Raw genomic sequence first — 72,089 nt, forward strand, 5'->3', positions numbered from 1 at the left:
CTACTGTCACATAACTAAAAAGAACAAATTTTTTTAAAAAAGAAGCAGCATCTGTTCTCCTGATTGACTTCATTTCGTCCTTCCCTCCCAGCTTCATCGCCTGCTGGAAGAGAAATCTGTCCCCCAAGCCCTGGCACCCGAGTCCAGGTGCCACCTGGCCAAGTTGTTTGCGTATGTGTACCTGTGGGTGCCCTGCTTTCTTTCGTCTCTTCCCTAGATAACCATGGAGTTATTGTTCCAACCAGGAAGAAAGTTTTCTGTAGTGTTCCCTGTTTGACCAAACCAAAAATAGACTCCTTCCTGCTTCACCATGTCTGCTCCCTTTGTTAAACAGACCAACTTTTGGGGGTGGCAGATGACCAGATCTGATACCCCAGAGTCAGCCTCTGGCCTAGGACTTCCATAATGACACCTCCCATTGAATCTTGCTGTCCCGTATAGAAGTTATGTAACTCCGGGCAAATGGCATAACCTCTCTGAGCCTTTCTCGGGCTCACTATGGAAGTAATGACACATATTTCTTCCAGATTGTGGTAAAAATCAAATGTGATAATGTGTGACTTTCAGGATTCTGGCAGGAAACAGATGACACACTCAAGTGGGGTACCGAGGTGGTACCAGTCTTGGCGATCAGGAATGGGTCCTTGTTCCGTCGGTGCTGAAGATTAAACATCTGAGAAACACCAAGTCAAGCGTAGAAAGCAAGTTTTACTTAAGGGAGTAGACTTCTCTGGAGAGCTGGGGACCACGGGAGTGGGTGTGTCTTGCCCTTTTATAGACCCCAGAACCCACCTTCTCTTTCTTCTCCGCAGGAGTCTCAGGGCAGGCAGGAGTAGTGCAGGGGGTAATGGCTTGCTTGCGCTGGGAAGCGGGATCCTTGGAGGTGTTAGCACCCCTTGGGCTGGAAAGTGTGTTAGGGATTACCCAGGGATAACCTCTCTGCACGCAATCCTTCACTATCCACACTGACTGCCAGACCTTCCCACCTGCTTCAGTTTGATGAGGAATGTGACATTTCCTGTCCCCTCTGGCCAGGGGGGGGCTGCAGGCAGATTGCTTTTTGGCAAAGAAAGCATGTGGGGTGTCTGTACAGAGGGCTCATTTTATACATTTTATACAGGGGGACTATTTGCCCAGGTTGTGAGTTAATTTCAGGTGAGCCACCCAAGGACCGTGCATGTCGGGCCATTAACAGCAGGGTGCCACCTCCACTCCAGGTCTATGCGGCCAAGGGAAGACAGAAGTTTCTGGAAGTCAAAGAAAATAATTACTTGGAAAAAGTCAGCTGTACAAGACCTGCTATAGAGGTACAGTGGCCGTCAGTAGAGGATCTCAGTCAACCATGAGAAGCCCACAGGGCAGAAGTCAGGAGGGACTGGGGGGAATGAAAAGACATCTCATGCTCAAAACTGAAAAAAGTACTACCATGAAAATGTCTGCACTACCCAAAGTCAACTGCAGAGACTGGGGGTGGGGGATCAATACTCCAGCCTCACTCTCTGGCCCTCAGAGCTTTCTTCATCAGGGCCTCTTATTGGCAGCGGCAACCAGAAGTGAGAAGTGTAGGTTGCTATCGTCCATCAAGGTCAACCTCCAGCACAAAGCAGAGGGGAGGGTGCGGAGCGGACTTGGCAGAGAAAACAGACCCTGTCCAGAGCAGCCTGGAAAACAACTAACAGAGCCCATGGCAAAGGAAGGAACCGACACGCAGTAGCACTGTTACATAAGTAAGCAAAGGCCCACACACGGGAGTGTATACAACACCACAGCCATAGGCACCCAGCAAGCCCCAGAGCGCCTCCACTACAATCTAGTTGACCTCCTCGTTCCAAGTCTAAGGCTCTTTCTTGGGATATTCCTCTGGAGAGTAGGAAACAGCCTGAATTTGCCCTACTCCTTCTGAAGGGGGAACATTCCACCTGCTGAGGATGGAGATTGTGGGGCTACAACCCCCCCACCCTGACAGGCCCCAGAGATTCTGGGAGTGGATCCGGGCCTCCCAGCACAGGTAATAGATCCACATATGTGCATCCCCACCTCACCTTTGGAGATTTTGAAGACGAAACTTTTAAAACAATTAAGTTTCTTTTCTCTTCCTTCAAAGCTAGCTATAAATAAAACCTATTTTCTTACCAATTTGACTCTGAAAAATTCTGGAGCAGAAGGAATATAGGCCTGTGTCTTTCCCCAGTGTGGTATTAGACCCAGGGTGGTATTAGAGCAGCTGGGTAACAATACCAAATTACTGCCTCAGCAATGACAATTTATCCTGAGCTGTAGACTTTTGAAATTTAAAATAAGAATTTTTTAATACAAACAAGCTTTATTTACTTATTTATTTCAGTGGTAGAATGACACAATACCTTTATTTTGTTTATTTACTGTTTTATGTGGTGCTGAGGATCGAACCCAGTGCCCTACACATGCCAGGCGAATGCTCTAGCACTAAGCCACCATCCCAGCCCTAAAATAAGGATCTTAATATTTGTCCCAAAGACTGTTATAGGGAGATGCCTCAGAAAACACTCTCAAAGTCTAACAAAAGAGAGCTTTATTTACCTGGCCAGGGGCTGTCACCCACCCTTAGAGACTGATGCTCTGTGGGAGAACAGCAATTTCCTGGCCTGTGTCTTGGGAATTTAAAGGATGAAAACCACAGCTCAGGGGCTTCTCTCAGCCTCATGCAAGCAAGCAAGTTACAGAAGTAAAAAAGAGCAGTTAGCTTAATCACATCTCGAGTCCCAACGAGTGGTCGATATCTATTTTAAAGTCAAGTAGACCCATAAATGTACTCAAACCCAGGATGTAGCTTACCATGACCACCACTATACCCAGTTGGGTACATTCTGTGGGGTACAGGAAAACAATTTTTATAAGACAGCTTCATTTCAGTTTCTCAGAAACAGCTCTTGTAAGAGGTTTTTTTTGTTTGTTTGTTTTTGTTTTTTTTTTTAATGGAAGGCAGCAAAATGGAGTCTTAGACCTATCTATGACAGTTCTTGCTTTATAATTGTCTTATCTCACTTATCAAAATCTTATGTCTATAATCTATATTTTTTACTAATCTATAACCTATAAATTACGCTATTGATTGTATTATCAGTTCACACCACAACAAGACATAGTAAGGGCCCCCCATCCAATTAAAGAACTGCACTTTTTCCTTTCAGTACTGGGGTTGAACCCAAGGGTGCTATAACACTAAGCCACATCCCCAAGATCCCTCATGGGAAGGAAGAGGTCAGATTCCAAGGTCAGCCACTCCAGAAACATCTGGTGTCAAATTGGTAGGAAAATAGTTTTTTAAATAGTTTTAGTGCAATATAGTTATATATAATATTGGGTTCATTTTGACATAATCATATAAGCATGGAATATCCTAGTTCCCAGTACTAGGAAAATAGGATTAGGTTACCAGCCACAAACAGGTGAGCCAGGAAGGGATAATGAAGAGCCGCTGAAAGTCACAGAGACTCTTATCTGACAGATAAGAGCCTGGAAGTGGGGGGCTTGGTATTTTAGAACCTTCCCCAGCCTTCGTGAAAATTACCATTTCCAGGTCGGGATATCTTTATCCCTTGTAAGCAAGTCTCCAGGACCCTCCCCTTTCACCAACACTATATCATGATGCCCAGTCACTCGTTTTAGTCAGCTTTCTCTATGGCTATAATCCAAAGACCTGACGAGAACAATTTGAGAGGAGGAAAAGTTTATTTGGTGCTAACAGTTTTAGAGGTGTCAGTTCATAGCGGGCACTTGTTCCGCAAGGCCCAGGAGGAGGCAAAAGTCCTGGTGGAAGGGTGTGGCAGAGGGAAGCGGGATAGGACCATCAGGCAGCAGAAAGGGCTTTCTTTCACCAGAGAAAACATAAACCCCAAAGGCATGTTCCCAGCGACCCACCTCCTCCCTACCTGCCCACAGTCACCACCAGCTAATCCATTCAAGTGGATCACCGTGCTAATTAGGTTAAGGCTCTCAAAACCCAATCATTTCACCTCTAAACTTCCTTGCATTGTCTTACATGTCAGTTTTTGGGGGACACCTCAGATCTAAACCATAACAACCCTGATAGCCAAGTCATCAAGACCCTCAGAAAACTTGATAGGGGCTATTCAAAGGCTAATAAACTGAGGAGACAGGAATTGAAACAAAGATAGTGACTCAATTTCCTTAAAAACTCCTGCTCTATGAGCACCACACCATCTTCTCTTAGAGGAGGTCCTGGGCTGTCAGTCAAAAATCAGGTGAAGTTGAGTGAGACTCTGGAAACTTCCCTGTGTAAGGCCTGAAAACCAGCCTCTACCTCAGAACAAAGCCTGTCCAAGGAAGGGACATCACCTTTGTCCTTGGAAAGACCCACAGAGCACTCCTAGGCACATTCCCACTCTGCTAAGTGGTTTATCTACAAATAACAGGAGAGAGCTGCTGTGCCAGGTGTCCCTGACTCAGTCAGGCTAGGTGGGGACCCATACCAATCCCCTAGCAGCCACCAATCAGCATGAGACAGGGAAATACCTGGGATGCCAGATGACCCTCCCAGTAGTTTATGGCGGTTGATGACTTGTTTGGAAACCATGTAGTTCAGCACGAACACCCCTCTTGGCTTAAACCAATCAGTTCAAACAAATCCCCCTCTTGTAGTAACCAATCACCCCTACACAACTTGTTCCCTCAGTGAATGTGCTAATCATGTTTTAGAGTTGTTATTTGATTTTCCCACGGTGTGTGATAATTTGCTAAGAGATGCTATGATGTATGTGAGGTCCCTGCCTTCTCCAAAGAATGTATAAAACTGCTGCAAACCCTGGGCTCGGGGCCTCTCAGCGTCACCTGTTGCTGTGTGCGCGCGCGGAGGACGGAGCTAGCTCGCAATAAACATCTCTTTGCTGTTTTCATCGATCTTGGTCTCTGGTGGTCTTTTGGGGGTCCCGAATTCGAGCATAACAGGCCCTTTCTTGCTTAGCATTTGGATGGCCATCTTAAGTGACAGCCATCATCTTCAGAACAAGTTTTGCTTTCCCTCAGGGCCTTTCTGAGAAAGACTCACCACTCATACCAACCCCACACTTAAGCACCCCCATTAGGACCCACCCAGCTGTAATCCCTGAGCCTGCCCCATAAAAGCCCCTCTCTCCGCCTATGGAGAGATGGCCTTTATTTGTCAGCTCTGACAAATAAACTCTTGTGTGTATCTCTGCCTGGTCTCCATCTTTCATTTCTCCCTCACCTGTCTCCCAGTTCCTTTCTTTCCTTTCACCCTGGGACTCCCAATAAAACTGGAGGGCAGGAGGAGCACTTCATCTCACTTCCTCTAAGAGGACCTGCTCTCTCATTTGAGGGTGTCCTCCTTTCCCCTTTCCCATCCCTTCTGATAAACTCACGCCTATTACTCTGTGCAACATTTCTGAAATCTTTCTGACTTGATTGCAAGAATCAGCGTTTGAAGGGAGGCCTCTGCACTGCCTCAGTTTCCCAGATGGCCCCAGCTTGGTAAATTTGGTGTTTCTGACCAGTTTCAGGGCCCCTCTCACTTAGCGAAGCTGTTTCTTCTGGCCTGAATAAATCTTAATCTTTTGCACTCATTCTCCGTTATCCATAGATTTTATTTTTGGAGTTCATGAGACAAGAACCCCAGTGATTATAATGCAGAGGCAGAGAATTTGGTTTCAATAAATATAGTTTCAATACATTTTATTCAAATCCAAATTTGAAGGAAGATGGAAGAAATGAATTGCTTCAAAGGTCCCACTTCTAAAATACCTGAAAATCAGCAGAACTCTTAGAGGAGGTGTTGGGGTAAACACTAATCAGTGCCTAGGAGAGCTGGCAGTGAGATAAGGACTCTGAAGAATGCGATAAGGAAGGGAATGGAGAGGGGAAGCTGGTCACTTCCCTTATCTCCAATCTCAAGGAGAGGATCTAAACAGAATGACCTTAGTTATAAAGGAATGTTCTCATAAAACATTTGAAGAAACCACTTGCACACTGGGCACATGACCCATCCTATGTATTTCCCCTGCTTCTAGGTACCACGTGGCCCTCCTTTGGATCCTGGCCCACTGCCCAGCAAAGAGTGCATAACCAAATAGCTAAAACCCTCCATCGCATCACCCAAGTTCTTTTTTAGGGATTGGTAAACAGTATGCTTGGGGTGTTTGCAGCCCTGGGTTGAACAGGTTGAGGCAGGGAAGTGACAAAAGTAGTCATTCAGCCTGCTGTAGGCAGCCTAGATGGGCTAGCTTGGCTCCCGTCTTCCTTGGCATGTCAGAGTTGGGGGCTCCGCTTCTCCAGCTTCCTTCTGTCAGCAGGAGATTCCAATGTATTCCCAATTCAAAGAAGGGCTGGGGACCCAAATTCAGTCTGTTTTGCCAGTCTTTTATTTAAATTATTTTTTATTTTGAAACATGTTCATGCTAAAACTTCTAGGCTCGTCTTGAATTTGCAATCCTCTTGCCTCAGTCCCCCAAGTACCTGTCATTATAGGCATTTGCTACTGTGCCCCACAGAATCTGAGCTTTAGATAGAAATTCAGGACATTATGTATTTTCACCTACTTGCAGAGGGTGTAGGGAGCAAGCTGAGTCTTGACTGGATGTTAAATTGCTTAGAAGCCAAGTTGGGACAGCTGCCACACTGGTTTAAACCAGTGCTTTGGTTTAAATGCACTTCCTGATTATCTTTAAGTACTACAATTTAAAACAAATACTTGAAGGTAGAATAGTTTTCTGGAATGTTCCTCCAAACCACAGTGAGATAAAAGGCAATGTTGTTCACCCGGTGGTATCCAGGATCAAGCATGTGGTTAGACCAGTTCTCTCAACCATAGATGGTTCTGGATGTTTACACAGCTTTCTCACGCTTGGGTGGGTGAGGCTGCCTGGCTTTCTGCTGCTTCTGCAGGTCTCAATAGTTTCAGTAGCCCAACTGCAAGGGGGATTGTGTAACCAGAGCCTCTGGGACAGGCAGGTTCCTGGAATCAAAGAAAAAATCATCTCTCTGCTCACAGAGGTTAGCTGCTACTTTTTGAAAGTGTGCTTTCAATTTTCAGATTAAAAAACAAAATTTTCAATTTTCAGATTAAAAAAAAAAACCCACAAACTCACAGAAGCAAAGGTCACTGACTGCCAGATTGGCATTTCACGGGTAGGCACAGATGCCAGGATTCTGACAGCTTTTGAAATTTCTCTTAGTTTCTCAGGAAGTAAGGTTGTCACAGGGAAGAGAAGCTCCAAAGGAGTATAGGAGAAGTTTCTGGAGAGAAGGGCAAATTCAGGGCCAGAGGGTTCTTGGCACTGGGAATGAACCCGGAGTGCCTTACCACTGAGTTCCATCTCCAACCCTTCTGAGACAAGGTTTCATTAAGTTGCTTGGGGCCTTGCTGAATTGCTGAGACTAGCCTTGAACTTGTGATGCTTCTGCCTCAGCCTCCCAAACTGCTGGGATTACAGGCATGGGCCATTGCCCCCAGCAAGAGTTTTTGTTTTCTTCTAGAACTTTTAGCCTTACAAACTCATTAGCTCTTCTAGGTGTACACATGAGATTAAGATGAAGTCTCGCCTGTGTGTGCGCACCCACATGCACGTGTTTATGTGTGACATGCACTTATTTTCTATTTTGGAACCATTTGTTGAAAATCAGTTTACTATATGTGCAGGGTTTATTTCTGCGCTCTACTGAGAATATTGATCTGTATTGCTTATCCTTTTTTCTTTATCACATTTTTAGTACTTTACCACTAAGCTACATCCCCAGTCCCTTTTTTCGTTTTTTTGAGAGGGAATCTTGCTAAACCAACAATGATCTTGAAATTGTGACCCTCCTGCCTCAGTCTCCCAAATCACCAGGATAGGCATGTGCCAGCTGTTTATACCAATATGACAACATCTGGATACTGCAGCTTTTTATGTCTTGATATCAGGTATCTGAATAAGTCCTCCAACTTTGTTCTTGTCCATTTATTTTGGCCCAAACATTTCTATATGCAATTTCTTTTTAGAGGAGCAAAATGGATTTGGAATTATGGTTTCAGAGGTTCAGGCCATGGTTAGCTGACTCCATTGCTCTGGGCCTGAGGTGAAGTAGAACATTATGGTGGGAGGGCAAGGTGGACGAAGGCTGTTTCTTCATGGTAGTCAGGAAGCAGAAAGAGATCATGAGTTAGAAACAAATAATTCCCAAGGCATAATTCCAGTGAACCACTTCCTCCAGCCACACCCCACCAGCCTACAGTTACCACCCACTAATTCATTCAAATTATTAATCCATCAAATGGATTAATACACTTCCTAGGCTACAGCGCTCATAATCTAAATATTTCACCTCTTGCATTAACACAGGAGCTTTTGGGGGGTTACTCATACCTAAATCATAACATTGCACCCTTTGCCCCCAAAAGCTTATATCCATCTCACAAAGAAAAATGCTTTTGTCCCATCTCTAAATGTCCCCATAGCCTTAACAGTTTTAGCACTGCCCAAAATGCCAGGTCCAAAGTTTCCTTTGAGACTCAAAGCAAACTTGTGGCTATGAACTCCTATAAAGATCCAAAGCAAGTTATGTGCATCTAATATATAATGACACAGAGTAAACATTTCAATTTAGGGGCACAATAAGAAGGGATGACACCAAAGCAAGACCAGGATTCAACTGGGCAAACAAGTCCTGTAGCTAGCTTTGTGTGTGGCCTCTCAGGCACATATGGCAGCAGGATGTGATCCCCAGGGCAGATCCACCCCAGGACCTTTCAGGTTGCAGCCAACATGGTCTCTCTTTAGCCAGCAGCTTTTCTTGGCATAGGTTTCATGTTACTGGTATCTCTTCATCTCAGAGGTCTACACTGTAGCTTTGTCTTTGTCTCACAATCTCACACATCTCCCTCCCAAAGGGATGCTCACAGAGATTCCAATCCTGCTATATGTTGCCTGGCCTCCAAGGCCTTTGAAATCTTTGGAAGTCTTTATGACCCCTTTACCTCCAGCATCCTTCATTCATGAATAACCAGCAGCATATGAATGACATCAAGGTCTGCCATCCGCTTGAGCAGTAGCCAGGCCCCCTTGGACCATGGCTGCAGTGGCCTCTGAGTGCCTGGGTGGCTGAGCATCATGAAACAAATCCTGGGGAAACAACTTTCTAGGCATCCCTTTGTAAACAGGGTGCCCCCAAAGTCTCTTAATGAGATTTCACTTCTATACCTTTGAACCTGCAGGTGGGTATGGTCTTGTTGTCTTGTTGATTCCTGAGATGGCCTCAAGGAATCTTTCCTATTGTCTTAATCCAACATACTTAACTTCTCTTTAGTGCCGTAATCTCTTCAGAAATCATGCCTTCCTTGGCCCAATATTAGGTATGTTTCTTCTATGGCCAAACTGTAATTTTTTTCAAATCTTTCCTCTCTGCTTTTTGCTCCCTAGTCTCAAAGAACACCTGGATAAAAGCTTTCAGCAACATCATGCCAAAACCTGAATGTTGTGCTGCCCTGAAATTTTGTTAGATTAGTTCACCACTAATCTGATTAATTCATACCTCACACAAAGTCTCAAGACAAAATGTAGGTAAGTTTTTGCCAGAATGTAATATGAATTAACTCTAGTGCAATTCCCTAAAATATCCTCCTTCACATCTGAAACTGCCTAAGCACAGTCCTGTCTGCATTCTTATCTGCATTCTGGTCTCCTGAGCTCCTACCAGAATCACCCACTTAGCTTTGATTATAACATTCTAATCCTGCATTTCCCACTTTTCCAAACTCCTCCTACAAACCAGTTCCAATGACTTTGAAACATGGTCAGGTGAGTCAGAGCAATGACTCCACTTCTCAGTACCAATTCCTGGGTTAGTTAGTTTTTTGGTGCTGTGACAAAGATACCTGATATGAACAACTCAGAGGAGGAAAGAAGTGTATTATTTTTATTGATGCATAATAATTATACATAATGATGGGATCCACAGTTTCAGAGGTTCAGTCCATGGTCAGTTGAGCCTGAGTGAGGCAGAATATGGCAGAAGGGCATGGTGGAGGATGGGTGCTTACCTTATGGTAGGCAGGAAGCAGTTCCATATACACTTTAGAATTAGCTTTTTAAAATTTTTTATCTTAACAAAAAGGATAAATTTATAATTTGACAGCTGGACTCTGTTTAGGTGATCCTAATTTTGTTGGCAACATCCAAAGCAGCATAATGAGGAGCCTGTCAAATGTATGCCTTCTTCTCTACATCAGGCCTGATCAGCGTGTTAACCTTGGCCACATCAATGTCACAGAACTTCTTTACAGCTTGTTTGATCTAGTATTTGTTGGCCTGGACAACCACAATGAACACAGTGTGTTGTTGTCTTCAATCCTCTTCGTGGCTGACTCAGTGGTCATGGGGAACTTGATTATGGCATAGTGGTCAAGCTTGTTTCTCTTCCAAGGATATTTGGGTTGCCTCCAGGGCCGCAATTGGGCCATGGGAAGGTAGGTGACATGCGGATCTTCTTTTCATGACTATGAGGGTCCTTCAACACTGGCTTCTTGGACTTCAAAGCTTTTGCTGGCTTCAACTTTGGGAGGGGCAGGAGCTTCCTATTTAGCTTACAGCACCATCTTGAGAAAAAGATTAGAATCAGCTTTTGACAAAAATTTCGAGAATTGACTCTTGATATTTTCAATACATAAGTATGGCATAGCTCTCCTTTTGTTTAAATCTTTGATTTTTTTTCCAATGCTTTTATAGTTTGGTGAAGAGATCTTGCTGCTTTATATAAATTATATATTTTTTACATTTTCTTTTATTCTAATATTGCTTGTTTGTAAACCTGGAAAAATTATTTTAATCTTAATCGTTGTCTTTGATATTTTTACATTTTCTATATGCATGATTACATCACTCATAAATAATGAGTGTCATTTCTTCCTCTCTAACCCTTAAACCTTGTACCTCTCTCTCTTACCTTTCTACACCGGTTAGGCTCTTCAGCACAACACTAAGAGGTGAGAGCAGGCATCTTCCTCAAATTTCTGACCTTATGGGAACTGTGAGAAGACAGAAAAATGGCCTCTGAAGATGTCCAAATCTAGGGATGAAAGTTAAAGGTGAAAGGGAGGAGGGGAGAGAAAGGGGGAATACTGGGGAATGATATTGCCCAAATTATATTGTTACATCATGTGCAGGTACAAATATGTAACAATAAACCCCACTATTATGACTAATTACAATGCATCAATGAAAATATGGAAAAAGTTCACAGTTAAAATTAAGATTGTATGTCAGCAAATTTTTGAAAAGGGAAGGAGCTGATGGGTATAACCCAGTGGTAGAGCATGTGCTTAGCATGCATAAGGCCCTGGGTTCAATTCTCAGCGCAACTAAAAAAATGGTAGGAGTAACATTATCCTGTATTATCTCGGTGGGCCCAGTGTGAACACCGGGGTCCTTCAAAGTAAGAGAGAATGGAAGGAGGGAGAGGTATAGTGCCTAGGAATGGGAGCCTAAAGGGAAAGCAACGGATTCTCCCGTACAGCCTCCAAGAAAGAGCCATGGGGACACCTTGATTTTATTCCATTGAAACTTGTGTCAAGACTTTTGAAGTTGTAGAACTACCAGATAATAAGTTTGTATTGTTTTAAGCCACTAAGTAAGTATGTGACAATTTGTTACAGCAGCAATATAAAATATACAAAGTTTTAGATTTTTCAACCCTTAGTATGATGTTTTTGATGTTGCCTATTTGCTCTTGTGTTCCTTCTACTTGCTTTTTTTTTTTTTTTTTTTTTGGTACCAGGGATTGAACTCAGGGGCACTTAACCACTGAGCCACATCCTTAGCCCTATTTTTAATGTTTTATTTAGAGACGGGTCTCACTGAGTTGCTTAGTGCCTCATCTTTGCTGAGGCTAGCTTTGAGACTGTGATCCTCCTGTCTTAGCCTCCCAAGCCACTGGGATTACAGACATGCGTCACCACACCCGGCCCTTCTACTTGATTTCTAAAACCTGTTTTTAACTCAGTATTTCCTTAAAGCTGTCAGCTCTCATTTTATCTTCTTGTTGCTTGTCCATCTCATATTCTGATTTTGATGTTATTTTGCTCTTAGCTTCTATCATTTCTTAAATTCCTTTAGCACATTTTATTAAAATATTAGATTGAACCAGGGATGATGTCATGTGCCTGTTCTCCCAGCTACTTGGGAGGCTGTGGTGGGAAAATCATTTGAGCTCACAAGTTTTAGACCAGCCTGGGCAGCTAAGTAAGACCTCAACTGGGGGGAAAAAGATGAACTGTTTTCTTCTGCTTCATTCTTATGGCTGGGATGTCTTCATTTTCTGTGGTTATGTTAAAGTGATAGTTATCCTACTTTTCAGAGCATATTGTAAGATGTAGTCATGTTTAATTGAGGTGGATTTTCCTATTATTTTTTTCAAGTGTCCTGTGCAGGAGATTCAGGTAGCCCAGTGATAGAGCATTGCTTAGCATGCACAAGGCCCTGGGTTCAATTCTCAGCACAGCTAAAAAAAATGGTTCTAGGGCTTTGTCACTAATTACAAAAGTTATGTGTTTTACCACCTCTTTAGTACTTTGTGAATTCTCTTCCATTTGGTACTCTCTCCTAGCAGTAGTCTTCTAACAGAATTCTTTTCCATTTGGCAGTATCTGAACCATGGCTCCTCTATTGCAGGGCCATTCCCTTGGTGTGTTCTGTTTCCAGCAGTATCTTTCATACCTTTCTTTCTGCAGGCTCCTTTTTAGTAGCTGCCAATGGAATGCTGGGAAGCCTTCATCCCCCTTTTGATTGTGGTTTTTGTATCTACCAATTGAGGGAGATCCTTCTTTTGAAGCTGAGTAGATGGTAGCAAATTCTGGATTCCCTGGCTCTTAGGTCATCACATGCTCTGCTTTTCTTCTCTCAGGTTGCTTTTCCACAGCTAGTGTTCCTATGTGATCTTGAGGCTCTTGATGGTTTTGATCCAAGCTGGACTTTGATCCAGAATTAGAGAGATCATCTGTCACCTATTTTTGGTGAGATGGTATCTCGCTGTATTTTTTGTTACCGTAACTGAGTTATGGAGATTTAGAAACCATTGCTACTACCACACTTCAGGTAAAATTGCTTTTTTGATATTTTAATTTAGAGAGATGTGTTTTTGATTTTAAAGTGACTTCTTTCTGCTCATGTCACATCCCAATGCAGTCAGGAGGCTATACTGGTAGTATTTCTCCAGCACTGACTCCTGTGCCCAGATATTTCCCATCTGGTAAAGTCTTTGCTTAAAATCAAATAAGAAGATGAGAGTGGTCAGTTATGGCAGTAGTTTCACTGCCAAGCCTGGAAATCACACATATCACTTATCTCTACATCTCCTTGGCCGAAACTCACTCACATGGCCCCAAACTGCAGATAAGGCTTGGAAAGGTAGAAAAGCACTAAGAAATCAAGTCTATAAAGTCACCCAAGCAACTCAGTGAGGCAAGCTGTCAACCTACAAAGTCACCTCTCTCCCCATATCCATACAAGGTACCTGATCAAAGAGCATGTCATCACTGTTACTTAATAAGGTTTAAATTTCATTGCATAGTACTTAAATATAGAGAAAAATTGCAAGCTCAGTTGTAGCTTAGTGGAAGAGCATTTGCCTAGCAAGCACAAGGCCCTGGGTTCAATCCCCAAAACAAAATGAAAGTTGTATAAATCAAATTATTTTCAAGTATGCAGAAAACCAGATCTCTATAGTCATCAACTGGTGACAAATAGAGGAGCTGACAAAGGCAGCATGAAATGTAAAAAGATTAAGAATGTTTCTGACTATGAAGATTCCAGTTAAATATGTCCTTTGCATTACAGAGTTAAACAATACCACTAATATCCCAAGTAAGAAAAGTGGTAGTTTGCTATCATTTATAAACATAAGCATGTTCACAAACACTTTAGATATTAAACATACATACATACAGGAGAAATCTAGCCTCAAGACAATTTTATTACCTTTAGTCTACCAGGTTTGACAATATAAATAAATATACTCACTGAAGAAAACACAATATTTAAGTAAGAATTAAGTTCATGAAAGTTTACAAAACACAGCCAATGCCAATGTACCCTAACTTGTAAACTTATCTTAAATATCTCAACTTTACTTTTGTATCATGGTCAGACATTTAAAAATATATTCACGTTATTTTAAGTTATAAAACAGTAGCAATTTACTAAGTTCTCCATTATAAAAATTAAGATAGTAATTCTCAAAATACTAAAAAAAAATTGTTTATGAAAGTCAGACAGACCCATATCACAACAAGTGATATCCTTCCTTTTAGATACATCTTCAAAAGGCACATTTTGATTACTAGTATTTACCTAAAGATAGTACTTTGAGTTTTGATTTTCCAGTAATTTTTCCATTTATCTCAAACTGAGTAAATGGAAGGTTGTAGAAGATAGGACACAGGTTTCCAATTAGCTCCTCAAAGGCAGCAATATGCTCATTCATCACATCCATGAATATCAAGAGTGATTTGAGGAAGAGACTGCAGATCTGTCCTATATCCTAAAATAACCACTTGAGTATGCTTTTTACACAAAAATAACTCATTTTTTAAAAATCACGAAAAGTAAACCTAAAAAACAAAAGACCAAGACCACAAATTGCCCAGTTTAGTCCAAGTAATGATGTTACTAGCTCTGAGATTGAAGAAGAAATTAAACTTTTCTCCTCTGGAATCACATCTTTATATTAGGCTCATTTTAATTTGAATCACTTTGTGACTTAATAGTGTTATAAATTCCAAGAATATGAGACATACTCATATTCAAAATAAAATATAAAAGTAAACTTCAAAATCAAATATAAATAATTTGTGGTTACCTCTAATTTGGGCTAATAATCTAAAACCGGCTCTAATTATAACAGCATCTATAATTTCAAGCACCACTATTATTTTTAAGAACTTATTATTGAGAAATCTATAACACAATCCAATACACACTTTAGGGACAGTTTACTTTTCCGTGATTTTAATACTAACTGAATACTAAAATGAACAAGACTCTGAAGAACTGATTGATTAATCACTTGATCTCATGTAAGAAACAAAAGGGAATTTTTAAGGTTCTTGTGAAATTTCAAAATACTAGAGATCTACCTTAAATTTACATTATTCCCCTCAAGTCTCATTTGAATATATCCATTAAAAAATTTTTTTTAGTTGTAGATAGACACAACACCTTTATTTTGCTTATTTACTTTTATGTGGTGCTGAGGATCAAACCCAGTGCCTCATACATGCTAGGCAAGCATTCTACCACTGAGCTACAACCCCAGTCCCCTATCCATTTGTTTTTTAAAGGGGGAATATTTTTAGATGTTTTTTTCTTACTAAACAAAATAAATCATCAAAAATATGCCAAGGTGCCAGGCATGGGAGCATGCTCCTGTAATCCCAGTAGCTTGGGAGGCTGAGGCAGGAGGATCACAAGTTCAAAGCCAGCTTAACAAGGTCATAAGCAACTTAGAAAGACACTGCCTCAAAATAGAAAATAAAAAAGGGTTGGGAATATGACTTAGTGGTTAAGTGCCCCCGAGTTCAATTCCTGATTACCACCCCTCACAAAAAAAATTTTAAGGTACAAAAAAGAAAATGGTCTCTGTCACTTCAACAACATATTTAATTTTTAGGTCCCCCAAAATGACCACTTTAGCGGCACTTATTCAAGTTCTAAAATAGCAGCTTTTAAAATTAAGGCAGCATTGCTTTATTCTTACCTATTTTTCTAAGGACTACTCTTAAGTTCACAGGAGTGGTTTCAGATTTACCCACCCTCAAAGGTCTTTTGTAATGCAACAAAAGAAGAGTTAACAAGAACATTCTCCCCAATGTTTAAAAAATACAGAAAATGTCATTGTATTCAAAGTCAACAAATATCTAATTTTTCTACTTTAAATTATACAGTAATTACAGTCATTCTAGCTGTGTAAACCATGAATTTACCTTTTACACTAACAAAAACACAAAATACATATTTTCTACAAAAATACAATGTAGAAGACTTATCACTTCTTCCCTGATATAGAAATTTAATATTTGGACAAAAAACTGTAAACTTTGATTACATTCAAAATGTAACCATTTTAAGGACTTAAATAGTTTTGGCATCTGGAGCTCTTAACAGCAGATTTACATTGCTGCAATGTTTTAACAATGCAATAATGCCCAACAGTTGTTTCTCTTACACCTGCTACCAGGAGGAAAAAAATGGTTTCCTGCAATGGACAGTCTGGGTAAAGGAGCTGCCCGGGTGGATAATCCGACCCTGACTTCCCCCTTTACTGCGTTCCACAATCACACAAGGCATCTGGACCAGCTGAACAGGACTCTTCCCATCTCTCAGTGCCTGAGTAAGATTTAAGATCTATGGAAAGAAGAGAGATTTTCATCAATTCAAAGAAGCCAAAAAGCCTCGACTGACATTATTATTTCAATCATTTAATCCACCATAATTTTTATTTCACCCATTATGCACAACAGAGATTGTGATAAATAACTATTATAATTCTGTCTTTAATGCACAAAATTAGAGTAACCTAGAATGCATCTATGTGCAAGAGCAATGAAATCAGAGACTAGATAAACTGAAAGGTTCAACACATTTCATCTGACACAGAACTTAAACAAATAATAGTTTAAATATTTGCCTTATTCATTTATTTGACGAATAAATTTACTGCATACCTTCTATGCATTAGGCTCTATTCCGCGTGCTGGGAATATGATAGAAATACAGACAAAATTCCTGCCTTCTTTTTAGCAGGGGAAGGGGTCAATAAGCAGAAGTTAGTAAATTATTTCATGTACTAGAAGGTGGGCAAGCATGAAACAGGCCCAGAGTGGGTTAGAGAGTTTGGGGAAGTACCAATTTCAAATAAAATTTTATTTAAGAGTTTATTATAGGAAAAATCAAACTTGGAAGAAATATATTCCATGTTCAAAGATACCTAGAATTTTTATCTTTGAGCATACAAATAAGGTTATGAAACTCAATTCATAGCTTAGAGCCTAGTCTATTCTTTGTTCAGATAAAATAAAATTTTAATAATTCATTTTTCTTTTTTTCTGCATATTAGGAAAAATTCTTTTATTATGTACTTTAAATATACAAATATCTCCTTCAGGTACTCGAAAATATCTAATATGCACTTCACTGGTTCTTTAATAAAGATTAGTTAATAATGATAAGCATGAAAATGTCAACATACAGCAGCCATACTAACCAATAAGCTTCATAATATTTTGAATACTATAAATGAGATGGTTGAGCTCCCAAAGTATTTAATATATCACAGAAATAAATATTTACTAGCAACAATATTATAGATTATATTTGTTTTAGGATGCCTTTTAAGTTTCCCTCTTAAAATTTTCTACTTTGGTTTCATTTGGACACAAGAAAAAAAGAACTTATAAAATTTAGGTTTATAAGCATTGTTTATACCATGAAAATAAAATGGAGACCAGCATGTGTAAGGAATGAAATGTTCTAGTTAGTTTCTTCTTTTTAAAAATTCTACTCCACAAATAGTAAGTCTAAATATAGCATTTTAAGTAACATCTAAGATTTTCCTGATGCTAATTACAACGCACGATTGTTACAGAGAATCTGAAAAATAGAGAGGTACAAGAAAAAGAAAGTCACTCCACAAGATTACATGGATTTTCAAAGTATTATAACAGCACAAGTTACTCAATCTTAAAACAATCCTGACTATTAATATTTCTCTGGGATCAAAAGAGACTCGATAATCTTGCATTTATCTACTAAATAAACATTTACAAAGAGCTCACTGCATAGGAGAAGGGACAAAACAGAAAGGAAAAACAAAATGAGCCTTGAAAGAACTTATACTCCCGAAACAAAGGGCCACAGGAGCAAATAACTGCAGTGCAGTGTGAGAAACACTTTAGCTGCAGGAAATTGTGCCCTGACTTTAAAATCCGATCCCTTCCCCCTGCCCAGTTTTTTTTTTTTCCACTTCTCAAAGAATACACAAATCTTTTATTGTATGTTTAATTATAGAGGCTTGTTTTAAAAAATACAATGGACCAAACTGCAGGCAAGAGGAAACACTGAAGCTCTCCACCAATGTCACACCTGATAGCTTGATAGGGACATCTGCGATCTGGCAAAGACAGGAGGCACAAACTCACCTACTCCATACAGACTGCTTTCCTTTAGATTAGTTCACTGGCCCTCAAGTTTCAGTTGGCAGAAGAATCACTGTGCCATACACACGAAACCACAGATACTCTAACTTAGGATCCATTTTATGCTATTTTCCAATAGGCATGTATTCAACAGGCTGATTTAAAAACCAACTTTCCGAGTCCAACATGACACCAGTATATTCCTGGGGAGTGCTGCAGGAACTGCCTCCCCTGAGTGGCAGGAGGAGCCTGAGAAGACCAAGCTGGAGCTTGAAGGGAAAACTCTCGGAAGAGGGAGAGGCATCCAAGGAGGGCAGAGCACAAGAGCTCCATTGAGAACTGGAAAGAAAGAGCAGTTCAGAGAAGCTAAGAAGCTCGGGAAGTTGCAAAACAGCAAGAGTAAGGGGCGGTGCGATGGCTGGAGGCTGACTGTGAAGAACCTTGTTGGCTGTGCTGGAGGGCTGGACTTGAGCTTGTGCACAAGAGCAAGTCCAGGGAGCTGCCTTGACAAAAGACAGGATCACAAGTGTTTTTAAGACTGTGTTCTCTCTCCCTCTCCATGCAGTGCAGGGAATTGAACCCAGGTCCTCATGCATGTTAGGTAAGACCTCTACCACTACTCCCAGCCCGGTCCTCATTTTACTGTGGAAGAGATAAGGATGTGACTTAGAAGATGTCAATAAATCCAGAAATGAGATGATAAAAGACCTCAGGTAGACACAACGCCTAAATGCTACAGATTTGACAAGCTAAGACAGATCCCCAATTTCATAGATACAGCATGTGATTAGACCCCCTCAGTCATGTTTCTTAGGATCCATTTTATGATCCTAGAGCCTCACAAAAAAATGCAGGTGACAGTAGTTATTGTGAGGGTAAATGAAAACAAACATAAAACACCCAGGAAAGGGTCAAGTGCTTAGGGGGTACTAAAATTTTAGCTTCATTTTCTTTAACATCAATAACTTAATTTGCTTTTAAGATTCTGGTTTGTCAATCAGTGAATACAAGCTAATTGTGTTTTCTTAAAACAGTTTTATTATTTCTGCCATTTTTCAGATCATGGGGAAGATATACTTCATATTTCTCATAACCAAATTACTCTGAAATTCAGTGTTTCATGCACAGGTAGAACTTAATGAGTTTTGTTGAACCTAATCATTGCCTATTGTTAACTAATATAAAATTCAAAATCTCATTTAGCTCTTATGAATATTACCAGTTCTGAAATCTAAGAAATGCCTTCATACTAGTTCCACGCCACATCCTCATATGAAGAATTAGAGCATGTCACTGGTTATGTGTATAAAACTAAACTACTGTAAACTAGGGCAAAAGGCTTGGTTGTACACATCACAAATCATTAAGTTACTGAATAAAACTAGAGGGGAGAGGAATTTAAGAGATATTTATAAATGATAAAACATGAGCATTTTGACTGAATTAAGGAACTGGCTGAAATAATGATTCTGTTGTTCAGAATATAAAATGTACTGGTGTTTTTTTGTTGTTTTATTTTTTGCATGTTGTTAAGTGTTTGCTTTATAAGTATTGATTTATTTTCAGATAAAGAACAATATCTTATTTTTAGGCCAACTTTCAACAAACAAAACCCCACCTAAAACCAGAGAGCTACACAACCACACACAAACATAATCAGGGTACATTATTTTAAGAAATAGTTTTAGTTGTAGATGGACACAATGCCTTTATTTTGTTTATTTAGTTTTTTGTGTGGTGCTGGGGATTGAACCCAGAGCCTCACACATGCTAGGCAAGCGCTCTACCACTGAGCTACAACCCCAGCCCCACATTATTCTTTTTGGATATCAGAAAGCTCAAACTCAAATTAAAATTTAAAAACAAAATAAAATGAAACAAATTAAAACATATAACCTAAATATCATCATTTCCACCCCCCCCCCATCTTGGTCCTGTCATTTTCTATCTATTTTTATAAGCATTTTTATAATATGTTAGTTCCTATGTGAATGAGATAGGATAGGAATAAACACACTGGAAACAGCAGCTACTTACTGGCACGCCTTTGTAGCTGACCTCAGAAATGAATGTTCCCACGCCTTCTTGGGGAAGCATTTCTTAATTTAAATTTCTCATGTGCTAACTTTAATCCACAAATAAGCTAACAATATTATTTATAGCACTTACTTATTTGCTTACTTAAAGTAACATTCCTAATATAAGGATACAGGAGTCCCCTCTTAACAATGATTTCAGTTACCCGAAGTCAACCTTATTCTGAAAGTATTAAGTAGAAATTTCCAGATATAAACAATGTATGTTTTAAATAACTTATTTCAGTATATTGCTATAATTGTTTTATTTTATTATTGTTATTGTTTGTCTGATTTTATCATAGGTATGTATGTATGCATAGGAAAAAACTGTACATACAGTGTTCAGTACTATTCAGTTTCAGGCATTCACTTGAGGTCTTGGAACATATCCCCAGAAAAGGGGAGACTACAGGATACCTTCAGGGAAAAGAAAATCCCAGAGGATGAAGCATAGTGATATGGCAAGACAATTTGCATCAAGCAAAAAGGTCAAAGAGGGACATAATTCTTCACACTTGAAAATGTTACTCAAACATATTTTTGGAATGGTTAAAAATTTCTGCAATATAATTATAATTATTGGTCAACTAATCCATTTATCCATGCTCAAATGCCAAAGACTCTCCTAGCTAGGCTCCCTGGCTCTAGTCTCCTCATCTGCTAAGCAAATCTGCACTCACTGTCCAGCCTCGCCTTCGGCAGTGGTTCAAACCTCTTCTGGGTTAGGAATCCCTTCGCTGAGATATAAATCCTACCCACCCCCATCCCTGGCAAAATGCACATACAAAATTTCACACACAATTTCAGGGAGTACAGAGAAAAAAACCAAGGATAAGGGTTTTTTCACATTCTTCTTTTTCTTTTTTTTTTTCCATATTTTTTTTGTAGTTGTACACAATAACTTTATTTATTTATTTATTTATTTATTTTTATGTGGTGCTAAGGATCGAACCTTTTTATTTATTTTTATGTGGTGCTGAGGATCGAACCCAGTGCTTAACACATGCCAGGCAAGTGCACTGCCCCTAAGCCACAATCCCAGTCCCACCCCCAAGCCCCTTTTCACACTCTTCTTTAATGCTAAATTTCTAATTACTCTAATCCCTGCCATGTGAAATCAACACTCTGATTCTCAAGGCCTTCTATATTAACGGGCTATATCCTACCAGTTCTGCCATAAGTATTTGATGAATTAATAAAATATCTGATTTGATTATATTTACTTCTTAAAATTCTAGAACACAATCAATGCAAAAGCCAAATTCATCTTCCTTGCCACAGGTACTACAGCAAACAGCTACCTTAAATTCAATGTATGTTTTAGGAAGAGAATGCTAATTTGGAGTTTACCAAAAGTCAATCTTTACAGTATGATATATTTTCACTGCTAGGTTTCCTTTTGGAATAGTCAAGGAAGCAGATGCCATGTGAGTTGGCCTAGCCTGTAGGTCCACACCAACAGACCTAACACTGTGTATCTCTATTAGAGGAGTGGAGGAGGAGGAAGGATTGATTTAAAATTATGTAGTGCCATGACTCTTAATCAGTACTCAATTCTGATGACAGGGTTATTTACTGATGGCTCTAGCAAAGCCAAACATGTTCCACAAGGAAAATAATCTAATGGACTAGAACTTGGTATTGAAGATCCACACAAGGGGACTTGAGGGAATAAAGGGTACTAAGGCTCAGGAAAAGAGCCAATGGGATGATGACTCAGGGGCAGGCACTGACAACTGGTTAAATATACCACATTTAACTAGGTCCAACATGCCTAATATATAAGACGACAGAGGAAAGACATTATTTAAATCAATTTCATTTCTAATCACAGGTTACAGTGATAATGTCTCAGGAAGTTTTTATCTTAATCATCAAAAAGTGACCTACCTGACCCCTCATCACAGACATCTGACTTTCAAAAGTAGCTTTGTCAAAACTTTTGTCAGTCTATTACAGAAAGGAAAAAAAATATATTATTATTATTCCAAAACTCAAAACCTTTGAAACAAATATAGAATTAAAAAAAAAAAAAAACTCTTCCATATAGCAAACAAGGTCATTAGAAATTTTTCTCAATTGATAAAATAACAAGAAAAGAACATTCTCACTTAACGTACTTTTTCTATACCCCTAGAATGACAAGGAAAATTTAATTTGTTTATATCTTGTTTCAGAAAGGATTTAAGATGATTTTCTAGACAATGAGTTCAGGCTTTTCAAGAATCAGATCACTGCAATCACCAAACTCATATAATTCATACAGTAATTTTGTAAAAATTCAACTTTTAAGGAAAGCAATATCTCAATTTTGATGTAATCTCACTTGAAAAGATACTAAAAAAAGATAGTAAGTGTAACTTTACAAAATTTATGCTTCAGGAAAATAAAGTTGCTAAATCCTGTTATATTAGGTTCTACTGCAAGCCAAAATACAAGTAGTAGTAAACTAAATTAGCTCTACTTGGAAAAATCTTTTTTGTTAGGTGTGATGGTAAATGTCTGTGATCTCAGCGACTTGGGAAGCTGAGGCACGGGGATGGCAAGTTTAGGGCCAGCCTTGACAATTTAGCAAGACTCTGCCTCAAAATAAAAAGTAAAAACAAAGGTTGGGAATGTAGCTCAGTTGTACAGCACCCCAACATTCAACCCCCAGCACTGGAAAGAAAGGAAAATAAAAGCTCTTTTTAAGGTTTCTTTCTTTCTTTCTTTCTTTCTTTTTTTGTAATAATCAAAACTAAACATTTTTTAAAAACACTATGCCGACTGTTTGCTTTATTTATTTTTTCCTTTTCAAAAACTGTACAAGCACCTGGGTTATAGATGAGAGCCAAGTATCAGAGGTAAATGCAAATAAACATTGGTATAAGACAGACATGTGTCTGCATTTTAAATCTGGGCAATGAACTTGACCTTTCTCAGCACTACTTCATCAAGGATGCTGTAGGGTTGTAGTAAGTTTTAAGTGAGACATAAATAAAAAAGCATGATGCTGCCAGGCCCAGTTTCACATGCCTGGGACCTTAGCTATTAGAGTGGCTGAAGTAGGAGGATCCCAAGTTCAGGGCCAGCCTGGGCAACTTAGTAAGATCCTCTCTCAAAATAAAAAACAAAGGGTTGGACATAATAGCTCAGTAGTAGTAGTGTGTGTGTGCCCAGCTTATGTGAGAACCTTGGCTCAAACCCTAGTTAAAAAAAATAATAATAATAATGTGCAAACATCATCTCCACACACAAATTAAACTTTTATTTACCTTAAAAAGTTCATAAAGATCTTCACATAAATCTTGCACAAAGTTCATGTCAGAAATATATGGCAGAACCAAGTTTCTTGTTTCTTCAGAAAAAGGAACTTTTGCTTGAGGAAGCCACGCCCAGTGAAATGGATCTAATAGAAAATAATCAGTGACAGAAAATGGTTTATTTAGACTCACATTTATCCTGTTTCTTTCCTACAACTCCTAGGTCTCCCAAAGAAAGGACAGGAGAGAGAAGTTAGGAGAGTAAACTATTTTTTGTAATTCAAATTAATCAGATTCCAAGTTCAGATAGCCAGTTCAGATGGTAAAGTACAGTAAGGTCTAACCTGAACTAGTTATATTTCTGAGTTTGAGATGGTAAAGAATCAGAATTTGTTGAGTCTATTTCAAATAGTTCTATCCAAAAATGTATTTGAATCTATCTGTTCAGAGATTGGTGGGTACCCACTAATTATCCACAGCCCCAGAGTGAATACCATAGGTGAGGTTTCCTCGTCCCCCACAGCTATAAATCAACTGAAACTGCAGCATTTGTATATAGAAGACATTCTAAATTTTTATAATATCAGAAAGTAAATAGGTAGCTTTAAGGGATAAAAGATCTATAACTTGGGTAATGATGTAGCTCAGTGGCAGAGCGCTTGCCTATCAGGTGAACTCCTGGGTTAGATCTCCAGCACCACAAAAAAATAATAAGAAAAAGAAAAAAGAAAAGAATCCATATTTCTGGGTAACTAGTGGCCCCTACAAGGAGACCATTAAATTCACACAGTACCAGGACTTGAAAGATTTGCATAACGGTGGAATCTTCTAGAAAGGGTACGTATGCATATTCCAAACCCCCCAGTTTGGTTCCCACCACTCAGAGAGCTTGAGGAAGAAATCTTCCCTTGGAGCCACTGATACTCATATCTCTTCTATAGATCTCTCTGCACACTGCGGGAGGTACTAATTGCATGCTAAAGCCTTTCCTCTGGCCCCCATCTCCTGGAAGGTAGGTCCAATTCCCTTCTTGTCTTTCCCTGAAGAGTTTCATAAAGGGAAAGCCCTTATTCTTTGCCTGCCTTCACTTCTTATCCCTCAACTTCATCCAAAATCCCTCCCTGGGCCCCCGAGTCATCCCACAAGGGCTCTTCACTGACCCACCTGCAGTCCTCATGCTACTTAGTCTCTGCAGCAAGGAATTTCACCTTTATGAAATTCCCCCTCTATGGTTCTGGAGATACCACTCTCTCACAATTTACTTTCTGTCTTATAAGTCACTCCCTCTCTCTTGTGCTGGCATTTCCTCCATTCTTTCAACATCAGCGTTCCTCCAGACTCTAAACTCAGTTCCTTTCCTTCTTTACTTATTTAGCATTCATGAAACATTTATCAGGCTCTTATGTTCCTAGCACTGGATTAGGCAATGGTGTTTGTTCTCCTTGATTTCCCTGGGTGATAGCAAATACCACCATGGCTACCACCATGGCTTCCAGATGACAACAACAGTTTAAAAACTATATTCTCAATAGCAATTCCTCTTTAAGATCCAGACCTTTAATACCCAACTACATGTTTGATAAAATTTACCAACTGTCTTACAGAAAACCTAACACTTCAAAATGTAATTTGAACACAGTTTCCCAAAGATTAGGAAAAATAAAATGGAAACAAGACAATTCAGTCAACAAAAGATAGGAAAAGCAAAAGGGAACAAATGAGAATTCACAGTCAGGAGAAAAAAAGATAAGATGGCAGAAAAAAGTTCAAACAGTTTATTAAGATTTAAACTATGGAGTTAAGTGCACATATTAAAAGACTCAGACTGGGTTAAGAAAAATGTACCCAACGTTGTTTATTAGTCATACACTTAAAACAAAATGCTAAAGGTTAAAAATAAAAGAATTGTCTAATACCAGGTAAATGCCAACAAAAAGAAAGGAGGGATAGCAAAGTTGTAACAGGCAAAATAAAAAGCAAAAGACAGAGAGGGATAAAGGGCAATATAATTCACACAGATTAAAAACAAAACAAAACAAAACAGAAAAACCGCCAAGAACATAAAACACTGGACCTTTTTGTGAGTGAAATACAAAGTAAAAAATGCAAGAAGAAATTGACAAAATCACAATCAAGGTGATCTTAATTGCCTCCCCAAAATTAAGTGGTTTAATTAAGTGCTCAAGAAATAAGTCAAGGATTTGATAGGACTAACAACCAACAAACTTTAATTAGTAGACGTAGACAGAACTTTGTGCCAAACACATTTTTTCAAATATAGTCCTCCAAATCAGCCACATATAAAATCATAAAGTACATTCTAATGAATTGCAAAAAACAATTCACTTGTGTGCATGTACGAATGTAGAAGAACAAATTCTATCATTATATATAACTACAATGCACCAATAAGAAATGTGGAAAGAGAAAAAAAATTCACATGCCATTTTCATGGATCACAATGCAGTAACATAGGACAACTGCAACAACACACACTTAAAAAAATGTCAATAATCAAAACAACCAATATTGAAATCAAATAAAATACTTCTAAGTTACTTGTATCAAAGAAATCAGAGAATACAAATAAGCAAAGCAGAACAATATGGCAGAACTCATCCAATCAGTAGTTTAGCTGAAATGATACCCAGATGAAAATATATGGCCCAATTATAGCATTTATAGTGCCATAATTTGGATTTTGAATGTCATCCAAAGGGCCATGTGTAAAATGCTCAGTTGTCAGCCTGCGGTGCTACTGGGAGGTGGTGGAACTTTGTGAGAGGAAGTTAGGTCACTCGGGGTGTGCCCTTTAAAGCAATATTGGGACCTGGCTTCCTCCTGTCACTCTCAGTTGCTTTCTAGCAGCCATGAGGTAAGCAGTCTCTGGTACATGCTCTCACCACGATGTTCTATGCTACCACAGGCCCAAATCAACAGAGCTAAAAGACCATGGATGGAAACCTCTGGAACCATGAGCCAAAATAAACCTTTTCCTTCATTAAGTTTATTTTCTCAGTTACTTTGTCACAGTGATGGAAAGCAAAACAGGATGAACATAATAAAAGATAGAACACATAGTTAATGAAAAAAAATCAAGCAAGCAAACTGAAAATCTGATCAATAAAATAACCTGCAGAAAAGCAAGATAAGTAAGTAAACAAATAGTCTAATGCTTAACAAGCAACAAATCTTTGACAAGCTTAAACATTAAAAAAAAGTAATTCATAGTAGGAATTTAAAAGAGGTATAATCATAGTTAGAGATTATTTTAAAATTTTAATTACTACATATATTTTAAACTACGCAAAAATCAAAAAACAATGTAGTAAACTCCCACATTCCAAATAACCTAATTTAGTTATTAATAAACTTTTGTGAAATTACTTCACCTGTTCTATCTTGTCTCTACCTCCACAAATATTTAAAGGCAAATTCTACATATCACTTCATTTCATCTTCTAAGAAGTTAAAATGCAAAGAGGGGATTAAAAAAAATTGGTGGGGTGGGGACGAGGGACTGAACGCAGGGTCACTTAACCGCTAAACATCATCCCTAACCTTTTTTATTTTTTATTTTGAGACAAGGTCTCATTAATTTGCTTACGACCTCTCTAAAATGCTGAGGCTGGCTTTCAACTCGTGATCTTCCTGTCTCACAGCTTCCCAAATGGATGAGATTACAGGTGTAATTAAATGCCTGACATTTAATTTTTTTTTAAGTTATAAGAGAATTCTACATAAAATGTTATACTCACAAATCTGAAACTCCAGATATCATAGATAATTTTGAGCAAACTTAAAAATATCTGTAACTGGCTCAAGATATAGAAAACTTGGTATTTAACCATAGAAGAGACTCGGAAAGAAATTAAATCACTATTGAATGGGAGGGGGGCAGGCCCAAATCATTTTATAAGTGAATGCAACTCACAATATTAACCAAACAATAGACAGCAAGACCCATGCAGTACACATCTTTGTATTCCCAGTGCCTAGAACTGAATCCTAATAAACGATTATACTTATACTTCATCCAGTTCTGCTATTTTGATGTCTACACATCTTGTTCCCTCCCTGCTTTGGAAAAGAGACTATGATAGAATCTACAGATGGTTCTAAATACTCACATGTTCTCCATTCATCAGGATGTTTAAAAGGAAATGCTAGACCATTATCAATTGCAGCTACTTTAATAAGCAATTCTTTATCACTGATCCAGTTTAAGACCTAAAGAAGAAAGAATGATCTGTTGGTAAAAGCACCTATATAAATATTTCCAAAGGATAAATTATTTATAATACTTACTGAGGTTTAAGGACATATTCTTTCTCAAGAGTCCATAAAAGGGCTGGGGTTGTAGCTCAGTGGTAGAGCGTTCACCTACCAAGTGTGAGGCACTAGGTTCGATCCTCAGCACCACATAAAAATAAATAAAATAAAAGTATAAAAAATATTTTTAAAAAGAGTCCATAAAAATTAAAATTGTTGCAAAAAAAATGAAATAGAAAAAAAGAAAATCAAAATCAAAACCAAAACAAATTCACCCAGGAAGGGAAGAGACTATTTTAAAAAACCAGTAAGAATTTCACAAATGCTAATTTTAAAATTTGACACAACATGTTTACTTGGTAATGGTTTCACTTTTGTCCCCTGTTTTTGGAGAGTTTGAGAATATTAAGACTTTAAAAGTGATATTCTAAGCTGGATACAGTGGTGCATGTCTGTAATACCAGCAGCTTGGGAGGCTGAGGCAGGAGGATTGCAAGTTCAAAGCCCTCAGCAATTTAGCAAGCCCCTGTCTCAAAAATAAAAAATAAAAAAAACTAAAAAAAGAAGCTGGGGAATGGCTCCATGGCAAAGTGCCTCTGGTTCCATCCCCTGTACCCCACCCCCACCAAAAAAAGTGATATTCTAGATGCATTGCTTAGATGTTTGATATTTGCAAAATATTATTGATTTCTTTAAGTTAACAACTTAACAAAATTACCTTATTAAAATTTAGTCTTTCTTATAGTCCCATGGAAACAATTAGGTTACATATAAAGTATTTCTAAAGAAAATTCCTCTAAAAGACTGTAACTAAATATAATAAGGTCGAGCAGAAGGAACCTCAAGATATTCTTGACTACAGAATGTAGGCCATTCCTGACTTCTACATTCTTCTGTAGCAGAAACCAAGACCTCAGGAGGAAGACAAAGAGTATTTCCCATGATATAAAGACAGGTGGTTGGCATTAGTAAGTGTCCTAGATAAAAGAGCAAGAAGTGAAAAGGGCTATTTTTAAATTAAAAATTCTACTGTGAAGATGTGCCAGGTTTCTTTGTTTCTCTTAGTTTATACCAAATCTTACCTCAATAAACATACACAAAATACTCAGGGCGAAAGAAGAAAGTTTTCAACAAATTTAATTATCCAAGATATACCAATAAAACAAATTCAGGAGGTATTACACACATATATATTTTGTATGTATTTTAAATCCCTTTCTGCTATAACTGCCATTTATTTTTTATTTCTATCATTCTTTTTCCTATTTACAACTTTGTTGAGGTATAATTTATACAAATAAACCTTACATGTCAAAGGGTCCTATTTGATAAACCTGAACAGATGTGAAAGCTTCACCCAAAAGTTTCCTGAGTTCCACTGCAGTTCATGCCTCCCTCTGCCCGGTCCCCAGTACCCACTGGTCTGCCTTCTGTCAGTAGGGGCTGATCTGCATTTTCTAGACTTTTATGTAAATGGAATCATACAGTATGTGACCTTTTATAGCTTCTTTCACTCAGCGTAGTTTTAAAAAGATTGATTCCCTTACTATGTGTATCAAGTTTGGTTTTTTTTTTATTACTAAGTATTGCATATGTATTTTAAAATTTCCTGGATAAACAATTAAAAGTACAAATGCTTCAAAGTGATGCAAACATTTTAAGTGACAATTTAAGAACACAGAAATTATAAGTACTGGAGAAATTATTTTTCTTAATCACTTAAAATTTTCTCAAAAGTAGGGCCAGGTTGTTGTAAACTAAAAAAGTCTAAAAATGTCTTATGTAACTAATATGTGAACTTAGGTTACTCAGAGTTGATAGTAATGAATACTAAAATTTTTATAGTGTTAAGAGTCTCAGTTTATTCTGTGTTAAAACCAGCTTCTAGGTGAAAGTTTTCTTTAAGTTCAGTGGGTATAATTCATAAGTGAAGCATACATGTTCCACTGCATTAGGTAATATTAGATTACCTAATACTGAATCAAAAACTCGGAAGGAGCCAGTGCAATGGTATACACATGCCTATAATCCCAGCACGTTGGCAGGCTGAGGCAGGAAGATCACAGGTTCAAGGCCAGTCTCAGAACTAGTGAGACCCTGTATCAAAAATAAAAAATAAAAAGAGCAGGGACTGTGGCTCAGTGATATAGCACCCTGAGTTCAATTCCTAGTACCAAAAAACTCAGCAGGAACTGAACTAATAAAATACAAAAATACCAGAAACCTTAATTACATAAAAGCAAAGTAAAAATAGTCATTCTGCAAATTTCCCAAGCTCTAAAAAAAAATGATACATCTGGTATCATTCTTCTGTTTTAATACAAAACAAAAAATAAAGCTGCCTAGAGATAATAAAAAATAGAATCTGGAAATTCAGTATAAACAAGTGACAGAAAAAAGATGAGAAGAACAGAATTAAAATCAAAGATTTAACAAGGGAAGGAGGAGATAATGGAGAATAACTTAATTTCAAGAAATCTTTTACACAAATTGACTGTTGTATATGTGTGTGTGTGTGTAGATATAGATATATTTACTTATTCATTTAAAATTTGCTTACCTCACGGTCAGTTTCTTTTTTACATTTCTCCTTTTCATATCTGACTAACCAATTATCATTTCCTCTGTCTTTTAAAAGAAACAAAAAAATTTGTTAATTGATTTTTATGGGCATTATAGATGAATATCAAGGGGAGAAATCTAGTCACCTGCCGATTTTTGAGATTTTCATTGATTTTCTATAGCATACGTCTACCATATCAAAGTTTCAATTTAAAACTAAAAACAAACAAACAAACAAAAAAAACCCATAAATATTTGGGACCATTTATTGAATGTTTTCTCTGTGCCAGATACTGTTCTAGGGGCTTCACATGTGTTAATTCAATCCTTATAACCTACCCTGTGAGGGAGATATGATTATTAGATTAAGGTTATTAAAATCAAGGGTAACTTCCTCTTCACCTGAGAAAGAAAAAGCATCTACCCTTCCTGCTAGGCAAATTTCCAAACAGGTTACCAGGGTACTGGGGTACCCTGGACTACACACTAATTTTAGTATTAATTTAAGATCATATTAATTAAGAAGGTCAATGTAGAAAATTACATGATGCTTTTTCAGAAGCTAATATGAATGAGAAAACATTTCAAACCAGTAGTTCTCAAACTTTAGAGTGCATCAGAGTTACCTGGAAAACGCATGAAAACACAGTCCTTGCCCCGCTGCAGAGTTTTTGCTCAGTAAGTCTAGGATATTGTACAAGAATGACCCTGAGAATCCAGGGAACTACAATTGGGACCTACTGCTTTGGACTGTCTACATCCAAATTTGGAATTAGATTATTTCCTTACAAAGCAGAACAAATGTAAAGTTTAATGTATTTGTAACTATACTAACAATTACACAATGTCAAAATGAGCATCTAAACTAAATTATACAATCGAGTTTTAATTTTTCATATTATGCAGATAACATTTCTAATATCTGGCCTTGTCCTGCTCCTAGGAAATTTCTCTTTAGGGGCCAAGAATTGATCTCTGTCACCCAGACAGGAGCCTGGTATGAGTCAAACCCCCCAGTATAGGATTAATTATGCCCAGGAGAGTTTGTACTATGTCTGTTTTGAAAACAGGTAGAAGAAGTAGCTTTAAGATTTTTGCATCAAAATTTTATAGCTCTGATTTAGATAACAATAGTACAGTTTGAAAGCTAATGAGATCGGAGTGAACAAATGAGAGAACTTCAATACCTGTGTTTCTGATGATGTAATCCAAAACAACTAATCTTTCAAATTGTGACTGAAATTGTTTTCTAATATTCTCAGGCAAAGGATCAGCTTCAAATTTCCTAAGCCAATATTCAGCCTCCTTGTAACCTTCAACAAATAACTGAAAGGAACCAATCTACAATTTTAAGAACTATAGTTAGAAACGAAAGTACAAGAACAAAGGGATTAATTTTTAATTTCTCAGCAGTACTGTCACAAAATGTTATACAAACATAATAAGAAAAATAGAAGAGATAATGCTAATTTAGATAAGCATATTTATCAAGAAACCTATTTTTACACACTAATTTTAAATAATCACATGAAGAATGCACAGCAAATAAAAAATGTTCAACCCTAGACTATTAAGGAGCATTGCTAGACTAGACTTTTAAGCAGCTATTTCGGGATAATCAAAAAGGAAAATAAACATATGCCCTCAAGGTGACACTCTTAACAAGAATGCTGCTTTCTAAAAATATTCATTAAAGTGAATTTAATTATGGAGGCTAAATTGAACATCAATCCTGATTATTTCATAATAGTGCAATTTTAATCATGAAAGAAACGTTTCAAGACTCTTCTTAAAACATAAAATACTGAAAATAATTTTATTTTAAAAATAATAGTGGATTCTTTGACTATTCAGATTAAAGATCCTGTCATAAATTTTAAAAGAACCATAACCCCTATAGTGTTTTTTTACATAGTTCTTTCCTTGAAAATATATCCATTTTAAAAGACATTTTTGTTACTAAAATTTACTAGTTAACATTAAACCATGTATTAAAGATGGAAATACAAGTTTTCAACAGCAGATGATGCCTGGGTACTGAGCAATCTTCACAAATGCAAACAAATCACCACACACAAAAATCTATTCCTTATCCCAACATTTTATAGTCTTGTTGTTGGCATGATTTTTTTTTTTAAACAATTCCAACGTTTTCTTTAAGGCACTTATAACTAAGTAGTAGTAGTCATTAATATGGAAACCATAGTCTCCAACAGTCATGCTTATTTTAGCACATCCAAGAAGGAAAAGGACTTACAAAAAGTCTTAGAACTCCAAGTTTACTTGGAGTACAATTTTTAAAATTAGTTAATCATGAATTTCCACTCAAAGTCTTTTATCTAGATACATGTAGAGCAAAACCAAAACAAAATTGTAGGTCAAGTTTATTTTTAAAAAATAAATCCTAGAGTTTTTCTAGGATGCCTTTCCCATTAGCCCTCTCCACCTTTGCTTAGTTAGCTGCTAATCATCTCTCAGTTTATTTTAAAGTGATTAGAAAAAACAAGATCTAATGTGCAATGAGCAAACACGGCTGCTACCATTTACTGAACCATAACTATGTACCAAGTACTTGACCTGAATTTCTCAAGTTTATCCTAAGAGGTAGTTCATGTCATTCCCTACTTCATAGAAACTAGGGCTGACAAAATACAGACCCTGCCCAGGTCTCATGCTAACTAGTATAGAGACAGGATGGAACCCAGCTCCGACTCTAGATCGGAACTTTTGGCCATTACTTTATAAAGCCTTTGATACAACATCATCTGGGAAACATTCCCTGCTCCTCCAGACTCAGTTAGGCATCCCTCTTCTGCATCTTTTCTTGGTGTGAGTGGTGTTGGGGATCAAACCCAGGGCCTTAGCCTGTTATGCAAAAGCTCCACCACTGGGCTATAATCCCAGTTCTAGGCATCCCTCTTTGAACCTCTCAAAGCTCCCGAACTTACTACCTATCAAGCACTTTATCAAACTGCATTGAAATGGCTTGGTTACTATGAGCTCCTCAAAGAGGAAAAAGCTTTTACTACTATAACCACAGTCTAGAGTGTGATGTTTAGCTCTAAGAGATCAGGCTGAACCTCCCAACTACATCCTAAGTACAGCTTATCACAGTAACTCACCTTAGGAGGTAGTCCTATCCGATGAAACTTTCTACCTACTTTTGGCACTTTCTGTAAGGCATACTTTTTGCCTCTTGATTTTGCTCGGTCAATTGCACTGTAATTAAATGTCTCACTGACAAGCCAAACCACCTAGAAACACAGAGTTCAGAAAAATGGTCAGAATTTGCATTATGATATTTCTATCCACGTACGCAATCAAATTCACTCTAATCCTATAAACGAGCAAAGTTTAAGGCTATAGCTGAAAATCTAAGATAGAAAGGCCAGGGGATTTTGTGAAACCATGGAACATATCTCTTTTCTCAAAGAGGTATAAAAGTGACCTAAAAATTTCTAGTGGAAAAAACTAAGCAAGAGTTTTAAATTGTAGAATTAGATATGAACATTTTGAGGATGGCAACAATTAAAACATACAAAGTCCAAAAAGAAACCAATAGCAGCCTTGTAAATAGCTATCTTGACCTTCCACAAATCTTGATCCCTCATTTTTGTCTACTTTCTAAATGCAAGTCCTTCCTCCTCTCTGTGTTAGCTCCCGTGACCTCCCAGGAACAAGAGCCATTCCCTTGCATGCTTGTGGGTCTATGTGAGGACAAGTTGGCAGCTGCTCATACTCTTGAATTACCAAGAAGGGATTCCACTTTAGGCTCTACCATTAAGTTATTACTAAAGTACTCACAGACAAGTGGGCTAAGTACTTGACTGGAAACCCACTCTGCTTTACCTTTGTTTTAGGTACAATGCCCAGATGAAGCTTTTCATCCAAGAGGTAGGCCCCAGCCTCAGAAAGGTAGCCCTGGTTGGGAAGCAGGCAGCCTCTGCCAAAGCAGCAAGGGCAGCAGACCTTGTGGACATACTTGGTCCATTTTGGATTCAATTGACCATAAGGCTCTTCTGATTTTGGTTTAAAAACACCAATAATTTTCTAAAGGGGTAAAAAGGAAAAATCTTATTAGGCTTTTACATGTGTGGAAGCAGACATATATATCAAACACATTGATATCCATTATTTTACATATAGATTGAGAGAGAGAGATAATAATCCACAAAACACATTCTCATAATTTATTTCCTCCTATTCCCGGACCCAGATTTAGGCATAACCCTCAAGTGTTAAGAGGTTTGTTTTCAATCACATTTTACTCATTTCCATTGAGGATCTAAACTCAATAATTCCTTGGACCAGTACTTTTCAAATAGTGCTCTGACAAACCTTAGAAGGTGAGGGCAAGGGTTCATGCCATTTAACCTGTGACCTATGCCATTTAACCAGATTAACTCATTTGTTTTATATTAATGGACTTTGAGGTTAAAAAAAGGTGTCTCACCAATTTTAAATGTTTGAAAACCACCACTTTAGGTCAAACAGTGTTACTATTCAGAATCTATTAAACACCCAAGCCACAAGTTTGTTTAACATCTACTTTCCCCACTATGGCGTACATTCTAAAAAGGCTGGAGCTTTGTTAGTGCTGCACCTCTAGTACTCAAAGCCATATCTGAAACACATTAAGCTTCCAAGTGTTTGCTAAATAAACTAATAAAGTCTATGCCAAAAAATATTTTTCTAAACAAAGGGAATAAGACACATTGAATAACTATGCTGTCAGCTGCTCTTAGCCTAAGACTTTCCCAGTTATGTTTTTCAGGAACCAATCTTTTAAATAAACTCCTTTATTTAAAAGATTGGTTCATGAATGTCTAAAATCTCTATAACCTTTTGTACTAATCTGATACAACATATATATATATATATATATATATATATATAATAAATACATATATATTTTTTATCTTAACTTTTAAGGGAAAGGACTTTGCTATGTTGCAAAGACTGGTGGCCCCAAACTCCTGGGCTCAAGTGATCCTCCTGCCTCGGACTTCTGAGTAGCTGGGACTACAGGCATATGCCCTTTTGCCTTGTGCCCAGGTACCTACAACTATCTTAACATCTCAAAGGAGGACTATGCTTTAAAATTACGTTGAAAATATAACTTTAATCTTTGAAAAAAGGGGGTAAAATTGTGAACTTTCTTATCTCTCAAAAGAGGACTTGCTGGTTGTGCATCAGAAGGCTTTTAGAAAAGATGAGATCAATTTTTGAAAAATTCTAGACTAAATGGAAGAAATTACCATAGAAATTTCTTTTTTCTGCTCCAGAATCATTTATTCATTTCACTTTTGTGCATTTCAATGACTTCACACTTCAGGTTACCCAACCTCCTTCCCTTGGCACAATGCCAGAAAAAATATATCTAGAGAAAAATATAGCCTTGAAAAAAAAAACAAGCATTGGAAATGACATTAGACAAGTTGTGAAAGTTTCAATTTCTACTCTGCTTGGCAAGTATGGTAATAGACTATTTTAAGGTGAGGACTTATTGACATATGCTCAACGAATCTCCAAGTGAACAGGGTATTCAGTAATTGCTTGAAACCAAATAGAAGCTGTCAGAATAGCACTCTATAACTTAACAACAATAAGCTCTATTTCTATAGATGAGGGTGCTTTAGTAAAAAATAATAACAAAAAAATTGTGCTTTATTTCAGAAAAGAGAGTGCAATCGAAATTAATATCTTCAGAAATTCACAATGACTTCAGATTTAAGTTAGTGTTTTCCAAAATTTTCTTAGTATATAGTAGGTCTGTGAAATTCTCACCTTCTTAGGATCCTTTACAAAGTAACTTCCACTTGAGCCTTGAGAAATTCTTTGTGGAAAAACTCCCAATTCTATTGCTTGTTCTGCTCTCAATATAATATCGGCAAATTCTGGATCATCCAAGAATGCATTCATCTCTGAAAGGCCCGTGGTCACTGCATTAAGAAGAAAGATTAGCCTCGAGAATGCTCATGATATGGACCTAAATGTGTAAATTTGGTTATTGGCGTTAGGACAGAGGTACAGAAAAATGTAATTAAGTACTACATGGACAGCTTTGATCCTCCTTCCTGACCACTTCTAAGTTCTAAACAATGCCATATGGAAAAAACTTTACTATTTGTTGAAAAAAATCACACAAATACCTCTCACTTCTTTGAACTCCTCTGCAATGATTCTGTCCTTCATCCTTCTCTAGCTCTAATTCCACAGTCTTGTCTCAAATCCTATCATCAGTAACTACAAATTCTCCACAATTTTTCAAGCACCTCCTAGCTTCCTAGTTTAGTCCCTCCAGCATAAAATTCACCCATCCTACAGGAACCTACAAGCACTGATCTCCTTGTTATCCTTGGTCTTTACTCCCTTCATGTGCCCCACTCCTTGACCACCTTAAATACGGCCTATCATTACAGAATCACTCTTCTCCCTCCCTTCATCATGGTCACCTGGAAAAATCCCAGTCCTGGTGAAACCTGTCTGTTGACTCTATGCCTCTGCCAGGATAGCTGAACTTGACCAGAGAAACGCATATCAACTCAAATTCTCAACACCTCCTCTCCCATCCTCTCTCAGCAGATTATCTATCTAGCTGCCTACTTCAGGTGAAAAAATAAAAAAAAAAATGTCTCTTATATACATATATATGTGTGTGTGTATACGCACACACATACACACAGCACCACACCTACTGATCCACTGCTTAACTATGGGTCAACACTGATGATTTCCAAATTTCTCTCTCAGGCCTGGACTTGCAACTATTATTCAACATCTCTACTTGGATGTTAACAGATGGCTCAAAGTTTATTACCCAAAACTCAATTCTTCATCTTTAACACCCCCCACCCCAAGACTTCATCTCCATTCCTCCGTTGTAGCTGCTGGCAATTCAAAATCTTCCAGTTGTATAAACCAGAATAAGCTGCAGAACCTTAGAATCATTCCTGATCTTCCACTCTCACCTTCTATCTCCAACAAGAAAGTTGTGTAGGCTCTACTGCCTAGTGTTTGGAGCCCAGCCTCTTACCATCTTCCATGTTACTTAGGTAATTATCAGTTCTTGCCCAAATTATTATAAGAGCCCCCTAACTGGTCTTCCTCTTTCACTCCTGCCTTTCTACACTCAACCAAGCAGCCATAGTAACCCTCTCAAAACAGGACAGACTGCATCACTCCTTTGTACCTAACAGTTCAAGGGCTTCCCATCTCACTCCAGAAATGAAGTGTGTCTTCTGCAGTTTCCGCCCTTATCCTAGACCTGCTGTCTGGAGCAAAGGCCTACTACTTACCCTCTTCAGTGATGCCCATCAAATAGCTGAAGGGCCTTTCTTGTTCCTCTGAGTCTTTCTCCACCTCCTTCCACACTGAAGTGTTCTCAGGCTTTTCAGCATCGTACTTGTCCTCATTTCCTGCCTCAGTATTTCATGTACTTGTCCTCATTTCCTGCCTCAGTATTTCAATGTTTCCTCTCCAAATATGGTCTCCAGAACCAAGTAACTCATGAACAGAATAGACACCTCATCCTCAATCTTGACACTGACCCAAAAGAAAGAGTCCCTAGAATACTGTAGGAGTTCCTCAGGAGTTCCGTCATAATACTAATTTATATTGAAATCGCTGAACTCTTGGACTACTCTTGTTCTCTCACAGTCTACACCTGAACAGCTCTTTTGGGCTACGCAAGACTTCACATTATTACTAGTAAGTGTTACCAAGTTGGCTATGGGTTAGGTGTGTCATAGAACCTCCTGTTGTTCCTAACATGAAGTCCATAGTCATTTGTCAAATACTGAACAATTCAGTTTCAACCAAAATCAATCAATTAGAAACATTTCTGTAGAAAATAAAGCAGGATGTTCTTGCCACATTATTGAGATAATATCATCCTACAGGAAGCTACACATTTTTTTCTTTGAACATGGTTTGCATTTAGCATCAAAATCCAGAAGAGCACTTTAAAAAAATAACTGGTCCTACTATCTAATTACTGTCAGAAAAAAGACCTATCAACTCTTCTAAAATGAAAGCAAGCGGTTTTTAGTAGATAATTTTTCCTTAACTGATTCATTACTGACAATTACATTCTACGATTCTCTGCATGCTCATTACTTAAATGCACTTTGATAATGAGTTTAATGTGAAAGGCACCCCCAGATATTATACTACTTCACGCAACATATGATATGGATAATCTGGTTTGAAGGTTTATTATCAGTTTGATTTTTAATAACTCAGTGCTGGAATAGAACCCAGAGACTTCTGTTCGCTAGGCAAGTGCTCTAGCATACAGAGCTACACTGTAGCCCTCTGGGTTTTTGCTATGTGTGTGTGTGTGTGTGTGTGTGTGTGTGTGTATGGTATTGGGAACTGAATCCAGGGACAACCTATCAATGAGCTATATCCCCAGTCCTTTTATTTTTTTATTTTAAATTTTGAGACAGGAGCTAAGGCTAACCTTAAACTTGCAATCCTCCTGCATCAGCCTCCTGAGTTGCTAAAATTGTAGGTGTGCACCACCATGCTCAGCTTAGGGTCTCACTAAGTTGCTGGGAATTTGTTAAGTTGTCTAGGCTGGCTCAAACTTGCAATCCTTCTGCCTCAGCCTCCCAAAAAACTAAGATTACAGCATGTGCCACCACACCAGGCTATCTTTGATATATAATTATATTTATATATATTCCATTGAAACTGTGGTCACTGGGGCTGGGGTTGTGGCTCAGTGGTAGAGCACTCGTCTAGCATGAGTGAGGCCCTGGGTTCGATCGGAACCACCACATAAAAATAAATAAATAAAATAAAGATAAAAAATTTAAAAAGCCATGTTTCTAAAAAAATTGTGGTCACTATCTTAAGAAATAAAGTATGGCATTTTGTGTTTGTGTCGGAATACATTCAAAATTATTTTCTAAGTAGCCTCATATACTCCCTTTGGGTCCATACTGGGAAGAGACGGTGGCCTTCTAGTCAAGTTCCAGTCTCGTTCAGGCTCCTCACTTTTCACAGATGTCCAAAGTACCCCTGAAGCTTTGCTGTTCTCATGACTATTCCAAGCTTCTTTCCCATGGATATTTCTTATTCATCCTTCACACTTACAATACTATAACAAAATGATCTAAGTTCCAGGAAAGCAAAAGATCTTTGTTTTGTTCTCTGATGTATCTTATGTGACTAGAACAGAGGTCCTGGCACATGGCAGACCCTCAATAAATTTTGTTCAAAAAATAAACAAACTAGCTGGGCACTGTGGCATATGCCTATAACCCCAGCAGCTCAGGAGGCTGAGACAGGAAGATCAAGTTCAAAGCCAGCCTCAGCAACTGCAAGGCAATAAGCAATTCAGTGAGACCCTATCTCTAAATAAAATACAAAATAGGGTGGGGGATGTATCTCAGTGGTTGAGTGCTCCCAAGTTTAATCCCCAGTACCAAAAACAAAAATAAAAATAAAATCTGATCATGTCAATTAAAAAAAATTAACACAGGGTAAATTACCAATTTTAAATTTAAGTAATTAAACAAACAATTAAAACAAACTCATCCTCCCTTAAGAGTTAGAATTACCCCTTTCCCATCCTTCCTTACCTTACCCACTAACCAGAATATTTCTAGAAAAAAGTGCTGATAAGTCTGATGAACTGAACGCTACCTTTAGGATTCCAATGCTAGATGTCACTCAGCTGAATCTTCCCTGTCCCCTACACATCTAGGGTACTGCTCCATGCCTCTGTGGAACCTCAGATTTACCAGTCAGAGTATGGACAGTCTGTTAGAACTACTTCTTCTAATTGACTAAGTCCTCCTCCAGGCTACACAGCTGTGTAGGGAGGCATGCATGTGATAGGTCACTATTCTTTCAAGACCTTGATTTCCACAGGTACCCTGTAGGCATACATATTTGATGAATGAAGTATCTCTAATGAATGGAAAACAAAGAACTGTGCGTGCTGTATTCTAAGCAACAGCTGAGGAATAATCTCCAACACATCCCTGCTCCATTTCAAAAACTCAGTTATGGTGACTGTCAGACATCTGCAACTTCTACTCTTCTAAACTTTCCTCTAAATGAAACCAGGTTATCAGTGTCCTGAACTTGGATCAAGCCACACTGTTAACACCAGCTATTAGAATTACTTCTACTGAAAAGGACTTCAGGAAAGTTATAAGAACTAGACTTATGAATTCAATCACTTTTATTACAAAGATGTTGTTCAGCTTATAGTCTCTTCTCCAAGAGAATGCGTGACAAGTTATCATTTGTCAGTTCTGTTTTGGTTCAAACAACAAGTTCAACTTCATGGTCTCCCTAATTGGTTTCTTTCATGTTAGCTATTCAGTAATCTTATTTCAGTACTCTTATTCCAGTCTCCATCTTATTTAGTTTACTACCCCTTTTCTCATCTTTCTTCACATTTATATGATTTTCTAATTTTGAACATGCATTTTTTGAACATGATTTGAACACTACCTTTAGGGTTCTAATGCTAGGTTATGGTGACAGTCAGACATCTGCAACTTCTACCCTTCTAAACTTTCCTCTAAATGAAACCAGGTTATCATTTAGGGTTCCAATGATTCAAGCTATCATGAATCATTAAATGACATAAATAAAATTTCATTTTCCTTTGTGAGTTCTAATTGTTCTGTTAGGCTTTCCAACAACAGACATGTATGTGCTCAAGTCTGTACTAACTGGGACCTTGGAGAACTCACTTCACCTCTCTGCGCTTTATTAAATGGGAATAAAAAATAGCACTCACTTCATAAGGTTGGTTAAAAATTAACAAATGCGAAGTACACAGAACTATGCCCAGCACATACCAACTGCTACATAGATATTAGCTTTTATCATCTTTAATACTATGCAATTCACTGACTAAAATGATAACTAGGACAAGGAATGCCACGACTCCTACTTTGATAATAATTTAACAACCAACACTATAGTTTTTGCTATTTCTAGACTTTGTCAAATGCCTTATTAAAGATAACAGACATGTGACTAAAGTATATAAAATTCCTGTTTTTATAAACAAAACAGCTAAGCATCATAAATGTTAATCTAAAGGCAAGAATGTCTTAGACCTAAAGGTGGTTTGATGGAAATTGGATGATAACAGACAAAGGAAATAATGGCCTCATTTAAAAAAAAAACCCTAAATTTTAAACTAATCATAAGTATTTTGGGGGAAGGGATCTCTTTTAAACACCTTTAAGTAATGTTTATAGTTCAAAACTATTTTAAAATCCCATTTTAAAAAACTCCATAATAACCAAAGTAACAATTGTTTTATAACACTTAGGGATCTAGCTGGGCGCAGTGGTGCACGCCTGTAATCCCAGCAGTTCAGGAGACTGACGCAGGAGGATTGTGTGTTCAAAGCCAGCCTCAGCAAAAGCTAGGCACTAAGCAACTCAGTGAGACCCTGTCTCTAAATAGGGCTGGGGATGTGGCTCAGTGGCCTAGTGCCCCTGAGTTCAACACCCACCCACCCACCCCCCGCCGTCTTACCAAAATAAATAAATAACATTTAGGCATCTATAGCAAAATGGAAAAGTGCAGGACATGAAAAAGAATTAGGCTTTATCTAGTTCTGTCTTTACCACTTCCCAGATATTTGACTCTGGGCAGACCACTTACCTCTGAAGTTTTATGAACTACCAATCATCACAATTTTATTAATTTTACCCAAGAAGGATGGTCAATGAAAACTAACTATAAATTGTGATAAAAATATCACCATTAAAGAGGTAGGCCTTCTTTTCAATAAGTCATATGTATTCTAACTTCCATATTCTAGCTTCACTTTGACTTTTTCTAGCCTTAATATTATTTATTTACCAAAAAAAACTCCTCACTTTCACACAACAAATGCATTTTCTGGACTTTTGGCCCTAATAAAATCTAGCTATGATGTTAACTTTGAGGTGGAAAAAGGCAAGCTATCTATGAGAATCTTGGTTACTTCACAGACTGGATTCTAGGTAATAGAAGTCCAAACTGCCAGTGTAGTTAGGTGAATGTGATCCATTTGTGATCTGGTTCCAACTTCACGTTTGTTTGCTCGACCAAGGGTCGTACTGAAAACGCGCCCATTAGCCTAACTTTATAATAGTAGCATAGATGCACATCAGAAATGTTGGCTAAAGCTTAAGAGTGGGCCAGACGGCTTCCTCTTGGCCTCTTCAATTTAGAGTATTTATGTTTGAACAGAAGTTCAAATAGAACTTGAGTAACTTACTCTATCCCAAATTCTTTACGTACATACTAGTAGCAGGGCAGGTAAAATTCTGGAAGTTCAAAACTTGGGAAAAACTAAGCAATATTAATACAAACTATCTTCTTTGTAGCGTTTAAGTGTTGCAAAGAAAGATACTCCAAAACACTGTGTGCACACCATCTCTTTAAATCCACCCTAACACCGGCAAGTAGGTGTAAACACCACCATTTCACAAACAAGTTGGTCTCTTCTCTAGCAATAACTATATCAAGTCTACTCGATTTACATGAAATTAGTCTCACTTCTCTCCACAAGCCCCAAACTCATTTCTTCAACAACGATCTATGCTACAGCAGCATGCCTAAACTTTATTTTCAATTACCCTCTTTCAAAGGTGATCCATTCATTTAACAGTGAAAAGGTGTGTGTTTTAACGCATAATTATAGAAACGACTCAAGAAATAAAAACTTTGAAAGAGATAGATAGCAGGAGCTATCTATTTTGTTCAAAAAATAAACAAACTAGCTGGGCACTGTGGCATATGCCTATAACCCCAGCAGCTCAGGAGGCTGAGACAGGAAGATCAAGTTCAAAGCCAGCCTCAGCAACTGCAAGGCAATAAGCAATTCAGTGAGACCCTATCTCTAAATAAAATACAAAATAGGGTGGGGGATGTATCTCAGTGGTTGAGTGCTCCCAAGTTTAATCCCCAGTACCAAAAACAAAAATAAAAATAAAATCTGATCATGTCAATTAAAAAAAATTAACACAGGGTAAATTACCAATTTTAAATTTAAGTAATTAAACAAACAAAAACAAAAATAAATTCGTCTCTGCCCCCTCTAACTAGCGTCACAATAACAATTAGTTGGAAAACGTTTTGAAACGTTTTTGGATATTCTTGCTGTACATCTCTCTCTCTGCTGTCATCCACCCTGCAAAGTCACAACTCTGGGAACTTGTGGATAGTTTCGAATTATTAATTCAGAACTCACGTCCAAACTTGAGCAAACAACTTACGTCACTCTGTTAAGTTTTCTTCAGTGTCTGGCTGCAGTTTGGACTCACTTTGGGGGGAAATCTAAAGAACTGGGAGTTTAATGACAATCGCTGGTCCACAGCCTACAGACAGTGGACAAGGCGAGATATCAAGCCCCGCGCCTGGGCTGGCTGCTCGCCCCGCAACAGGGAAGCCCCTCCATCCAGGAAAGCGCAAGCGAGGGGCGCAGCCCAGCCAGGAGCGCTGGCAGCGCGGGGAGCAGCCCCGGGCCGGGCGGGAAGCGGGCCGCGCGGGGGGGGCAACAGGCGCTGGGGACGCACGCGCCGGGAAGGGAGCGGGACGCACCTGAAACCGAGGGGCGGTTCCAGCTGTGGTCGGTGGGCGAGCCGCGGGTGGCCTCCACGGCCAGCGAGAGGCTGCGGGACCGGTCCTTGGGAGGGAGCGGCAATTCTCCGTCGCGGGCCTGGCGGGGGGCGGCCGCGCCCTCGTCGCCAGCTCCCTCCTGCTGCCTCACGGCGCCCCCAGGCGCACCCCTCCGCGGCTGGGCCCAGGCGATCCGCGGCAGCAGCGGCTCCCGCTCCTCGTCCTCCTCTTCCTCCGGGTTCCCGCCGCCCGCGGACCCCCGCCGGCCGGGCTCGCAGGGCTCCGCCATGGGCTCCCTCTCCTCCTTCCGTGCCGAGACCTTATCAGAGCGGCGGAGTGCCGGGGCCCGGCCTCGGCATCGCGGCAAACTGGAGTGGCTGGGTCACACCGACGCCACCTCACCAGCACAAGGGCCAGATCGGGGCCCGCCCCGCGGCTGCCCCGCCCCGCCCTGCCCTGCCGCCGACCACGCCCACCGCCGGCCACGCCCCACCCCTCGGCTCCGCGGGGCGCCGCCCTCGCGCCTGCGTAGAAGGATCAGCGCGATGGGGCGGAGCCTGGGCGGGCCTGGGCGGGGCCGGGGGGAGCTGGGCGGGGCCGGGCGGAGCTGGGCGGGGCCGGGCGGAGCTGGGCGGGGCCGGGCGGGGCCGGTGGGGCAGCCACCTGCCAACCAAGGCCAGGAAAGCGCTGGTGGAGGATGCTGTTGCCCTTACACAGTGCGGACAGCAGTTATTTCCGTGGAGGTCCGCCTCACTTCAAACTGAATAGGCTTCTCCTCCTACTACAGAATTTTCACTTAAAGTTTACCACAGCTTTTGTGATATATGAATTTATCTGAATGGCTGATATTTGTTTCCTCTATTAAAAGCCCATTAAGGGGGCTGTGGCTATATATTTATCTGTACTGGGACAATCCTGATAGCAGAGTTTGTATTTTCCTGTTTTCCGAGTAATCTAGCTAGAAGTTTATCAATGTTTAAATTCTTTTCAAAAAGCCATCTTTCAATTCCATTCATTTTCCGTTTTTGAGTTCATCGACTTATACTCTTCTGCAGTAGGGGTTTGATTTTCTAGTTGTTTAGAGAAGATTATAGTATTGGTTGAAGACCTTTCTGCTTTTTAAATATGCATTTAAAGCTATGAGTTGTCCTCTAAGCATTGCTTTAGTTGCATTCTGCTATTTTTGATGTGTTGTGCTTTCATTTTCATTCTGATGAAATTTTTAATTTCTCCTTATGATTTCTTCTTTGACCTATTTCTTTTGAGTATGTTGTTTAATTTCCAAGTGTTTAAAGGTTTTCCTAATTAGTGTTATTTCTAATTTAAATTTGTTGTAAACAAAGATTCTTTGGCATTTCATTCTTGTGAAATGTGTTAAGACTTATTTAGCCTGGTATAGTATATACCCAGGTGAACATTACATGGTCATTTTTAAAAGAAGATGAATTCTGCATTTGAATAGTTTTGAATTGAACTACTAATTGAATCTATAAATATAAATTTAGTTAAGTCACCTATATCCTAAAAGTTTTTCTTTATCTAGTTCTATTTCTTACTAAGAAGATTATTATGATTGCTATTTATTATTATTATGGATTTGACTATTTTTTCTTTTAGTTTCATGAGTTTTGCTTCCTGTATTTTGAAGATGTATTACTAGGTGTGTGCATAAGGGTTTCATGTCTTCCTAATGACTTTTTTGAAAGTTTTAAAAATTAAACTTTAAACAATTTAGTATTATGGACTGTTCTTCTTATCTCTATTAATGTTCTTGGCTTGAAGTTCATTTTGAGGGATAAAATTATAACTATTCTAGACTTTTTAGGCTGTTTACCTTAGGTAAATCTTTTTCTACTCTTTTTAATCTATTTGTGTCTTTATACTTAAAGTGTGTTGATATCCCTGTAGATAGTTTACCATTGGTTCTTGATTTTTTAAAAAAATCAAGTCTGATAATCTCTATTCTTTAATTGGGATTTTTAATCCTTTTACATTTATTGTAATAATGATGTGGTTGGATTTAGATCTCTCACTTTTCAATTCCTGTACTGTTTGTTTCATCCTTTTACCCCCTGTTTCTCCTTTTCTTCTTTCTTTAGGATTAATTCAGTATGTCTAGTTAGTTCATATTAATTTCATTGACTTTCTGCTGTATCATTTTAATTTTTAGTGGTTATGCTAGGACTTACAGTATGCATCTTTAAATTATTTCGATGTATTGAGAACTTTTATTATACTATTTGACATAAAATGCAAGCATCTTGCAAAAATGTAGTTCCATTTATCCTCCACCCTTTATATTATTGTTGCCATGTATACTAAACCTACATGTTTTAATACAGTGAATGATTTTTAGCTTAAGCAATCATATCTTTTAAAGAAATTAAGAAAATAATTTATGGTATTTTATATCCACCCACATTTTTAGTATTTCTTGTGTTCTTTGCTCCTTCCTGTAGATCTGAGTTTCTATCTAGCATCATTCCACTTCCTTATGAAGAATTGTTTTAAAAATTCTTTATAATGCAGAATCTGCTGGTGATAAGTTCTAAGTTCTTTTTTTTTTTAAATATGTTTTTTAGTTGTCGATGGACACAATATCTTTATTTATTTTATGTGGTGCTGAGGATCGAACCCAGTGCCTCATACGTGTGAGGCGGGAGCTCTACCACTGAACTACAGCCCCAGCCCTCCAAGTTCTTATTTATTTGAATTTGTCATTATTTTACCATCATTTAAAAAATATTTTCTCCAGACTCCGCTTACTCAACCATGTTCAATTCTAAAAATGTCATTTCGTTGTTCTGTGTCCTTCATTGTCTCTGAATCAAGTCCAGCTACCTAACTGTCTAATCTGCATCATGTCCTTTTCTCTAGCTGCCTTGAAGATTTCCTCTGTATCTTTGGTTTCCAGTGGCTTGAACATGATGTCTTTGGAATTATTTTCTTTATGTCTATCCTATGTGGATTTTGTTGAGTTTCTTTAATCTGTAGATTTATGTTTTCTATGAAATTTGGAAGGATCTCAGTTATTTCTTTGAATTTTTTTATCTGTCCCATTATCTCTTTCCTTTCCTTCTGAGATTCCTGTTACATGTATGTTTTACTCTTACATATTGTCCCGAAGATCAGTATGGCTCTACCTACCTATTTATTTTTCAATAGTTTTTATCTCTGTTCTTCATATTTGATAACTTCTCTTAATCAGTTTTAAATTCAGTGAGCCTTTGACTATTTACAAACAGGTATGAAACCCACCAGTGAAGAGCTTTAAAATTTCAAGTTCCATCGCTTTTAGCTCTAAAGTTTCTGTTAATTTATTATGACCATATATTTTATTAAGTGTGTGTGTGTGTGTGTGTGTGTGTGTATTGACTGGAGTCAACATCTACCTGATATTTTTCTTTCAACAGTCCAACTGTTGCTTTCTTCTGGGCTCCTTGAAGTCTCCCCCATGCAACACAGTTCAGATGTTAGGCAAGGATCTGAGCAGAATGTATGTGCAGATTTAGGGGCCCTCTACCCCCCTGACTTATTCCATTTCAGAATTTCTCTCTTCCATTTCCAGCTGCTCTGGGAGCCCCAGATTTCATCCTCTACTCCTTAAGCCACGGAGGTGTGACTTTTTATTGAGTCCCAGCTGTCTTGCACAGTGCCTACTAGGACCCCAAGGTAAAACGTATGGACATAAACCTCACTCATTATATGTCCATCCTTTGAAGAGTAGCCGTCTTTTCAGTTTCTGCCCACCAGCTTTTGATTACTTTCCAATGTCTTCAAATCACTGTTCTTATATTTTTTCCCAAAGTGTATAATTTTTATCTTTAGATGGTTAGTTTGATATAATCTCCTGTGACATATTTTATTGCAAATGCATCTTTTAGTGAAATGAATAGTGCTATATTTTCTCAGTTTATGGGTTGATGGAGGAATATTTCTTGGATCTAGATGAGAGAATATTTAGCATAAATTCTATTTATAGTTTTTAGTTTTTATAGATTTAAATACTGAGAAAATTTGTCCAAATAAATAGATGAATATGGGAACCATTTTGCAACGGCAAAAAAAAAAAAATATCACTCAAATGGTTCATTTCCTTCCAAGGTATATGCTAAAGATTGAATAATGCTTTACAATCAAAAATTAATTTTTACAATTTATCCTGAGACATCATTTAGGTCCTCCTTTGTTTTGAGTTATTCAATTTCTGGAATATATACCAAAATGACTTTTATAAGCCATCAAAAATACCAATAATAGGGATTATTAAAGTATTAATAATTATACCTTAGTTCTTTCACCTCAAGGCATCATTTTTTCTCTTTCTTTCTTTTTTCTTTTGATTAAAAAGGAAAAAGAAGGCTTATTCCTTTTTTAACAAAGGAGAAAAACAGGGGACTCCTGTCCCAGAAGCTGTGATTCTGCTCATCAGTAGGAACAGGGGACTTTTAAAGAAGTGACTCAGAGGCTGTTGAAATTGTAATTCATTTGTTAATCTGGGAGACAGTCATTTCTGAGATCTTTTGGTACCATCCCCAAAGTCTGGATTAGTTCATTCCTACAGTGGGTGTACTCAGGGACAGATATATCTTCCTAAAATGAGGAAGAAAGGTAATCCTGTTTCCCTGAGATTAGGGTGGAGGAGTGAGTAGAGGGGAGTGGGGAGACAGGAAGAGAAAGAAACATGTCCATTTTAAAAATTAAGTTGCAGGGGCGGAGCAGCACAGGCTATGTTCAAAGCATAAAGGGACCACTGTTCTATTTCCCCATTTTTATGGAAAATGGGTGATGACATCTTCAAGTCGCTTTCTGCTGAAAGAGGGCAAAGTTGGAGGAAGTAACCCAAAGTTCTTGTTCTCTATCAGATGGGGCATGGACATTTAGGATATTCAGCATCAGAATAGTCCAGTGGTCCACGGTGGCAGATGGCAGGTCACTAGACAAGGCATACATAGGGCAGGGATCGTACTAAACCAACAATAAACAAGACAGCAAAACATACTTTTTTGTAAACAATTATACAAAAGTAATATGTATTTTTTATGGGGAGGGGGACTGGGGATTGAACTTACTGAGCCACATCCCCAGACCTATTTTGTATTTTATTTAGAGACAGGGTCTCACTGAGTTGCTTAGTGCCTCACTTTTTGCTGAGGCTGGCTTTGAACTCGTGATCCTCCTGCCTTAGCCTCTGGAGCCCCTGGGATTACAGGCATGCACCTCCACGCCCAGAAAACACAAAAACTATTTCAGTCAGTCTCTGAAAACCACAAAGACAGTAACTCCTATCAGTGAAAAACAGGTTGAGATTAGCAATGCAGGAAGTTAGGAAGATTTGTAGGTCTATGAGATCAGGTTCAAATTAACTCAAGACAAATTTGTGATCATTGTTATTGAGCATTCCCACACAAGAACCCCTCCTTTATAGCCTCCAGCTGTACTTAACTTTTGGTAGGGCTGACACAAGTGTACATCTTAAGTTATATTAAAAGAAACATTTTTTTTTAAATGTCCAGGTAAGACTTTGTTTAGGATTTACTCTCCTGCCAGTTGTTAAGACCAAGTTGGTCAAAACTGACCTTGTTCCTATCTACTCTTTTAAGAGTCAGCTGAGATTCCTGTTGGGGACATGTGTGAAGTCTCTTGGCTTGTTTAGCTTTCCTCTACCAGTGGTGCCATTTTCCAGGGCGGGTCAAGGTCTTATTGACCATAGTGGCTTCTCTTGGAAATATCAGGGACATTTCCATCTCCATCGCCCCTCCTCTTTGCAGAATGTGCACTTGTTGGCTTCCTGTTCTCTAGGGTCCTCTCGATATCCCTCATGGACAGATTGGGACTCACCAGAGTTGCAGGGCCCAGAGAGGGATCCCAACATTTGCTGCATCCTGGCTGAACATAGAGGGCAAAGGCCAAAACATTGGCTGCTTTTTTCTTTTACTTACTTGGCTTTGTTCTCCAAGTTTTGGGTTTTAAACATCCAGCAAGTCAGTTTCACCAGTCGAGTAACAGGTTATAACTTCAATATCTATAATATTACAGATTTGTGGGTTAGTATTAGTACTGGAAGTCGGTACTATATACCGTCTGTCCTGTAAGTGATGGCTTCTTATCTCAAATTAACTCAAGTTGTTTTATTAGAAGCAGTACCTCTGCAAAACACTAATAGGCAACAGTCATAAAGTTTACAAGGAAAATACAAAATGAAGTTAACAAAGCAAAAATATATCCAATTTGTATAGTAACTATGAATCAATAAAAATGATTTTTATAATCTCACACCTTTACTTAGTTATATATTATATCCCCTGTTTATTTTGGGATCACAATAGTCTTTACAACAAAAATTGATCTTTTGAACACAACTTTAAATGAGCTGAAGTCTAGCCTATTTTGGAGTCATTCTAACATGGAGTAAGGTGAAAGCCAGAGCCTTATCTCAGGTAGGGCGGGACTCTTGACAAATAAAGGCACCTTATTTTTAACTCAGTGCTGAGAAAATAGAAATATCAATGTTTCTACAGGTCTCTTGTTGATAACATTTTTTTTTATAAAATGCTTTTATCTCCTTATGAGCTTTAAGTATATTTTTTGTCAGAACCTTGGAAGTCTGATAAGTGGATGCTGATCCATAATGAGGAGTGGGGAGGCATGGGAAAAATGGAGGAACTATGATAGGGCAAAGGGTAGGGAGGGTGGGGAGGGTGCATGGGGGCAGGAAGGATGGTAGAATGAGATGGACATCATTACCCTAATTACATGTATGACTGCATGTATGGTGTGACGCTACATTGTGTACAGCCACTGAAAAAGTTGTGCTGCAATTGTGTACAATGAATCAAAATGCATTCTGCTATCATATGTACCTAATTAAAATAAATAAATTAAATTAAAAAAGAATACAGATAATAATAAATGCTGGAGACAACGTGGAGGGAAAGACACATTTATATACTGTTGGTACGACTGTATATTAGTATAAATACAATGGAAATAAGCATGGGGTTTCCTCAGAAGACTAGGAGTGAAATTGCCATGCGACCGAAGTATACCAATTCTTGGTATTTGTCTAAACTAAACCACTTCTTGGTATTTGTCAAAAAGAATCAAAGTCATCATACTATGAGGATAAATGCATAGCCATATTTACAGCAGCATCATTTACAGTAGTTGAGTTATGGAACCAGCTTGTGTCTGTCAATAGATGAGTGGATAAAGAAAATGCCATATATGTCTGTAATTGAGTTTTATTCAATCATAAATAAATCATGTCATTTGCATGAAAATGGATGAAACTAGAGAACATTGTGTTAAGTCCCAGTCAGACAACCACAGGCTGTATGTTTTTTCTCACATGTGGCAACTAGAGAGAAAAAGGGGAGGAAAGAGGCCTCATAAAAACAGAAGGAAACCAGTGAAGTACAGGAAGGCGGTTAAGGGGAGGGAGTAGGGGAGGTGCTGGAGAATGAAATAGACCCAATTATGTTACGTGCAGGTGTGAATATATCACAATGAAGCCCACTGTTATGTTTAATTATAATGCACCAATAAAAATTTTTAAAAAACCTTGGAACTTCCGTTTTTCTCATTCAGTGAATGAAAAACATCTAACTTATAAGTTAATCAGCAATGCTGGTTTTGTCAGTTTTCATTTTTGGGCCAACCAGCCAAAACAAGATTTTTTTTTCAATTTACATGAACAGGTTAAAATATATCCCTATGTTGGTCTAGAAATGTACGCCAGAGGCAAAGCACTTGCTTAGCAGGAGTGAGGCCCTAGGTTGGATCTCCAGCACACATCCCTCCCCAAAACACCCCAAACATGCACATAAACGTGGTGTGTGTGTGTATCAGGTAGGCACCCTCTCCCTGGCATGAACCAAAATTCCAGACCCTAAGAAACAAAGCAAGTGTTCAGCATAAATGATATGGTTTGCACAAACAGTTTTGACCCAGTGAGCCATCCTTATCAGGACTCTGGGAACATCCTGATATCCAACCACAATAAACTATATATATATGCACATACACACACAAACACCCACACACCCCTCAGTTTGGAACTCAAACATTTTGCTCCCTCCAATAGTTCTAATACTTTGTATATTTTGTTCCCTTGGGGATGCATTCTTTGATATGAAACTTGTCATTATTCCCCAACCCCCACACTATAATACATAGGAATTCTGAACATTTCAATCTAGGCCTAAATGCACCACATCCAATGCCACCATCATCCTTTAACAAGAAAAGGCAAGAAATGCTACTGCTATTTCATGGTGCCGTTGTCAAAGAAGACTTTGCTGACACCTGTATTTCAAATTCATCCTTTGTTGGGAGCCTCAGGATTGCTTAGGCTTTGGAACAGAATCTTGGGAAGATTCAGGATAGGTCTTCTTGTGTGCCACCATTCAGCTCTGGCACTGACCATCGAGAGTGAGGGCAGACCCCACCAGTTAAGGGCTCAGCCTTCCACAGGACTGCTGTCACTTCAGATGCCAGCCACACTTCAGAGGTCCCTCACAACTGACTGGGGGATTGAAGTATGTGCTTGCCAGAGTCTTAGTGAGTCCACTAGTAAAGGCATGTTTGAAAGAGTTCTATAAGAAGTGTTATAGTGAAAGCCACCAACCTTCCACTTTTCTTTGCCCATATTGATATTTTCTCCTTTAATATCAATAAGACAATCTGGTTAGAGGTCCCCAAGATCACCCCCTGTTTTGATGAGTCACCAGGAGGACTCACATTCATATTCATATCTGTGACTTGTTATAGTGAAAGGCTACAAAGAAAATCAGCAAAGGGAAAGGCACTGAGCTAAGTCCAGAGGGAACCAGGAGCCTGCTTCTAGGAGTCCTGTGGAGTCACACAGGACACTCTTCTTTCACCAATCTATATGTTGTGACAACACATGTGAAATGCCTGTGTACCAGGGAAGGCCATTAGAGACTCAGTGCGCGGAGATGTTTTAAGGCTGATCAGGTAAACAGTCTCTCCCTGACATTAACCAAAATTCCAAACCCCAAGAAACAAAGCAAGTGTTCAGCATAAATGATATGTTTTGCACAAGCAGTTTTAACCCAGTGAGCCATCCCTATCAGGACTCTGGGAACACTCCTGATATCCAACTGCCCACATATCAGCCATGAACCCACCTTACAAGTAGGCCTTTCTACGGATAGCCATCTCAGGCTGCCATATTAACTCTTTTTGCATACAACCTATCAACAAGACAAAGCTGAGTTTATTGCCTACTGTGATAAGGAAGACCAGTGTCTCAAATGTGGCTACATCCTCAAGGGTAAGGGCAAGTTTAGAACATTTTGAGATTGAAAGTTTGGTTTAAGGATTTGCAGGGCCCAGATTAGGACTGAATTAGGATTAGTAGAAAAAGCAGAGCAAGAATTTTTGAAACAAGAGATTCAAAGAAGTCTGTGACCCAAACTGCCTTCTGATGCTTGATTAACTTCTCAGGCAGTCCCTGTAATGAACATCCAGTTATTTGTATGGATAGGAGTCAGATAGATTATGCTAATGAAGATGTTGGACGGTAAAATCAGTACTGACAGATGTGGGTAGACAAGTGGTTTCCTCTCAGTAAATATGAACTTTTAAAAAATGTGGAATATTTTAATTAGAAAGTAGTTTGAAAGTGAAAGTCAAAGTTCACTCATGCCTGAAGTTTCTAAGGAAAATGACTAGCAATAATTCAGTGTACTCCCTAATTGGGGGGAAATTGCACTGATTTTTTCCCCCCAGAGATTTGACCTCTAATGCATCATCACAATCTGAGACTGACCTCCAAAACAAAGCAAACATGCTTGATGTGAAGTGTGGTTTGAGGGAAGGGAAGAAATGATGGGCAACCACACACACCAAGCATCCACAGAGCACCTGCTACGAAACAGTCACGTGCCCTGCTCGTATCACCTCTGTCTTCACGTCACCCCTGAGAGGTTTTACCGACTGTTTCATAGATGAGCAACCTGAGATTCAGAGAAGCTAATGTAACTTGTCCATGTTCCCACATCTAGTCAGTAAAATTGTGACTTGAACACAAGTTTCTTGTCCTCAGAGCCCAAGTTATAGGTTACATCTTATCAAATGACTTTAATAATTTTAATTTTCATTGATACTTATTTCGGGGGGCAATGTTTAAAAATCTGTGACTTTTCACCACCCTCAGATTGTTCTCTGCACCCAAAAAAATCCATCTGCCCTCTGTTCAACAAATTAATCTATTGTACTATATGAAAGGCTACCAAGATGCTAAAAGGAAGATTTTCATTCCAGTTAATTAATATGTTTTGGTCATGCACTCTACATCAGGGACTTTGCCAAGGAAGACCCTGGTCTGGCATGGGAATGGGTTCAAGTTCAAGGTTGTGGCAATGGTTAAAAAATATATATGTATTTAGGCCAGGCTTGGTGGTACATGCTGGTGATACCAAAAGTTCAGTCCTTGTCCCCATTCTGAGCCAAGATTTAAAAAAGAAAAGAAAAAAGTTTATTGATTTGCTAGCAAAGGAGAAAGGCAAGGGACTCAGTCACAGAGGCTGTCATTCTAACTGCCATGGGAAAGACACAGTTTTATAAAGGGGATCAAGGGGCTGGGGTTGTAGCTCAGTAGCGCTTGTCTAGCAAGTGTGAGGCACTGGGTTTGATTCTCAGCACCACATATAAATAAATAAGTAATATAAAGGTCCATTGACAACTAAAAAATATTTTTTTTTAAAAATGAGGAGGGGCATCAAGGGCTGTTTTCCAAGTATATCAGTACATGTAATTAATGCCCAACTCGTATCCTTGGGAGAGTGTATCTCCTGTTCCCAGGTCTGGAGTTTCTTTATTCTCATGGGCAGTGAGTGCAAGGACAGATCATTCAGCTGACGACAAGAAGACTATTCATCTTATTCCCCCTGTTGTTAGGGAAGAGAAGAGAGAGAAAAGGGCAAGGGGAAAAAATAAGTTTTAGAATAAGCTGCCCAGTGGTCAAGCAGCAAGGTTTATATGCAAAGCATGAAGTGGACTCCATCACAGGAAAGGGACCTTCCTGTCACACTTGTAGTTGTAGCTACTCAGGAGGCTGAGGTGGGAGGCCAGGAATTGAGCCCAGGAATTTAAGACCAGCCTGGGCAACATAGTGAGACGCTATCTCTAATTAATTAATTAGTTAACATATATACTTCATTAAAATGCACTGATACTTCTAATTTGTGCTGATTGCCTTATTTTTAAGAAAAAAGTTTAGTGCTGTAAGCAGACCATCCAATTTTTCCTTTTATTTCCTTCTTTTTTGAACCCAGGACACAACCGCTGAGCCATATCTCTAGCCCTTTTTTATATTTTTTAAGTTTGAGGCAGGGTCTCATTAAGTTGCTTAGGGCCTTGCTAAGTTGGTCTCAAACTTGTGATCCTCCTGCCTCAGCCTCCTGAGTCACTGGGATTACAGGTGTACACCACCACTCCTGGCCTCTTCCTTTTTTAAAGACAGGTTCTTCTAATATTCCCTAGGCTGGTCTGGAACACCCGGGCTCACGGGATCCTCCTGCCTCAAACTCCTGAGTGCTGGGACTATAAGTGTGCACCAACGTGCCCAACTCGTTTTTCATTTTAATGAAAGAAAACTAAATATCTAAGTGCAAATACAATTCCAGTTGCTAGACAAACCCAGCAACTAGAGTGCAGGAACTGAGGTTTCACAAGTTTTATACACTTTGAAATTTCCCCAGATTCTTCTTTATGTGGTGCCGATCTGTAATAATTAGTTTAAAGGGGGGAAAAAAAGCAATTAAACAAAGAAAAGGCCATCAGCTTGTCAGCAGGAACACGGGGAGCTGGAAAAACCATGTGCCACTCCTGCTGGTGTGGGGGAAGAGGAGGTAAGTGTTGGCAGGTGCTGAAAGAAGTGGAAAATAGGCCAAATCCCTAGGCCCCAGGCAAAGAGAGAACAGGGCGAACAGGTCAGGCCCTGCAGAGGCCTGGGGCTTAGTCCTGAATTGTTTCCTGGGGCTGTCATAACAAACTGGGTGGCTTTAAACAACAGAGATTTATTCTCTCACAGTCCTGGGGTCTGGAACTAGCTCAGAATCTAGGTATTGGCAGAACAATGGTCCCTCTGAAAGTCCTGGAGGAGAGCTCCTCCTTGGCTCCTCCCAGCCTCTGGGGGCTCCTCGGTGTTTCTCGACTGGTAGACATGACATTGCAATCTCTGCTCCATTGTCACATGGCCTTCCCCTCTCTGTGTATCTCCTCTTCTTATAAGGACAATTGCCCCTGAAGTTAGGGTCCTCCCCAATCCAGTATGAATGCACCTTAACTAATTATATCTGCAAAGACCCTATTTTCAAGTAAGGTCACAGGCTGAGGTTTTCTGTGGACATGAATTTTTTTGTGTGTGTGGTGGGGAGGGTGGCTATTCAACCTATTCCAAAACCTATCACAGTAATTTAGAAGGACACCCCCAGAGCCTCCGTGGTCTAATAGTATAGCTTTCCTAGCCAGAACCTGCAACTAGGAAAAGGAACCCGCTGAGAAACCTAAGCATGGTCCCAGTGAAAAGGGAGCCCTCGAGGACACCCCTTCCTGTGTGTGACCAGATTCATGCTGTTCCGTGGATGAAAAGTCCATGATTCCAAGTTTCTGACAACAAAGGTCCGTGTTGAAAACCTGCCCAAAGCACCTGCCCAAACATGCCTTTACTCGTGGACTTACTTGTTCACTTATGTCTAAGACTCCAGCAAGCACACCCTTCCCTCCCCCAGTCAGTCGTGAGGGACCTCTGAAGTGTGGCTGGCATCTGAAGTGACAGCAGTCCTGTGGAAGACTGAGTCCTTAACTGGTGGGGTCTGCCCTCACTCTCGATGGTCAGTACTAGAGCTGAATGGCGGCACACAAGAAGACCTATCCCGTGCTGAACGTGTTCCATTAACTGCTCAGGACGTCTGGAGTGTCCCCCGAGCTTCACCAGTAGAGTCTCCCTACCTCACTGGGTATGATAGGCCCAGCTAGAGAAGACTAGGAGAGGATAAGATGTGCCAACTTAGGGAAAGACAGGACGTACCAGCTGTCCAGACCTGTCTTCACCAAAGGGATCTCGTACACACGTCCAGACCCATCTATGCTGAAGTGATCTTGGACAACTTCCTTCTGGAAGGTGCTTTTCTGGGCTTTGTCATCAAGCTGGCTTCAAGGTAAAGGAAACTGACTTATCCAAGGAAGCTCTGGCCATTGGATATTGTCACTCTTGGCACCGAGGAAGCACTCAGGAGTGGCTGCCCAGGAGTTTCAAGTTCCTGAATTAGACTCTTGACCTCTGCATATAATAATAAAAAGTAAACAACCTCACATGCCTGTACTGTTTTTAACTTCTGATCTCGGAGTCATCACTCTGGGTAATACATTGGATGTAAAAGAAAATCAAAGACATAGTCCCAATCATTCCTGCTTGATAAGAAAATTTTCAAATGGCATGTTAAGCTATTAAGTCATTGTCCACGTGTACAGAACTCTCCTAATGATTTCATCTGGGCCTCCTCCCATCCCTCCATCCTTCCCTGTTCATTCTTTACTGAAAGGTCTCCTGAATCCCCTACCTTCCTTCTTTCTCCTACTACTACCATAGCCCAAACCGTCACTTTCCCTAAACATCATTTACTCCCCCTGTGAAAGCACCTGCAGCCCCCTACCATGAAGAAGACATTGAAACCTTACACATCTGGTCTTTCATTCAAGTTTCATATCTTGCATGGCTCTCAAGCACATGAGCACATTAAAAAATGTGCATACCCTTTCCCTTTTCCCTGGTCATTATTGATTTGGTTCAGCAGACTCCACTTCCAAACCTTCAGAGGGAAAGTTTGAATTTCCTTATACTTTCTTGGGATTACGAGACCCTGTGAGCTCTGAACCCTGACCACCTCAATAATTGTAAGCCAGTCCTGGCTTCCTCTTTATTCTAGGACTTGACTATATGCCTGCACCCAGACCATATCAGTTAAGCTTCTACAAAGAAGCAGAACCAATGAGATACACAAAATTTATTTTTAAGGAATGACTCACATGATTGTGGGGCCTGGCAAGTTCAAAGTTTGCAGGCATTGACCCTGTGGTTGCAAGGAGGATTTCCTCCCTCACACAGTTCTGTGCTGACCTGTTTACCTGTCTGTATTGCCAATGAGAACACGTGAACCAAAAACCCATGCTCAGTTCACTTGATGCCCAACATAGAACTTGCCACATACTTGGCACTCGGTAAATAATCACCAAATGAACGCTTCTCCTCCGACTCCATTGCTATGGTTGAAGAAGTGAGGTTAGAGACCCTGAATCTGTGATGTCGCCACAAACAGGACTGGAGCTGGACTACAGCTCCTGGCTCCTGCCTGTAAATTTGGGCTCCTCGACACTTGGCTGCTCCTGTTTGTGCTGAAAAGCCCCAGATGTGTGAGGGTTAGCTTTAGCTTTTAGAGGTTCGTGTGTGTGTGTGTGTGTGTGTGTGTAGTTCTTCTGATTAAAAAAGGCACACGCAGGCTCCCTAAGTGATGGGTCTTGTTCTTGTTATTCCTTAAGTAGGACCAGGGTGGTAAGGATAATAAGAAGCTCATGTGGCAGAAACTGCCATCTAGCTGGGCTGCGGGAAACCTGCCCAGGAACTGAGCCCAAAGCAGCATGAAGTTGCCAGTCCCCTGTCACCGTGTGGCCCAGCTCTTGGCTACTGTTCTGTCCTTCCTGCCGGAGCCCTGCGATGACCTGCCCGCAGTCCTGCCTTCCTGAGCCTGTGGCTGCTGCTTCATTTCAGGGGGGCTCCTCAGGTCTTCCCTTTGCAAGTTCTGAGCGTCTCTGCTACGCAGGGCTCTCCTTGGCTTCTTTCATCACTCTTTCTTGTTTGGGTTGAGCTTTTCACACCCGGCGTGTCACAGGTTAGCCAGAAACTGGCTGTTTTTATAGTCAAGTGGCTATGATGGGGGAGGGCAGGAGGCCAGGAGGCCAGGAGATCACCTGGAAGAGAACATCTTTTCTTTTTTTAAAAATACTTTTTTTTTTATTTATTTATTTAATTATTTATTTAATGCAGTGCTGAGGATCGAACCCAGTGCCTCACACATGTTAGGCAGATGCTCTACCACTGAGCCACATCCCCAGCCCTAGAATATATTTTCTCTACAAACACTGTAGGGAAGAATTTTTATTTATTTTTTTCTCATTACTAAAAGTGAGGCAGGCAAAGTCATTGACCTGTCTGGTACAGCATAAAACAGTAGCCACAGTCTTAGTCTGTTTTCTGTTGCTATAACAGATTGTCCCAGACTGGACAATTTGTAAAGAATAGGGGTTTATTTATGTTTTGGTCATCTTTGTTTTGCTGCTGTAATGAAAGGACTGACCAGAACAACTATAGAGCAGGAAAAGTTTATTTGAGGACTCAGGATTTTTAGAGGTCCCAATCCACAGACAGCAGGTTCCCTTGAGGTGAGGCAGACCATCACGGCAGAAGATTGTGGTGGAGAAAAGCAGCTCACATGATGGGCACGAAGCAGAGAGAATCTACTTGCCAGATACAAATACACACCCCAAAGCCACAGCCCCAATGCCCCACCTCCTCTAGCCACACTCCACCTGCCTCAATTACCACTCAATTACCCCCCCCCCCCCAGGGACTAATTCACTGATTAGGTTAAGGCTCTCACAAAGTAATCATTTCCCCTCTGAACCCTCTCGCATTGTCTCATCCATGAGCTTCTGGGGGACACCTCACATACAAGCCATAACAATTTAGCTCATGGTTCTGGATTCTAGAAAGTCTAAGATCCTGGTGTGGGCATCTAGTGAGGGCCTTATGGCCAAATTATAACATGGTGGAGGGTGTCATGGCCAGACAGAGCAAGTCGGCCAGCTCAGGTCTCTTTTTCTATTGTTATAAAAGTCACTGATGCCATCATGGGGCTCCATTTGCATGACTTTGTTTAATCCCAATTACTTTCCAAAGGTCCCATCTCCAAGTAACATTCAGATGTGAATTTCACATGAACTTTCCAGCACGTGAACTTTGGAAGGACATATTTGAACCACAGCACAGTCCAAAGTATTATTGTATAGCAAGATATAGTAATATTTTTAAAAGGCTCCAGCTCCCTCCTTTCTACCTTATATATGGTGGCTCTCACTTTTCCTTTTCATGTTAAAGATCTGGGCAGGGGGCAAGCTGTGCTGGGAGCGCTAAGACAACAGGAAACACGGAAAGTGGTGGGAAGTCAAATAACCTGGGATTGCAGCATGATCTGACAGGGACAGTGACACGTGTATTTAAATGAGCCTAGTTCTGAAAAGCGATGTCCATGAAAACAGACAACCAAGTTTTATTCTGCTTTCTTTCTTTTTAAAAAGAAGATTTTAATCTAATCTGGTAGAGTAGAAGAAAATAACTCAATGTTCTGAAAATAAATTTCCCAGAGGAGGCCATTAAGGCGGCCCTTTTGTTTCCTGTCATACTCTGAATCAGTTACAAGGACAAACTCTATTTGTTTGGGTACATTAATTTTGCTCAATGGCCTTTCTATAAAATGAGCATCAAATTGATGGGACTGGACCTCAGTAAAGAAGAAGTTCCAATTTTCTCTGGATGGATTGTTCTGGACGTGCAGTGGAAAATTATTATTAATAGCAATTCATGTTTACTATCCAGTGAGCACGAGAGAGAGAGAGAGGGAGAGAGAGATGGAGTTTAGAATTGCAGCTGTATCCAGCTAAGCACTGAGCACTACAGGACAAGCTATGGAGCAATGACCTGATCTGAGTCTCTGTGGCTCGTCTGCGGGGCCATACTTGATGGAGCACACAGGTTTTTTTCTGTGTCTTAGTTTAGAAATTTCAGTGGGAGTAAGACAGGTTTTGAATACGATCTGAGTTATCTTCTTGTAAGTACCGTGGGATGTGGATGAACTAGAGGCATCCTTGTGTTTATTTCAATCATTCACTGAACCACGGGGAGGGGCCAAACAAGCACGTTTCCTTCCCTCATGGAGTTCAGATTCTAGAGGTGAAACCTGGCCCCCACATCTTCCTGATTCTGATTGGGCCTTCAAGGTTCAAACCAAAATAGAGGTATATGGTGGCTCTATGTTTTGCTTCTCAGGTAAAGGGATTGAGAGCCCAGTGCTCTGGAAGAGGCTATGAAGAAGGAAATGGAAAGAGGTAAATAAAAACTTCATCTTCCTAGGGCTCAGTCAGAACCCAGCTAGTCCCCAGGGACAGTGGGGTACAGAGTTGCTGTGACCCTCATTTCTCAACAATGTGTATGAGTCTGTTGTTTGTGTTCTGTGCGTTAAGACTCATTCCTGATTCCATTTCTCCTTCCCTCCTGTGGACATGAACAAAGACCAACCAAATGAGAACAGGCAAAAGCCCTCGGCTCAGAGCTGCCCAGTGAGGGAGTCCGTCACCATCACATGGTGGAGGAGGTGCCTCATGGTGGAGGAGGGTAAGAACCAGCAGGAAGCTGCAGGCGGCTGAGCAGAAGCAGGTGACCTGTGTGGTTGGTTCAGGGAACATCAGTGGCTGTCTAGTCGGTCCTGAGGAGAAAGCAGGAACAAAGGTCGGGGAAGCTGTCAGTCATTAATCAAGACCTGACTGTGCTGCGGTCAGGTTGTTATTTGGCTTCCTAGGCTGTTTGCTCCAGATAATGGGTGATTGCTAGAGACTGTGGGTCAGAGTTTTATTTTTTATATGGTCTGGGCCATAGTTGATTTGCATATTTAGTCTCTTGCTTCTTATTTTACCTGGGTTGCTTCATCAATTCTAACTTTAAAATTTTCCATGTTGCGCTATATGGCGAGGCACACCTATAATCCCAGAGATTTGGGAGGCTGAGGCCGAAAGATCTCAAGTTCAAGGCCTGCCGCAGTCTGGCTGGGCACAATCAGGAGCCACTTGTCAAAAGAAACTAACTTTATTTTTAGAACCACACACGACAAACAAAACAGCCTCTCAGGAAAAACCCTCAGAGCCTCAACTGCCACCACCGGCTTTCCCCAAGCCTCTCTCTCCCACACAAGCTTCTCTCCACCTCCCACAATCCTCCTGCTCTTGAGGCCGATTGGCTGGGTCACGTGGGCGGAGCCAAAAAAGTCCCCCAATGAGCAGCTCCGTGGTCTGAAAGGGCAGGGAAACAGTCCAATGAGCATCACCGCAGAGGAGCCAATCAGCTAGATGTTGCGGGGCCGAGGAGCCAATCAGCTAGATGTTGCTGGGGCTGCTGTGAGCCAATCATCAGCCGGCAGCTGGAAGTTTGCTGGCAGCTGGAAGTTTGCTGGGGCCCCTCAGGCTGTGGCTCTCAACATCTCCCCCTCTCTGTTTAAACAACAAGCATGTGGCTTAGGGACCGTGCCTGTTAGGCAGTCCAATTCAACATATGGTCCTTACCCGTCATCGGATGAACTGACCTCTAGGCGTCAGCCTCCTGTCTTAGGTTGGTACCACTGCAATTGGATCATACCCGTCACTGACTACCGGTCCAGCATACAGCCATACTTGTGGATAGGCCTTTGCACCTGTGGGGGGGTGAGGTTCTTTGCCTCACCTCTGTTGGCCCCCAAATTTTAGACCATCACTAGTAGAGGAGGATGCATGACATTAAGCCAATTGAGGGCTCCTTTGAAAAATTGTACCACCGGTGACATCATCAGCAAAAATACCCCAACACTACCATAAGTCGCTGCACCAACAGATAGTTCACAATGCATACAGGTGAGCTCACAATGTGTCCAGGCAAGTTCTGCAAGCAGTTCAGTGATGGCTATTGTAGAAGCTGTAGATTGGTTTTATCTTTGACTTCACCAGCAGTGGGATGAAGATAGGAATTCTGGCAATAATGGCTAAAGAAAAAATTATGTAACATTCCAGAAGGCACTAAAAGAAAACAATTTTCTTAACAATTTACATTGTCTTCACCGGCACTGGGATGAAGATAGGAATTCTGGCAATAATGGCTAAAGAAAAAATTATGTAACATTACAGAAGGCACTAAAAGAAAACAATTTTCTTAACAATTTACATTATCTTTAAGAGAATTATTAAATATAATGAAAAGGAAAGGTGAAAGTAAACAAACAGATCTGTTAACCTTCTTTTTTGTTTACATATTAAAACAATCCTCAACAGTTGTTTACCCAATTTAAATTAAACCATATAAATCACGTGAAAAAAAATATTTGGATCCATTTTATCATGAGCGCTTATCATATATGATATATGGACATACGTACATTCAAACATATAACACAAAACACAAGTGTGCACACATAATATAATACATACAACACATAACATTATAGTAAAGGCCTTATAACTTTTTACAGGTGAAATCTCCATTGCAATGTTTAAAAACTCTATAGTCAAAAAATAGAACTGATCAGCAAAACATTAACCTAGGTCTGTATGAGCTCAAAAAACAAAATAGAACTTCATGATATGGCAAAGGGCAATAATAAAATAGATGTTGAAAAAAGCATCCTGGTTCTGTTGCAGATGTAAGAATAGCCAAACTGGAGTTTTGGATATCAGTTGTTATGGATTTGAGCCAAATCATCTTCTTTTTGGTCTGTAGAAATCGCTTTAGTTAATCTTTCTGGAATCCAAATCGGCTGCTGTTCTCCCTGTGGAAACACATAAACAGACCCCCGACTCCAGACAATCACTGGGTCAGGACCTTGGTTAATCTCTCTGGAATCCAAATCGGCTGCTGTTCTCCCTGTGGAAACACACAAACAGACCCCCGACTCCAGACAATTACTGGGTCAGGACCTTTCCATTGTCCTGTTAGAATATCCTTCCAAAGTACCTTGGGCTTATGTACATTTTTTGGACACATATGCCTTTCCGCAGCACTAAGTCCTGATGAATCCAAATTTAAAAAGTTTAGAGTAAAAAGGGTTATTTTAAGTTTATCTTTGGGGAATATATACCCCTTCCCAATTCCTTCTTTTTGCTTTAATAAGTACATTTTAATAGTTTGATGAGCTCTTTCAACTATGCCTTGTCCCTGTGGATTGTATGGGATTCCTGTTATATGAGTAATGCCAAATGTTGAGCAAAATTGTTTAAAAGAGGTAGAAGGATAACCAGGGGCATTATCTGTTTTTAACTGTTTTGGAACACCCACAGTGGCAAAATTTTGTAAGCAATGAGCTATAACATCTTTAGTTTTTTCTCCGGCATGAAGGGAGCCCATCAAAAATCCAGAAGAAGTATCAACTGTAACATGCAAATATTTTAATTTTCCAAATTCTGGCAAGTGTGTGACATCCATCTGCCAAATATGGTTAGGTATCAATCCTCTAGGATTGACTCCAAGATTAACTTGTGGTAAAAAGGTCACACAATTTTGACATTGTTTTATTATTTGTCTAGCTTGTTCCTTAGTTATTTTAAAACGCTTTTGTAAAGTATTAGCATTGACATGGAACTTTTTATGAAAATTTATAGCTTCTTCTAGTGTAGAGAAAATATGTATGTCATGTGTAGTTTTATCTGCTAAATCATTGCCCAAACTAAGGGCTCCAGGCAATCCTGTATGTGCCCTGATATGTCCTATAAAGAATGGATCTTTTCTGTCCCAGATTAGACTTTGTATAGTGGAAAGCAAAGAGAAAACAGTAGAAGAAGGGGAAATCCTACCAGCATCTTCAAGAGATACTATAGCATTAACTACATACTGACTATCAGAAAATAAATTAAATACAGAATCTTTAAACATCACAAAAGCTTGTAAAACTGCATTAAGCTCTACCTTTTGAGCTGATTGTTTGGGTACTAAAAATGTAAAAGTTTGATCAGGGGTAACGACTGCTGCTGTACCATTATTTGACCCATCAGTGAATATATTTGGAGCATTCATGATAGGTGTTTTTCTTGTCATTTTTGGAAAAATTACAGGATGCAATGACCAAAAAGACAATAAAGGATTAGATGGTAAGTGGTTATCAAATGAAACATTAGATTTGCACATGATTATTGCCCAAGTATTTAACTCATTAGCTAACTCATCAATTTGATTCATAGTATATGGAGTAATAATTTTATTGGGAGAAATTCCAAACACTCCCTTTGCTGCTTTTATTCCTTTGAGTATTAATTGTCCTACAGCCTCAGGATACCTAGTAAGAATAGTGTTAGGAGAATAAGATAAATGTATCCATAATAATGGACCTTGTTGCCAAAATACTCCTGTAGGAATATTTTTTGTTGGTAGTACAATAAATAATAAAGGCAAACTTATATCAATTCTATCCAAATGCATATTTTCCATATATGTTTCAATGATTTTTAATGCCTTTCTTGCTTCAGGCGTTAACATTCGGGGTGAATTTGGATCTGATGGACCTTTTAGGATATCAAATAAAGGTCCCAACTCTCCTGTTGGTATACCTAAATAAGGCCTTATCCAATTTATGTCTCCTAATAACTTTTGAAAGTCATTAAGTGATTTGAGTTGATCTACTCGTATTTGAATTTTTGGTGGATGGACCATGGTTGAGGATAATAGAACTCCTAAATAATTAATTGGAAAATGTAATTGTACTTTATCTATTGCTATCTCTAGATTATAATTTTTTAATAAGTTTGTAAGTGTGGCATAACATTCTAGCAATGTGTTTTTATCTTTGTGTGCTAATAATACATCATCCATATAGTGAAATATTTGTAGTTCAGGATTTTGATTTCTAAGTGGCTGGATTACTTTGTTAACATAAATTTGACACATAGTTGGGCTGTTAGCCATCCCTTGAGGGAGTACTTTCCATTCATATCTCTGATCAGGACCTTCATGATTCAGTGCAGGGATAGTAAATGCAAAACGTGGACTATCCTCAGGATGAATTGGAATTGAAAAAAAACAATCTTTAATATCTATAACTAAAACATACCAGGTTTTTGGCAAAGCAGACAACTGAGGAATCCCCGATTGAGCAGGTCCCATAATAACCATCTCATTATTAATGGCTCTTAAATCTTGCAATAATCTCCATTTACCAGATTTCTTTTTGATGACAAAAATGGGAGTATTATGGGGAGATACAGAAGGTTGTATATGTCCTTCTGCTAATTGTTGTTTGACCAGGTCATGGGCTGCTTGTATCTTTTCTTTAGTCAGGGGCCACTGAGGAACCCATACTGGTCTTTCTGATTTCCAAGTAATTTTTATTGTCTCAGTGGCCCTTTCTGAAAATCCAACCCATGTCTGTCTGTTCCTTGATCTATTTGTATTGGTGCTGCTATACCTTGTTCTTGTTTTTCTAATCTTTTTCCTTTCCTAAAACCTTGTCTAGTCATAATAGTGGGTGCATTTTGGTTGATGTTATTTGTTAATGTCAAACCTAATTGATCTAGGACATCTCGTCCCCATAAATTTACGGGAAGATGATCCAATACATATGGCTGTATAGTTCCTTCACATCCTTCAGGATCCTTCCAATCTAATACCATTGCACTTCTATGGGGATTAGTCGCCACTCCTAGGCCTCGAAGCGTTTGAGTGGCTTGTTGTAATGGCCAATGTTTTGGCCATTCTTGACGAGAGATGATGCTAAGGTCTGCACCTGTATCCAGTAGCCCATTAAATTCATGTCCTTGAATATTTAGTTTTAGCATGGGGCGAGAATCTAAATTTAAAGAAAGCATAGCCCAATCTACACCTATGGAGCCTAATCCCTTGGAACCTCTTTCTACAGTACGACTGGAAAATTTATCATGTAGGCTGGGTATTATTAGTAACTGTGCTATTCTATCTCCTGGTGAAATTACTGATATACCCTTTGGAGAACTGGCTATAATTTTTATTTCACCTTCATAATCGGGATCAATTACCCCAGGACTTATCATAAGTCCTTTTAGAGTAGAAGAGCTGCGTCCCAATAATAAGCCTACTGTTCCTTTGGGAAGAGGTCCTTTCACCCCTGTGGGAATGATTTGAACTCCCATCTCTGGAGTTAGTACTGCTCTGGCGGAGGCGCAGATGTCCAACCCTGCGCTCCCTCTGGTTTGTCTGATGAGGGATCTGATGGACAATGTGTCCTGGGCACTACCCTGATGGGGTTGCTGGGTTCCTCCAGTGCTCCGTATATTTGTGGTTTGGGGCCCCGGAGCATTGGGCCCCCCTGTCCATTTTTTGGCAATGGAGCCCGATGCCTTTCTCCACGATATCGTGGATAAACACCTGGTCCTTGTTCGTTTTTTGATAATGGAGTACCCTCTATGGTGGTTTGAGAACGGCATTCATTAGCCCAATGTCTCCCTCTACGGCATCGGGGGCAAATACCTGGTATTCTACTCCTTTGATACCTAGTTTTGTTAAACCCTCCTCCAATGGGGCAATTCCTTTTAAAATGTCCTGTTTGTTCACAATTGTAGCATGTTCTTGGCCTGGCATCTAAAGCCTGTTTTACTGCAGCTGCCACAATTTGCCCTTGTTCATTAATGTCTCTGGCATCTAAAGCCTGTTTTACTGCAGCTGCCACGACTTGCTCTTGTTCATTAATGTCTCTACATAATTTAATATATGTGTTTAAATCTTCATGTTTCCATGGTCTAATGATATCTCTGCACCAACGATTTGCTTGCTCATAAGCCAGGTGTTTTAGTAATGGCATTGCTTGTTCTGTATTCCCAAAAACTGTGGTAGCTGTTTGAATAAGCCTATCTACAAATTCAGCATAAGGTTCATTAGCTCCTTGTATTACCTTAGATAATTGACCTTGTAAACCTCCATGTCCTTGTAAAGTCTTCCATGCCTTAATTGCATCTGCAGCAATTTGTGCATATACGCCAGGATCATATGCAATTTGTTGCTGCTGATCCTCATAAGGTCCCTTTCCTAACAACATATCTAGATTTCTCTGAGGATAACCAGCTGCTGCATTTCGCCTAGCCGTCTCCTTGCAAAATTCCTCATTGGCAACCTTCCATAACAGGTATTGTCCTCCATTTAGCACAGCTTTACACATATTAGCCCAATCTGTTGGCGTCATGTTCAAGTTGTTAATGGATTTGACCAAGCTTACAGTGAAGGGTGCTTGAGGACCATAGGTTGTTACAGCCTCTTTTAGCTGCTTCACTGTTTTGAAATTTAAAACTTGGTAAAATCGCTGCCCTCCTGCCTCAAATACAGGGCATGTTAATATTTGAGACCTTGTCTCAGGATCCCAACTATCAACTGCGGGGGTTGGGGGCCTCCCAGCATATGGAGGTGGCGCTGTTAGTTGGACACTTACGCCCTCTGGTGATAGAAAGGTGTTAGTAGCAGTCTCCTGTAGAGGTGGTGCTGTTGGTTGGACACTTACACCCTCTGGTGATAGAAAGGTGTTAGTAGCAGTCTCCTGTTGTAACTTTCCCCCTGATGGCTTTTTCTGTTTTACACTTTCTTTCTCGGTCTGACTAGCTTGAGAGGCCTTCTCTTTTACTTGAATCTTTTCCTCTGTCTGACTAACTTGAGAGACCTTCTCTTTTACTTGAATCATTATGTCTTCTCCTTCCTCTACCATTGTCTGAACTGAAGGCTTTGGACTAAGCAAACAAGATACGAATGTCCACAATGGCAATGTGCCAACTGGCAGAGTCCCTGGGCTTTTCTTTTCTATTCTTTTTAAATCTTCACCATGATGGTTCCATTGTGATATATTTAACAACTCCTCCTTAAAAAGCCATGGGCTACATTTTTGTATTGTATCAACGTATGCCCTGATTGTTCTGGATTTTACTGAGATGCCTCCTTCCTCTAACAATTTACTTAACACTCTTTCAGTTTGTTTTTTACTAATTTCTGATCCCGTATTTCTACTATAATACAACCCAACAAGATAACGCCTAACAAAACTGAAACTGAGTGAAACAAAATTGGAACAACACAAAATCATTATAATAGCCTCCTGAAATGTCCATCCGTCCTTTCTCCCTATCTGTTCCTCAGATGTGAGCGGTTTTTCTTCCATCTTACACATCTCCAGGGACAGGCAACTTAAAACAAAAGTGAAACAAAATAACAAAAGAAGAATCTTAAAATGGCTACCCATCCTCTCGCCCTGCCCTCAGGGGCGAGCAGTTCACTTACCCTCAGTCGCTCCCCGTGCGAGCCACCAAATGCCGCAGTCTGGCTGGGCACAATCAGGAGCCACTTGTCAAAAGAAACTAACTTTATTTTTAGAACCACACACGACAAACAAAATAGTCTCTCAGGAAAAACCCTCAGAGCCTCAACTGCCACCACCGGCTTTCCCCAAGCCTCTCTCTCCCACACAAGCTTCTCTCCACCTCCCACAATCCTCCTGCTCTTGAGGCCGATTGGCTGGGTCACGTGGGCGGAGCCAAAAAAGTCCCCCAATGAGCAGCTCCGTGGTCTGAAAGGGCAGGGAAACAGTCCAATGAGCATCACCGCAGAGGAGCCAATCAGCTAGATGTTGCTGGGGCCGAGGAGCCAATCAGCTAGATGTTGCTGGGGCTGCTGTGAGCCAATCATCAGCCGGCAGCTGGAAGTTTGCTGGCAGCTGGAAGTTTGCTGGGGCCCCTCAGGCTGTGGCTCTCAACAAAGGCCAACCTGGGCGACTTAACAAGATCCCATCTCAAAAAATACAAAAAGGGCTGAGGATGTACCTCAGAGGTAGAGTGCCCTGTGTTCCCCAGTACTGGGGAGAAAAATCCTCTGTTTTATACATATTTCTGCAGCCTTTATGGCACATCTACAAAAATCCTTTAATTACAAAAATAATGAATGTTTTAAAAAGAGACAAGCAAAAGGAATAAAATTTTATAAATTCCCACCAACCATGTCCCTGCTAACAAATTTCTCTACATTGTCTGTGCATCTATGCTAATACAATCCCATAGTATTTTGTACATTCAAAATTCCTTATAAATAGTTGCTGGTGTGTTTTCCATTGAGAGTTTGCAGAGTTGGGGAAGATTTTTTTTATTCAACCCTTACCCTCCAAGCCTCACATGGTGCAGGGAACATGGTAGCCTGTTCCATCTTTATTAACTGAATATTTTATATTGAATTACACAAAGTTGCCTTTTTTGTAAGTCCAAAGTGATCAAATAATGGGCAATTTCTCATAGTTGGATAGATGGGTGGATGGATGGATGGACAGATGAATTGAATGCCCTTAACCATTATCTGTTCTATTCTATGTAACTAATGATTTAAGCATCATAGTTCTGAATAAACGGGCTGTGGCCTTTTGACAGGAGGGAGACATCTCTGTTTTCTACTTTCCATTTCTTGTTATTTGTTGTTATTTCTTCTATTTGTCTATCCCTGTTATTTAGCCAATTACCAAATGGTTGTGTTGATCCTTTTCATCCGCCTGTGCATTCAACTTCTTTATAAAACCACAATCTCCCTGTCATGAGTAGATGGATCATTTTCATTTTTCAATTATTTGAGCCTCCAGCTTAGGACTTTGGTTAATGGTTTGGTTTTGCAAGACATTGATTAGAAATGTCTTTCTTCTTCTTTTTTTCTTGATTACAGCATGCATATCTTTCCCCTAGCTATCTTTTATTTGTATCTGGTAATTTAGATCTAAATATATGACTATGGTCATCTGCCATGTACTATATTATGTAAATTTTTTAGGAAGCAAATTTTTTTTTCTTTAAATCATTTCAAAGCTTGTCATTAATCAGAGTAAGGATTTTGGAAGAAAATCTTGGCAAAATAAATTGTTTTGAATAAAATACTATAATAATAGCAAAATCATTGTTGCTAACTCCTGTTCGATACTCTTCCTATGATCCTGTCCATGTGTAGTATCTAGAGAGGAGTCATCACATAAATTATCTCTGAGACTGTGGACCGCACAGCTTGGTATTTAAAAAGCTGCAGTTAGTAGTCAAGTTTGGAGGAGAGGAATGGAGTCGGCCGTTCTGAGTCCCCTTTTCTTCTAGCTGTCTCTTGCAAATTCTGTGATCTTGGCTGTGTTCACTTTCCAGTTGGAGTCTGAGTTCTCTGCTCTGTAAAGTAGAGATAATTTTGTCTTGTAGAAAATATTCATTGTTTCATTGAACACACCCTGACTTGAGCCTCCAGGCCCTCCTCTTGGCCATCCTGTTGGGTGACACACCTCCATTCAGGACCTTCCTGTTGCTCTCCAGGCTCTGGGGTTGCAGCGGGGAGAGAGGCAGGCAGGGCTTCCTAGACTCTTCTGTGGTCAGGACATCACTGGCCACTCCAAGGGGTTGGTGACTCACCTCCTGATGCTGGCATGCTGTGGTTGGAGGTAAGAGTATTTAAGTTCAAGTCTGCAGTAATTTGATTTGGGAAAACTCTGAATTCTTCCTTCTCAATTCCTTCTGCAGGAAAATGTCAATTAAGATTGGGGACATGTTCTGCAAAATGCATCACTAGGTGATTTTGTCATTGTGCCAATGTCATTGAGTGTTCTACACTAACCTAGATGGCACCTAGGCTATCAGGTATGTGTATGGCACAGCCTATTGCTATACGCCACGATGACCAAACACACGAGGGGAATTCCACGACAAGATAAAATGTGGTCGAGAGACACAGCAGATGTGGGGTGAACGAGGCCACTGAAGAGGGACATGGCTTGCTATTTTACTTTTTTGTTATTAAGTAGGAGAACCCTCTAAAATGATGATAAAAAGTATAGGATAGTAAATACTAAACCAGTTACATAGCTGTTAACTATTATTAGCAACTTTGCTGTTATGTTAATTATCATTAACAAGTATTAAGTATACTACGTAGGCAGGTGTGTTAGACTTCTTTGGGACTAGCAGCCCGTAGTTCTGCTTACACATCATCACCACAAGCCGGCAAGTTGTGCATTGTGCATAATGTGCCAACCACGCTGTCACTTTGTGGTAGTGGTTTTTCAGCTCCATTATGAGCTATGGGACCACTGCCAGACACGTGGCCTCGTTCACCTAAACGTTGCTATGCAGGTATGACTGTTGTGTTTTCTGCTTCCATAATGGTCTGGGCTGTTACACCTGCTCACGGTTTATGGGCTTTATCTTCATTAAATGAGATCACCAAGCCTGGTGCTGCAGTGCACGCCTGTAATCCCAGCAACTCAGGAGGCTGAGGCAGGAGGATGGCAAGCTCCAGGCCAGCCTTAGCCACTTCTCAAGACCCTCTCTCAAAATAAAAATTTT

At 39.5% G+C, this 72,089-nt stretch overlaps 1 protein-coding gene and 1 pseudogene across 4 annotated transcripts; both read right to left on the bottom strand.

The window, feature by feature from the left end:
• Positions 1-5,674: 5,674 nt before the first annotated feature.
• Pi4k2b (phosphatidylinositol 4-kinase type 2 beta) lies at positions 5,675-44,342 on the bottom strand. Of its 4 annotated transcripts, XM_046423576.2 has the most exons (11): positions 43,905-44,342; positions 36,120-36,274; positions 34,182-34,382; positions 33,455-33,586; positions 31,520-31,673; positions 30,331-30,398; positions 27,629-27,728; positions 23,511-23,644; positions 22,147-22,206; positions 20,594-20,673; positions 16,252-16,388 (listed from the first exon to the last, which is right to left on the bottom strand). In XM_046423576.2, the coding sequence occupies exons 1-10, from the start codon at positions 44,209-44,211 to the stop codon at positions 20,623-20,625; spliced, it is 1,362 nt and encodes a 453-aa protein (XP_046279532.1). In that variant the 5' UTR covers positions 44,212-44,342; the 3' UTR covers positions 16,252-16,388; positions 20,594-20,622. The 4 variants fall into 4 exon arrangements, with proteins under 4 accessions (XP_046279530.1, XP_046279529.1, XP_058428369.1 ...); XM_046423574.2 differs by lacking the exons at positions 16,252-16,388; positions 20,594-20,673 and adding an exon at positions 5,675-6,970; XM_046423573.2 differs by lacking the exon at positions 20,594-20,673 and having other exon boundaries at positions 13,940-16,388.
• LOC131423365 (large ribosomal subunit protein uL23-like) lies at positions 9,883-13,802 on the bottom strand (annotated as a pseudogene).
• Positions 44,343-72,089: the final 27,747 nt, after the last annotated feature.

This window comes from Marmota monax, unplaced genomic scaffold, assembly GCF_021218885.2.
Source record: "Marmota monax isolate L192 unplaced genomic scaffold, Marmota_monax_Labrador192_F-V1.1 WCK01_AAM20220418_F8-fsc00009, whole genome shotgun sequence".
Taxonomy (NCBI): Eukaryota; Metazoa; Chordata; class Mammalia; order Rodentia; family Sciuridae; genus Marmota; species Marmota monax.

Excerpts from the sequence above, each read along its gene's own strand:
- Pi4k2b (XM_046423573.2), bottom strand. The coding sequence starts at position 44,211 with ATGGCGGAGCCCTGCGAGCCCGGCCGGCGGGGGTCCGCGGGCGGCGGG. Across the intron at positions 34,383-36,119 it reads TTGTAAAGGATCCTAAGAAG|AAAATTATTGGTGTTTTTAA; the intron begins GTGAGAATTTCA and ends TTACCCCTTTAG. Across the intron at positions 31,674-33,454 it reads GGATAGGACTACCTCCTAAG|ATTGGTTCCTTTCAGTTATT; the intron begins GTGAGTTACTGT and ends TTAAAATTGTAG.